Source organism: Impatiens glandulifera, chromosome 3, assembly GCF_907164915.1.
Source record: "Impatiens glandulifera chromosome 3, dImpGla2.1, whole genome shotgun sequence".
In the NCBI taxonomy this organism is placed as follows: domain Eukaryota; kingdom Viridiplantae; phylum Streptophyta; class Magnoliopsida; order Ericales; family Balsaminaceae; genus Impatiens; species Impatiens glandulifera.
The window spans coordinates 29612865-29680442 of NC_061864.1; the positions used below are offsets into that span (position 1 = coordinate 29612865).

Genomic DNA, 67578 nt, shown 5'->3' on the forward strand with positions numbered 1-67578 from the left:
GAACTCAAACACCTCCTCTTCAAGGATGGTGTCCGATCCTTCAAGAAAACCTTGAAGTCTCAATTCTACGATCGGTGCAAAGATGGTTTCTAGAAACCGGGCGTTCAACATTTCACGGAAGTTGACAATGATTGTGTTTCTCAACTCGGCATTCATTTTGGAATAGAATAAGAGTGAAGAACGAATGAAGTTCTTGAAACTTGGAGAGAGAGAAATATCTGAAGTGTGTTTTGATGAAGAATGATGAATCCTCTTTTATAGCGTGGGCGGTTGGTTGCATTTAATGAGAATATTTGAAAAATCAGACCGTTTATGTCTGGTCATAAATGCCTTATCAGTTTTCAAGAGGATAAAGGCATGCCTGGTCTAATCGGATCAAGCATGCTTCTTGGAAAGCGAATATTTCAGTTTTCAAGACTGATTTGATTTGGTTTGATACGGCGCATTTAATGTTGGTTATTTCTTTAGAATTTATTTGTTTTGATCGAAAAAGAAAGAAATGATTTTCATTAATGAAAAGTACCAAACCGGTAGTACAACAAAATTACCGGTTTGGAGAATGGGAAAAGAGATGAAGAAGGCTTAAACATTTGATGAACCGACAGCTTGATTCTTCTTGGCTTTAGCTGCTTCCCACCGGTCGATCAGCTCCTAGATTCTCTCCTTCGTGAGCACGTGCTTCGGATGGAGAGTGACGAATGGTCCGGAGTGGATATCCAGACTAGCACAGAAACCGCTTAGCTGAGGAGCGTAACCGGTTTTGTTTGAGAGAATCATCTTCTTTAGGTTACTGAAGATGATCCAGGACCAGTTTACCGGTGTCCCAACCGTAACTGCAATCATCATCTCGAAGAGTCTCTGGGTATAGTAGTAGCTTTTCTCTCCACCCAGAACTGACTTTCCCAGAATCTCACATAAAAGCTGATACTTGTGAGAGAGTTGGCTCTTAGCACCCCAGGGTCTAACCGGGATGTCGGAGTTGGAGAACCGATGACACATTTCCTCAATGGTCACCGGAGAGTAAGTAAGGTCGGTTACCCCTTCAGTGGGTAAACCACAGTATTCAGCGAAATCCGTCTCGCTGAATAGGAATGACTGACCATAAACTCGTGCAAAGATTATGTCTCGGTGCACCTCTTTTGCAGTTTCAAAGAACTCATCGACTACCAAGTAGTCGAGGATGAATCTGTTCTCCAAAAATCCTCTTAGCCCGTTTCTTTCAACGACTAAGAATATTTCTTTGACTTCATGGTCTTCGTATTGGTAGATGAAATTGAAATCGGCCAACAGAATTTTCTTTGCAAGTGGGTCAGAGTTCATGATCTTGAGATAATTTTAGCTCAAGAGAGTTTTGTGAATAGTGAATTTTGTGAAGTGTTGTGAGGTTCGGCTAGATCAATAGGCTAAGAATGCTTAATGATGTCATCAATTAGTTAATAGGCTTTAACTTGTTGAAGTGTATAATGTTTATTTCCAATGCAAATTTAATCATTACTAAGATAGTCATGATGACAATAAATCTATTGACAAGATGTTAGTCTCCCTCTCTTGATGATGGACACATGTCATCATCTCGATTGAGGTAAACTATTTTATTAACTACATGCTTCATTTCTCAAGGTATGCATGAAAACACGGTTAGTTATCCCAAGTTAACCGGAAAAGTTCAGTTTATCTAAACCATGATGTATTCATACTAATCGGTTTTCCGTGACCAGTTTTAGTTGAATATTTTATTCCGGTGTGAAGAAAAATGTTGAATCGCATCAACATTTGTTCAACTTTGGATTAAGTTTATCCACTTCTGCCAGGTCATTTCAACCGCTTAGTAAGTATACATGTGGTTTGGTATCATGAAGTAATCAGGCATAACCGGAGACTTCCTCCCGGTTAGCATCCTTGAATATTTAATGGCCTATTTGAATATGGTTTGAGAAGCGAGAGCTTCTCCCTAAACACATATCCCGTTTTTTCATGATAATGTATGTAGACAGTATGTATGTATGATCATGATATAAGTTGCTTGATATCAGTAAGTCCTAAAATATTTCTGAAATGAGAAAACTTAGCTTCCTGTAGCGGTTTGGTGAAGATATCAGCTACTTGTTGCTCGGTTGAGACATATTCCAACCGGATGTGCTTCTCTTGAACATGCTCTCGGATGAAATGATGTCTTATATCAATGTGCTTCGTTCTTGAGTGCAACACCAGATTGTATGTAATCGCTATCGCGCTGGTGTTGTCACAAAATATTGGTGATTCTTCAACTATTACACCAAAATCCCTTAGTTGCTGTTGGATCCAGAGGAGTTGTGCACAGCAGCTTCCGGCTGCTAGATACTCTGCCTCTATGGTTGATGTTGCAACTGAGGTTTGATTTTGCTGCTCCATGTAACGAGCCGGTCACACAGGAATTGGCAAGTTCCACTTGTACTCTTTCTATCGATTTTGAATCCTGCATAATCCGCGTTTGAGTAACTTATGAGGTTTAAGCTTGAATCTTTTGGATACCAAAGTCCCACATCTTCAGTTCCCTTCAGATATTTTAATATTCTTTTAGCCGCGGTATAGTGTGATTGCTTTGGATTGGCTTGAAATCTCCCGCATACTCCAACAGCAAAGAGAATGTCTGGTCGGCTAGCTGTTAAGTAGAGCAAGGATCCAATCATTCCCCGATATGATGTGATGTCAACGGCTTGACCATCCTCATCTTTGTTTAGGTTTACGGAAGAGCTCATTGGTGTAGCCGCCTCAGCGCATGTGTCCATTTCAAACTTCTTCAGCAGTTCAGCTGTGTACTTCGACTGGCTTATGAACGTTCAGTCTCGATCTGCTTAACCTGAAGTCCTAGGAAGAAACTCAGTTCTCCCATCATACTCATTTGAAATTTGTCAGTCATCATTTTCGAGAATTTATCACATAGCTTTGGATCGGTTGATCCAAAAATAATATCATCAACATATATTTGAACAAGCAATATGTGTTCATTTTTCTCAAATTTGAAAAGTGTTTTCGACTGAGCCTATTGTAAACTTGTGGTTAAACAAGAATTGTGTTAACGTGTCATACCAGGCTCTTGGAGCCTGTTTCAAGCCGTAAAGAGCTTTGTTTAGCCGGTAAACGTGATTTCGTGTTTTGAATTTTTGAAACCTAGAGGTTGATTAACATACACCTCTTCGTTTACTTTACCGTTTAGAAAAGCGCTTTTAACATTCATTTGAAAAACTTTGAAAATTTTGAAAGCTACATATGCTAAAAATATTCTAATGGCCTCAAGTCTAGCTACATGGGCAAATGATTCTTCAAAATCAACGCCTTCTTCCTGTTTATAGCCTTGAGCCACTAACCGGGCTTTGTTCCTCGTAACTAAACCGTCTTCATTGAGTTTATTTCTGAATACCCATCGTGTTCCTATAACCGGTTTGTTTTTCGGTCTAGGGACTAGGTACCAGACTTTATTTCTCTCAAACTTGTTTAATTCCTCTTGCATTGCTAGGATCCAGTCGGGATCTGACAATGCTTCATCCACCTTTTTCGGCTCAATTTGTGATATGAAAGCTGAGTTTTCATAGTGTTCTAAATTCTGTTGCCTAGTTCGGACGGGTGAGGATATGTTACCTATTACTAGTTCAAGAGGATGATTTTTGTTCCTTCTGAGATTTATCTGAGACGTGTTTTCCAAGCTCTCGGTTGGCTGCTCAAAGTTAGACTTATCGATAGTCTAAACAGAGTCAGACCGACCGATTTCTTCAGTTGAAACTGAAGAATCAATTTTCTACGGTAGAGCAGCTTGAACAGGCTGAGGTTCAGCATCAACCGCTTGATCATTGACAAAACGTCTAAAAACCGGAACCTCATCTTCATCATCAGAATATATATTGAAGTTTTCCATTATGTTGTGAAGGTCGAAGGGTAATGCAGTGTTTCGTTCAACCGATTCATCAAAAACAAGATGAGATGTTTCTTCAACTATTAAAGTCATAGTGTTATATATCATATATGCTTTACTTACAGCCGAATATCCCAACATTATTCCTTCATCGGATTTAGCATCAAAAGCGGTCAAATAATTTTTGCCGTTGTTGTGAACAAAACATTTACTACCAAAAATTCGAAAATACCGTATGTTTGGAATTCGATCATAGTATATCTCAAAAGGAGTTTTGGAAAAACGTTTAGTTACTAAAGATCGGTTTTGAGTGTAGCATGCGGTGTTGATAGCCTCGGCCCAAAATTTTTGAGCAATACCCGAATCGGCTATCATTGACCTTGTGGCTTCCTTGAGAGTTCGGTTTCTTCTCTCAGGCAGGCCGTTTTGTTGAGGAGTTCTAGCACTAGACAACTCGTGTCTAATACCGGAATCATCAAGAAAAGTAGTTAATCTACTGTTTATAAACTCAGTTCCTCTATCACTTCTAATTTTGTTTACCCGAATAGATTTTTCATTTTGTATTCTCAAAATCAGTTTGATCAGGTTTGGAGTTGCTTGACTTTTAGAAGCTAAAAATATTACCCAAGTAAATTTAGAATAATCATCAATGACTACCATAGTATATTGCATGCCTCCTAAACTGGTTACTCTAACCGGACCAAACAAATCCATATGCAAGAGTTCTAAACATCGTTCAGATTGATAATTTCCTTTACTTTTGAAAGATGACTTTATTTGTTTACCCATTTGACATGTAGTGCATACTTTATCTTTTGAAAATTTAACATTTGGAAAACCGTGAACTAATTCCCTAGAACATATAAAGTTTAATGTTTTGAAGTTTAAATGGTTTTGTCGTTTATGCCAGAGCCAGTTCGGATCATTTCCAGCTATCATGCATACAAGTTTTTCAAAATCAGTTTTCCAATCAACTTTCTATATATTTCCCATTCGGTTACCGGTTAAAAGGATGTCATTTTGATGATTCTTAACTAAGCATGCATTCTTATGAAACTTAACTTTGTATCCTACATCACATTTGACTGATGCTTAACAAGTTAAAGTGCAAATTTTCTACCAGTAGTACATTATTTATGGACAGGTTACCATGGACAATCTTACCCTTTCCCACGGTTCTATCTTTCGAGTTGTCACCAAACGTGATAACCGCTCCGGTTTCATAGGTGATGTCTGCTAGCAGCTTATCGTTGCCGGTCATGTGTCTCGAGCATCCGCTGTCCAGATACCATTCCGAGTTCTTTAGCCGGTTGCTTCTCCTAACCTGTAAAAGACAAATATTTACACCTTTTGGTACCCACATTTAGTTGGGTCCATGGTTGATTAGTCCCTTTGAGATCCAGACTTGAATAAGTCGGATCACTTTCCCGGTATCTGTTCTTATAGTATTCGACTTAACTTCTTGATCCTTGCTCAAGAATGCCTTATATCGCGGTGAAGAATGTTTTTGAGATCGAAATGTACTTGTTTTATTTTGTTTATTTTGTGTCCGGTTGGCTTTCCTTCTCTCAAGATGAAGCCATTTTTTTGATTCAGTTGGGTTTACATATTTTAGGTCCGATTTTATGACAGTTTCTGCCTCATTGTTGGTTAAAGAGCTCTTGATAAATCTTATAAATGGAAGATTGTCTTTTGTGAGTTTCATCTCGTTAGGTTGATTTGGTTCGTTTGATTTGTTTTGTTTATATCCAATACCAAATCTACACTTAGGGTGTCTTTTATAGTTACACATCTGATCTACGGCTTTACGAGATCTCTCCCACGCAGCCGTAACATACAGTGCTCGTTCATCAACTTCAGTTACCGGTTGAACTGTCTCCTCATTTTCTAAGGATAGTTCGGCCGGTTCATACACTGTGGTTTCGCATGATTCGTCAGCGATGCCACTTGATTCTACGGTTTTATGTTCTACCGGAGTCGGTATATAGGCAGATATATTTCTGAACTCAGCGACCATTTCGTTGAGTGCAAAAATCAAATCTTCCTTAGTAAACTCATCAGAAGAGAAATCAAATACCTCTTCGTCGTTTGCCATGAAGCATGTTACTCTTTCCTCATCATTCTTGTTGTCGGAATACGCCCATTCACGTCCACCATCGGATGCAATGAGTGCCTTCTGTATTTCCTTCCCCTCATCGACTTGTTGGTTATCGATTCTCCGGTAGTCGTTCCGTTGGTTATCATTTCTCCAATAGTCATTCCCTTGGTAGTTGTTACCCTGATACCGGTTACCTTGGTAGTTGTTGCCTTGATAGTTGCTTTCCGGTTTTCTGTCGTCTCTTCTCGGTTTCCTACATTCTGACCTGAAATGTCCAAAACCATCACAGTTATAACACCTTTTATTTGATTTATCAACATAATTATAATTGAAGTTGTTGTTAGATGGCGGCTGGTTCTTCTTCATGAATCTCCCAAATTTCTGAGCTAACATCGCCATCACATCTTCACTGATCTGATTAGCGTTTTTGACTGGAGCCGGAACGGTTGATACTTGGACTGCCGGTTCCACCGATGTAACCAAAGCTCTGGTTGTGGTTGATGTAGATGCCTCATCTTCGATCCAAGACTTAATCTCGAACTCGTATGCTTTTAGATCTTCAAACACGTCATGCAATTTCATCTGCGCGAGGTTGCTTGATTCCCTCATCACCATGGTTTTGATATCCAATGTGCTTGGCAGTGATCTTAAGGCTTTGATGATTACTTCTCGGTTGTCGTATCTTTTTCCGAGTGTTTGAAGCTCGTTGACTACGCTAGTAAACCGATGGCTAAATTCCTTCATGTTCTCCCCTGGTTTCATCCTGATGTTTTCATATTTTTGTGTAGCCACCAAGATTTTATTTTCCTTTGTCCTTTCGTTTCCTTCATGGATCTAAATGATCATTTCCCAGGCTTCCTTTGCATTATCACAATCTGATATCTTCTTCAAGGTGTTATCGTCTATAGCTTTGTAGATGTGCCTCATGCAATGGTTGTCCAGGTTGCACCGTCTTCGATCTTCAGTTGTCCATGCATCTATATCCTTGTTGATCTTGATTGGCTCTTCCTTCAGAACTCTGCTCATCTCATCATCCAGCGTAATCAGATGTAGGTACATCTGTTTCTTCCAGCTGCTAAACGCTTCACTGTTTAGCATTGGTGGCTTGTCGCTGTGGGTCATGCTTCTCATCTTCTTCGGTTTCTTGAGTGCTAAGAACCTCGCTCTGATACCACTTGTTAGGATCGGGGACGCCCTTGGAGGACCGGGGTGTTTCCGATTTAAGGGTAATCATTTACAGCACAACACACAAACTGGAACTAATCTGGTTAAAGATTAGAACCGCTCTTAACACTGCACAAACCGTTACAAACTTCTTGAACCGAGTTCAAGTGCGGAAGTAGTTTGTTTCGTCTTGAAGCAACATATGCGACTTAGTTTTGATGAGATTAACAAGGAATCGGTTAGATGGAGTATATGGACCTGTTTAGTTAAGGGTTATATTTAGGTTGATAATAGTTCGGTTTTTAGAGTGAGTAAGCCGTAAATAAAATAAATGACACGAGACAAGATTTTTTTATGGATGTTTGGAGCAAACCCTCCTACGTCACCCATTCCTCTCAGGTTATGAGAAGGATCTCCACTAACTTTCAAGGTTACAACAATTACACTGTCGGTCGAGCCTAACTCGCTACTCGCCGGTTACACCAACTCACTCTTGATGTAATACAATAATATAGCACAATAAAGCTTTCGGTAAAATGGAATAACAGAGTTTGGATCGCGCGTGAGATTTCTTTCTCTCTCTTAAGATGTTCGTGACTGTCATTAATGAGGTCGCTTTGTCTTCCTTTTATAGTGAAGAGCAATCCAACGGTCACTTTCTTCTCTCACCGTGGGATTGGTCAGTTCAAAGTCACGCCGGTTCAGAGAGGTTTCTTGCACGTTTCAACTTCCTGACACTTGGCAAGCATGCAGATGCCTCTCAGGTATAAATGACGTAGCCGGTTTGCAGATTTGGACACGTGTCAGACATGCACCTTCCGGCTGTCTGAGTCAGATCTTCGGATCAGCAGTTTCATCATTGTCTTTATCGCATGCTTCTGATCCGGTTCTTATCTTCTTTTATTTTCCCAAGACACGTCTATTTCGTCACATTACGTCATCTCTGTAGTTCGTAGTTTCCGGTTGACTCTTTCATAGTATGATCCGGCTTGGAATGTAAACTTTTCTTTGCTAGCCGGTCTGTTGAGAATGTTGATATATGTTAATATTGGTTTCTCTTGATCATGGATTGATCACCTGGAGCGGAATTGCTTTTATATGTTCCTCAGCCGGTTTATACGAGTCGATCTGTTCCTACACATAAGTTTTAATAGTAGTTTAGTTTTCTGGCCGGTTTCAAAAATTAACTTACTTAATTTTTCTATCATTTTATCACCAAAAGTAGACATTCTTCAACTTGATTGAAAATGGTTTCCACCGTAGGGAATTTCCCAAATTTGAGGCATGTGACCAAGACATACTCCTTCATCCCAAAACACATATCCTCTCTATTCACGAGGAACTTCATTTGCTTAGAATTTGAGCTGATATTCCTAAGGAGAATTTGATGGATTATTGTTCTTGAGAACTGTAGTGCCGAAGCTCTTTTAAATAAAAATCGGAATTGGGTTTGCTCTATCCTTTCCATTAGTTCCATTGCAACAAATTTGGTGGCAATGTTTGACAGATTGGTTTTCCATGATACTCTAGAAGCAAACTTAGGAATTATGGTTGACGTCATCTACAAAAAGGAACAACAAGTAAAAAATAAACAACATTGGAGTAAACATAACAACTCAAGTAAGCAACATCAAACAATACGCGGACATTGGATAAACCATAACAAACAATGCACGTGAAGTTGCAATATGCGGACATTTTAATATACACATACATACAATGCGTGTGAAGTAGCAATACATAGATATTATATAAACCCTAAATCATGCATGTAGAATAAGAACATTACAATACGCTAATGTAATACGCGTGAGTGAGGAACATTGGATAAGCAACATCAGAATATACACACATAAACCCTAAACGCTACATAAACCCTAAAACCCAAGGATTATCTATCAATATACACATACATTGGAGTATTACACATAAATGCCAGAATAATAAGAACATTACACATAAACCCTAAACCCTAAACTCACCTGAATATAGGAACGACAAGACGGACGGACGATGAAGAGAGTTGAGAGATGATGATGCTGAACGAAGTTGGAGAGTCGTGAAAGTGGGAGAGTAGTGTTGTGGGTTGGAGATAGAAAGTCGTGAGTTGAAATATTTTTTTTAAAATGAGGGTCCCAAATTAGGAGCTTTATATATTATGAAATACGCGTATTACATAATGCGCGTATTATGTATTATGCGCATTATGAAATACGCATATTACATAATATGCGTATTACATAAAACGCGTATAATGCGCACATTATGAAGTACGTACACAGATATTACATAATGCATGTATTAGTTAATATGCGTATTACATTATACATGCATTATGTAATACGCGGTAATAAGCGGTAAGGGTGCAGTCTCGGGGGCAAGACGGACATTTCGCAAGCCGAAAGTGTTATTTTTGCAAGGTTTATCAAACGTGGGTCATTTTTCGAATTTGACCCATTATCAGGATAATTTCGTCAAATTTTCCGTCATTATCGTATAGTCATTTTGTTCGTATATAAAAAGAAAATTGATATAAGAAAAATTATTGTTAACGTTACTATTATTTTTGTTTTGGTATATCAAAATTTTGATATAATATAAATAACATATTAATTATATCTAATATTATTTTGATATCAATCAGAAAGACAAATATAACTCTAAGGCTGTATCCTAATATTTTTTTATTAGTGTTAAAAATTTGGATGGCCAATAATATGAATAGTTTGGACACAAGGCGACAAGGACTCATATATTGGTTTGTTTGATGTTTTGGTTATTTAGAGGTTTTATTAGATTTATTTATTTATTTATTTACTTAGAGGGTTTATTAGATTTATTTATTTAAACCTTCCGTACTAGTAAATTAATGACTAATAGCTACAAAATATAGCAATAGTTTCATAATAATGTGGATATTAACTAAAAGAAAGCTTAAACCAATTTCTATATATCTAATTAGCAACGAGAATTTAATCATGTGGATAATCTATTGTTTTTAAATGCAAAATATTAATTATGTTTTAAATAATATGTCGGTGAAGGATCTGATGCGATATGAAATCCAGTATGTCAATTAATAACTGCATATCCAGAATCACCGCTCATCTTAATCATACAAATCTTCAGGTATCTGTTCTGGTTCCCAATTATCTATTTCTCAATTGGAAGCTTATCATGTTCAATTTATGCGTTTAGTTTTCAATTCCTAACTATTTGTCACATCCTAAAAATCAGCTTTTCTAGACCGAGAATTTACGGTCTTGACAAAGATTTAAGACTATGGATGATGGAACCCAGGACCGAGTGGAAAGGATTATTAGGCAAGTACTTTTTCTATACGTTTTCTAAACCCACACAATGTTATTTATTAATGTATTTTATATAAACGATGCATAATGTTTTCAAAGCATGTTTTCATTGCATGTCCATAATTTTTAAAGAATGATGATTTTATAGAAGGGACATGGAATCAAAGTGATAATGATGAGGAATTGACAGATACGGGAGGATGGCTACCAAGATGAGCTCTGGTGGTCCGATGCTCCCACAATATGGCTGACGAATTGACGAATGGATTCCTCACCTCGAGGATCAGCTCTCAAGGTCTAGGGTCCCAAACATGTACTCAAGATGTTAATGTCATTTGTTACTGATGATATTCCCTTAAAAACCCTCATGGCTGCAATGTAGTATAAATGTCTTTTATGTATTCTTTTAAGTGATTGCTGGGTCTCTAGGCTCACTATGCTTGTGTGGTGTAGGAACCTAACCAACGATTTTAAGATGACAGGTGAAGGGAGACTTGAAGTTGAGAGCATGGTGTCGGAGATGCGTGTGGAAGGAGGGACCGAGATCGTAGGACCGACTTTTATAGCCCCATTTTAATAGTCATGTTAAAAAGGCACCCTAGCGCTTCCACATATATGACCGATATTACGTTGAATTAGGTGCAGAAAATTAGGATTTTAGGGCCTTACAATTATCATCTTGAGAATTAGATTTTGGTAATCCATACACAGAGTGGGCCCTAAAAATCCTAAAAAAACTCTCTTAATTCATTGTATATATTTGTTCTCACTAAACATGAAAAAAATATAGAAGAGAGTTCTACTTTGGGTCGAGTTTTCTGCAAGAAAAAATGTGCTGCTCTTGATTTTAAGTTGACGATTTTGAGTGCTACTAGATAATTGGGCAATCATTGTCATGGTTAATGAAGATAAATCCATTGGTTTATGTTATTGGTTTATATTATGCACCTCTATGATGTTATTAATGTTATTGGTGTAATTTCAGATATTTTAATCCTAATGGTTTGAAAGTTTATTAGGTAACTGTATAATGAATTTTGGCAGTTAAATGTTAACAAAAGGCATTATTCATAGAACATTTGTTAATCAGGTGTTGTTAATTTGAGCTCTTAATCAATATGTAACCATATTTGAATATTTCATCATTTGTTTTTACAAAATAAGCCATTTCAAATAGGTTCGTGTGAGTTTTGGTTCATTCTAATGGTTTTTCATGTGATTGAAGGTTTTATCTAGTATTTATGAATTAGAAACCATTTTGGATGCCGAAATCTGCCACAAAACAATGCACTTTCTTCAATTGGTTTCCACCTACCCAAATCGATGAACATAGTAAAATTTTCTGTTTTCGTTTTTATTTTATTGATTCTCAATATTTAGATAGTTAGATTCTTGAATGTGTGAGTACCCTATTGTATATCAAATTTTCTTTAAAAGTAATGGTAATGGTCATGGTAATTGTCTCTTAAGTTAGAAGAGAGGAAGTTGTTTATGATACTCTAAACATGCTAAACTTTGATATCTCAGAAAAAGTGTCTTGTTGGAGATGACAAGAGTTCAGTGTTTGTTAAAGTTCATGTATGAGACTTACAAGATATCTTATGTTGTTTCTTATAAATTTCATGAATCTCAAATACAAAAGAAAAGTGAGAAATGGGGGAAAATGGTGATTGTCGGATTTAAAAAAAATAGTAATGGTAAAACTGTCCAAGTTTTATAAAAAATGTTAAATATAAAATTGAAATCTTTGAAGTTACTTTTGAGAATGACCATGACCGTATTTTGATCGTATTTTGATGAACATTTGATCAAATTTCCCCACTAATAGAGTGATACATGATTTCTAAAAAAAAACAAAACAAAATAATAATAATAATAATAATAATAAATAAATAAATAAATAAATGTTAGACAATGTATCATTACTCTATTGTCACATGAGACATGAGTTAAGACTTAGAGTATTTTAGAGAAAGAAATTACCTTTTTTTTACTTCGACCAAACAATTAAACAGTTTTTTCCTTGGTCAAATTTTATAAAAAATAAAACAAGTTATTAAAACATTTTAAATGAGAATTAAATATGTAATATTTCATTTTTTATAAACTATTATGATCATTTTAGTTTCGGTTAATGAGTTTCATATGTAGTGTTTTTTATTTAGAACTTGAGTTATTTGAAGATAAACAAAATAACAAGTTATTTGAATTTTTAATTAATTAAGTTATTATAATTTATTTTGTATTTAACATTTTTTTTAAATAAAGTATTAGTATTTTGTTAGATGAATTATTGGTTAAAAATAAATAAAATGTCATCTTAATAAATCAATTCAAAAAATATTTCAGTTAAGGGAATAAGAATATTAATAAAATTAATAGACGTACGAAATGAGAATGACTATAATTGATAGAAATGTAATGTTTGATTAGAAGTATTAATCATTCAATATTATTGAAAATTGTTTGGATATTTCTAATCCATTAATAATATATTTTCATTTTATTTTTTTATTATATTTTATTTAATTAAAATATAAAATAATATTATTTTATATTATATTAATTTAAAATATATAAAATATTGAAGGATAATAATTTAATAAAATATAAATAACCAGTATTTATCATACTAATTATATATATTTTTTAAAATACTTATAAAAATATAGTTAGAATGTTTCAAAATAATTTATTTATAAATAAAACAATTTTATTAAACTGAATAATATAAGAGCTTTAAAATATTATATATCAATAATTAATTAAATTAAATATAACTTTTTATTTAATAACATATATTATAACTTGGTATAATTTTTTAATAATATTTTTTATTAAATTATTTCATATTTAACTTTTCTAATATTTTTATATATAAAATTGTTATTTTATTTTTAAGCTTTTATATTTTAATTAATTTATTATAATATTATTATTAATATATAATATTTAAAATTAATCATATAAAAATGATTATATTATTATTAGTTATTATAATAATTATTAAAATATTATTTTATTAATTATATTTTATTTTAAATAATTATTATTAGTTATTATAATTATTTAAAACATATTATTTTATTAATTTTATTTTATTTTAAATAATTTTCTAATATTATTTAAATAATTAAAATAATTTAGACAAGAACAATAGAAAATATTATTAAATAAATAAATAAATAAATATATTATTATTTTAATTATAAAACAACGTCCAAGAGAAAACAGGAGCACGCTGAATGTGATTTATTCTTTTGAGAGGAATGAATGATTGAGTATCTTTAATCAAATCACTATGCTACTGAAATGAAACCCATTAACCTAATTTCTCAATTTATTTCTTTTCACATTCCTATTACAAAAACAACATATCAAGCATCCTCTCAATATTAAAAAATTATTAATAAATTTATACCCGAGTTTTGGCTTGCCCTAAAAGTTTATTTTTTTTATTATGTAGGTCTAGTATTAAAAATTGATAAAAAAATTATTTTTGATGAGATTTGAACTCATAACCAAATGAAAAATCTAAGTTTCAATGTTGAGCTAGTAAATTATAACATTTTATATTCAAAACATTCACAAATTTATTTAAATATTTATATAGGGAGTAGTTCTCTTGAAAAAAAAATATAAGAGAGAAAAATAAATTATTTTATTTTTTCAGCTAATTTTATGTGATTCTTTTTTTTTTAATTCTTCCTCTCTATAATTTCTCAAGTCAAAATTCCATCTCCACTAACTTTATCTCTATAATTTCTCAAGTCAAAATTCCATCTCCACTAACTTTATTATGTACAATTAGATTATCTCCAACTCACCTGCAAATTCATTTTCATAATAGATTTTAGCTCTGCAAACTCATTTTTATAATAGGTTTTAGCTCTCCAACCCACCTACAAACTTACCTACATTTTGAGTTTTCCTGTAAATTCTCTCTCCTCCATACCCAAATTTGCAGGGACACTATTCACATATTCAAAAGTTTTCAAAACTTTTATTTAAGTCATTTTAGTTTTTTTAATTAATTTACTTAACTTATTTATATTTTAATTTGTTTATATATTTTATTTATTTATATTTTAATTTATTTATATTTTAACTTATTTATATGTTTAATTCATGAAAATTTTAATTTTTGTATATGATTAACTTATATTTAAATTTGTTTATATTTATATTTTATATTTTTTTAAGTATTATAAATTTATAATAATAAACAATATTGATAAGAAAAAATAATAATAAATTTTTTTTAATAAAATAAAACATGTAGAAAAACTGAAAAAATACAATAATCCATTCCATAACTAAGTAATTGAAAAAGACATTCCGATTACATAACTATGAAATTGAAAAAGACATTTAAAATGATATTTTGAGAATTGATAAATTGTCTATTTTATGTGTGGAAAATATGTTTTAATAAGGTTTGTTTTGTTGTATTTTTTTTGTTTGTGAAATGTAATTTGTGTTTATTTAATAATGTTTAATTTATTTTATGCAGTTGTATAAATAATTGATTTATAATTAGAATTTAAAAGTAATTAATAAGTTGTTATAAAGTTATGGGTTTAATTTGTAATTTTAGATAAATATATAGATAATATTTAAAAATTTGAGTTAAAAAGGAATATTCTGATAATATTCTTTTAATATTCTTTTGAGTTTGAGATGAATTACTGTTTGATGTGATGTTTGCTGGTTAGAATAAGTATTTGGTTTGGAGATGGTTTACAAAAGACTTGACTTTGTAAGATTCTAAAAAATAATCAAGACAATAGTTATTTTTTATTACAATAGGCTAAACAAGAAAGATAGAAGGAGAGAATGAACAAACATGCAAAGTTGATAATATGCAAAATTACCTTTTTCCATTAAGTTTAATTACACATGTTTTACAAATCATGCACTAAAAACAATTAATTTCCAAAGATGGTATATATTGCCTTGTAGGCTACATTTACAAATTTGCACCTAAGTATAAAGAAAGAGTTTGAACTTGGAAAGACAAGATTGCTAGTTCTATTCTCCCACTGAAAGCCTCGCGATTGAGAATCATTGTGATAATTGTGTTCGTTTATTGGTCGCCTCTCTACAAAATGACCATTTAATTGGAAAAAAATGAATGATCATAATCTAGATGGAACAGTTGAAACAGCATGATTGACTAGCTCCCTCCTAAGGATCTTCCCAGCTGAAGATTTCGGTATGGCAGCCGCAAAAGCAACGCGTCTAATCTTCTTATAAGGCGCAACCTATTAATTGTTAGCAAAACCAAATCATTATAAACATATTCAGATAACAAATCTTCATATCATCTAGAAATCTATATCCAAATACAAAAGTGTTTACAAAGCAAGAAGAATGTACCTATTATTACCTGTTTAGCTATGTATTCCATGATTTGGGTCTGAGTAATACTGCTCCCAGGCTTCCTCACAACATAAGCCATTGGAATCTCCCCAGATTTTTCATGTGGATATCTGTTATTCACAAAATCAATCAATAATTCACTTTTTTATATCAAGAAATCAATGGCATGATGATGAGATACATACGGAATAACAGCTGAATCTTCTACTTCAGGATGAGAATTAAGCAATTGCTCCAACTCAGCTGGGGGAACCTACATAAATCTGATAATATTAGTATAATGAATTTTACCAAATTAGAGAGTTTTTCTCAGATTTGTCAATCAATCAAACACCTGATATGCATTGAATTTGATCAGTTCCTTCAACCTATCAACAATGAATAGAAAACCATTCTCATCAAAGTAACAGATGTCACCAGTCTTTAACCACCCTTTTGGATCAAATGCTGCAGCAGTAGCTTCCTCATCTCCAACATAACCTTTCATGATTGAAGGTCCTCGCAGCCATAACTCTCCTCTTTGTTTAGGCCCCAATGCCTCTCCAGAAGAAGGATCCACTACTTTAGCCTCTACATTCTCAGACAGAAGACCAGCAGATCCATATTGCACCGTCTCTTCTGTCGCTATCATCCTTGTTACACCACCCGCAGTCTCCGTCATGCCATATCCCTGATAATCAAAGAAGAAAACAGATTGGGTATTCTTTTCTTAATAATCACACATTCAATTCATTCAAATCAGTACCTGTGATATCTCAACATTAGGGAAACGGGCAGCAAACATCTCCGCAACCTCCTTCCCCAGCGGCGCTCCACCGCAGCCAAGAAACTCAAGCGAGCTGAGATCATACTTCGTCACTAAATCTGACTTAGCCAATGCAACCACAAGCGGCGGGGATACAGGAATTGACACAACTCGATATTTCTCCACAGTCTGAAGCATACCTTCGAAATCAAATCTCTCCATAAAAACTAATGTTTCTCCCATCGCCGCCGCTCTTACAAGCATGAAGAATCCAAATACATGAAACAGAGGAAGTGGAAATAAGTACACCGGATTCTTCATATTCTCCTCCCTTGGCCTACGGAGATAGTATAATCCAGCGACTAAAGCGATAAAGTTCCGATGACTCAATTCAACTCCCTTCACTCGACCTGTAGTGCCAGAGGAATAAAGTATAGCCGCCGAATCATACTGACTAATCTTAACCTCTCGATCCAGCGTTTTCTGTTCGGATTGCGATTCCGATTCCATCATGATCTGAAACTCATCGGAATCAATCAGAACAGTACCGAGTGAAAACGAAGGCAGTTTACGAACATTTTCACGAGTAGCAAACGCGATAACCGGTTTACTAATCCGAATCATATGATTCAATTCAGACTCAGTAGCTAAAGGATTAGCCGGAGAAATAGTAACGCCGATCGATAAAAGAGCGAAATAGAGAACCGGAACCTGAATCAACGGTGGTGCGAGGATGAATGCGACATCGTTCTTAGACAAAGACGGAGCAAGTCTCTGAATAGAGGAAGCCAGAGCTCTTGTTTGCCGGAGAAAGTCGGAGAAAGTGAGACGACGGTCGGTTGAAGCGTCGATGAGGAAAGGAGTCGCCGGCGGGGAAGACGAGGTGAAAGCTCCGGCGGAGGTTAAGTGAAGGAGGTGAAATGTGTAGTCGGTGAGAGATAGAGATTGAGACGGTGATGGAAGAGAAAGTGACGGACGGAGACTATGAAAAGTGGTTGTATTTTGACAAAAACCGCTCCGCCGATCAAGTGGATAAAGTGCGGGAGTTTCTGCCATTAATTAATTAATTAATTATATTTTGATATTTTTGGAAATTTGTGTGATGTCTATTTATAGATTACAAAAGGAATTTTGAGATGTGAAGTGTGAACTGGATGAATTGGATCCGGTTCGAATACCTTTCTAATTTGTCTACAAGAATTTCGGCGGCGTTCTCTTGTGCTTCCGTGTCTATTATGGCGTTCTCTTGTGCTTCCGTGTCTATTATATTATGTGTTATAAAACGTAGCCTAGATATATGACGCAATTTGATTATAAAAAATATTTTTTTTTCTCTCTTTTCACTTTTATCATTTTTTACAACTAGTGACATATCATTTGAATTTATTTATATTCAATAACTTATTATTCGATAATTCAATTTATTACTTATTTGCACATACCAAACTAGCTCAATAAATCAGGATTAAATCTCACTATTTTATTTTAAAATAAATATTTGATTAAATTATTTAAATTTTAGATTATTTATAATTTTTCTCTAGTCAATTTATTTTAAATATTATATTATTTATTTAATAAACTAAAAAACTATTAATCTATTTTTATAAAATATAAGTTATAAATATAAAAAGTGTCAAAAATAATTTATTTTTTATTTAACATTTAAATAAATTTATCATAAATCCTCACATAACCAATATAAAAACAAGACCTGGAGTTTGGTCTTTTGTTTTAATTCAACCCTAATAGGCCTTCGGTATCATACCTTACATATTTATACTATACCGAAAAAATTGATATTTTCAATATATTGGGATACGGTATTTTCGATATACATATAATGTCGTTAATTTTGTTCACTCCTAATCTTGAAGCCAATTATCATAACTGATAGTCTTAATGGAATCTTAATGAATATTTTACTAGCGTCTTCTATTGCATAAATTCTAATATCAAAAAAATGCAATACCACAGTACGACATCAATTACATAAAATCTTATAATAGTGTTCAATTTGTAATACTTTCTTTTTTAATTTTTAATAAAATAAATAATTGGTCGTTGATTGTCATACAACATCAAATCATATAATCGATGGTTGATATGCTAACACCCCAATCAATGGCCTAAGACCTTCAGTATCATACCTTACATTTTTATACTATACCAAAAAATTGATATTTTCAATATATTGGGATATCGTATTTTTGATATACCTATAATGTCGGTAATTTTGTTCAACCATAATCTTGACGTCAATTATTCAAACTGATAGTCTTGATGAAATCTTAAGGAATATTTTACTAGCGTCTTCTATTGCATAAATTCTAATATCAAAAAATACAATACTACAATACAACATCAGTTACATAAAATCTTATAATAGTTTTCAAGTTGTAATTATTTTTTAAATTTTTAATAAAATAAATAATTGGTCGTCGATTGTTATACAACATACAATCATATAATTGATGGTTGATATGCTAACACCTCATCCAATGGTCTATACAGGTCTCTAACCAGTGACCTTCACGTTATTAGCACGACGCTCTAACCAGCGGAGCTAATATGCATTCATATATATAAAACAAGCCCAAAGAGTTTGGTCTTTTGTTTTTATTCAACAACCCTAATAGGACTTCGGTATCATACCTTACATTTTTATATCATACCAAAAAAATTAATATTTTCAATATATTGGGGTACGATATTTTCGATATACCTAGAATGTCAGTAATTTTGTTCAACCCTAATCTTGACGCCAATTATCCTAACTAATAGTCTTAATGGAATCTGAAGGACGTCTTCTATTGTATAAATTTTAATATAAAAAATACAATACTACAATACAACTTCAATTACATAAAATCTTATAAAAGTTTTCAAGTTGTAATAATTTTTTTTATTTTTTATAAAATAAATAATTGTCCATCGATTGTTATACAACGTACAATTATATAATCGATGGTTGATATGCTAACACCTCATCCAATGGCCTATTCAGGTCTCGACACTCTAACCAACTAATCTAATAGACCTTCATATATATAAAACAAGCCCAAAGAGTTTGGTCTTTGGTTTTAATTCATCCCTAATAGGTCTTAGTTATCATACTTTACATTTTTATATGCTATATCGAAAATTTTGATATTTTCAATATATTGGGTTATAGTATTTTTGATATACCTATAATGTTGGTAATTTTGTTCACCCCTAATGTTGACACCAATTATCCTAACTAGTAGTCTTAATGAAATCTTAATGAATATTTTACTAGCGTATTCTATTGCATAAATTTTAATATCAAAAAATGCAATACTACAATACGACATCAATTAAATAAAATCTTATAATAATGTTCAAGTTGTAATTATTTTTTTAATTTTTAATAAAATAAATAATTGATCGTCAATTGTAATACAACATCAAATCAAATAATCGATAGTTGACATGCTAACACCCCATCCAATGGCCTTTGCAGGTCTCGAACCTAACCTGCGACCTTAGCGTTATTAGCACGACACTCTAACCAACTGAGTTAATAGGCCTTCATATATATAAAACAAGCCCAAAAAGTTTGGTCTTTTGTTTTAAATCATCCCTAACAGGTCTTCGATATCATACCTTACATTTTTGTATACTATTCCGAAAAAATTAATATTTTCAATATATTGGGGTATAGTATTTTTGATATACCTATAATGTCGGTAATTTTGTTCACCTCTAATGTTGACGCCAATTATCCTAACTGATAGTCTTAATGAAATCTTAAGGAATAATTTACTAGCGTCTTCTATTGTATAAATTTTAATATCAAAAAATACAATACTACAATACGGACATCAATTACATAAAATTTTATAATAATCGTCAATTGTTATAACATCAAATCATAAAATCGACCTGCGACCTTCGCGTTATTAGCACTACGATCTAACCAACTGAGCTAATATGAATTCATATATATAAAATAAGCCCAAAGAGTTTGGTCTTTTGTTTTAATTCATCCCTAATAGGTCTTCAGTTTCATACCTTACATTTTTATATACTATACCGAAAAAATTGACATTTTTAATATTTTGGGGTATAGTATTTATGATATACCTATAATGTTGGTAATTGTGTTCACCCTTAATCTTGACACCAATTATCCTAACTGATAGTCTTAATGAAATCTTACAGAATATTTTACTAGCGTCTTCTATTACATAAATTTTAATATCAAAAAATACAATACTACAATACAATGTAAATTACATAAAATCTTATAATAATGTTCAAGTTGTAATTATTTTTTAGTTTTAATAAAATAAATAATTGGTCGTCAATTGTTATACAACAACAAATCATATAATGGATGGTTGACATGCTAACACCCCTTCCAATGGCCTATGCAGGTCTCGAACTTGTGACCTTCTCGTTATTAGCATGACGCTCTAACCAACTGAGTTAATAGGCCTTCATATATATATAAAACCAGCCCAAATAGTTTGGTCTTTTGTTTTAATTCATCCCTAATAGGTCTTCCGCATCATACTTTTCCTTTTTGTATACTATACCGAAAAAATTGACATTTTCAATATATTGGGGTATAGTAATTTTGATATACCTATAATATTGATAATTTTGTTCACCAATAATCTTGACACCAATTATCCTAACTGATAGTTTTAATAGAATCTTAAGGAATATTTTAATAGCATCTTCTATTGCATAAATTTTAATATAAAAAAATGCAATACTACAATACGACGTCAATTACATAAAATCTTAGAATAATCGTCAATTGTTATACAACATCAAATCATAAAATCGATGTTTGACATGCTAACACCCCATCCAATGGCCTATGCAGGTCTCGAACTTGCGACCTTCTTGTTATTAGCACGACACTCTAACCAACTGAGCTAATAGGCCTTCATATATATACAACCAGCCCAAAGAGTTTGGTCTTTTGTTTTAATTCATCCCTAATAGGTTTTCGGTATCATACTTTTCCTTTTTGTATACTATATCGAAAAATTGATATTTTCAATATATTGGGGTATAGTATTTTTGATATACCTATAATGTTGATAATTTTGTTCACCCTAATCTTGACACCAATTATCCTAATTGATAGTCTTAATGGAATCTTAAGGAATATTTTACTAGCGTCTTCTTTTGCATAAACTAACAACTTTTAAAAATAAAATTAAAAATTTTATACGTATGTTTCGAACTTTCAATATAACAAAACAAGTAAAATATTAAACCAAGTGTGATTGGAATGTGGTTTGCCAATGAATAATAGGCTGATAACAATTGTAAGTGGTTAAAAAATATAAATCAAATATTTGATTGACTAAAGTGAAAATATAAGGTCACGAGATGAGAAGTTTATTGAGAAAAAATATGTGATGAGATATGTGAGAAGATGAGTTATTTTATCGAATTGAATAAAATGTGGAAGTAGAGGGTTGTATTTTCTGTTTTAATATATTATTCGTGATTTATTAAAAATTTTAAACATTCAATACATGTTATTATAATTTTTTTATTAAATTTACTTTGTTTATATTTTTATCCGTGTGAATTCTATGTCATACTTAATTTAAATTAGTTTAAATTTCTATTTTATTTATTTATTTATATATATATATATATATATATATATATATATATATATATATATATATATATATATATATATATATATATATATATATAATTATGTAATAATTTTTCTTTTAATGTAAAAAGTTAGCTTCTTTTCCCTCTCGATTTATAAGTAGAAAGAATTGATTTTGTTAAACAAATATATATATCATGAACAACTCAAAGAATATTATAAACTTACTTTTTTAAACATATACATATATTTTTCATTGTTTAAAAATATAATAATAAAAGTTTAATATTCAACAAATTAAATATTGAGTGTAAATTAAAAAAAAAAATACAAACTTTAACATTTCTAAGTTAGTTTATATCTAAAAATATTAAAGTTCGAATCTTAAATTACTCAATTCGAAATTCTTAATCCATATATAATAAAATTTACTTAAATAATGATTCAGTCATTTAAAATTGAAAAAATAATTATAAAATTTGAAAGTAAATGATTCTTTCAGAATAGAATAAAAAAAAAGAGTAATACATCACATTTTGCACGTAAAAACCATACTTTAATTAGTAATAGAGGAAAGAATATGAGCAAATAAACAAAGGGGAAAAAGAAATATTCCTTCAAGTTGTATACAAGAATCAAATAATATATAACTTTAATATCGTAGAATCTCAATGACGTTACAAGTTACAACTTAGAAATATGACATAAAAAAAGAAGACAAAGTACTTGGGAATATACCAGCTATTTCTTTAGCAAAATTATAAAGTTAAATTATTAAACAAAACATATTTAGCAACGGATTTCATTCTAGTCGCCATATATTTAACAAGGGTATTTCATATTTTCATTTTTAGCGACAGTTTAAAATGAAATTACTAGCCACAAAAATTTGAATAATAAAAGGCATTTTTAACCTGCATTAAGGGTAGTAGTTACTATTTTTGTTATGTTTTTGAGCACAAATATACTATTAATTATTAGTTTATTATTATTTTTTAGTTAATCCTTATTTTCTAAGTATCATTGCACTTAGACAGAATTAGAAATTAGAATTTGGGTGAGAATAAAAATAAAATAAATTAAACTTAAAAAAATAACGAGAAAATTATGGATATAACGAGTGAATAAACGTGTGAGTTTTATCCATTTTTAGAATTACAGAATCAAATAGTGAATTAAATTAAAAAAACAAATAAAAAATTAAGAGGTAATGTTAAATTTTAAAAATAAATCGGAAGTACTAACTCACTCTAGCCCTAACATATATCCGCCCATGTCAATGCTCTCATTTGCATGTCAATACGTTTGTATTCTAACTTTTGTCATTAGTTAATAAGAAGACAATAATTGATAAAGGGTTAATATTAAGGTGATCAAAAGAATAAATTATTTAACCTATATTCAATCTAAATTAATTTCTTAACTAATTACTCAACTATATATACTCATAATAAATATTGGTTCAATATGAGTTAAGTAAGTAACTAAAATTAAATTTTATAATTTTGACAAAATAAATTTACCCAACTGTCTATAATTCATTCATTGTTTTTCATTTCTAAAGCTAATTTGGTGGACTTATAATTGGATTAATATAATTTTCATAGTTCATGACAAAAGAAGAAGAAGAACTAGTAATTAAATAATCTAATGTTTTATTTATACATGAGTGATTTAATATATTAATACTTTAATTAAATTTTGAAAAACAAACATTACAAAAAAATGATTGATATTTTCACGTAAGGGAATATGTATGAGTGCACATATTAAACAATAATCTATGTATGTGTATGTTAGGGCAAATTAATTCTTGAACTTGTTATAAAACTACCCAAAGTTGATTCATAAATAGTTCAAAATACACAATTTAAACAATCTTTTTCACAAAATAATCACCTTAGTATTCTTCATAAATAACTATTTCATCTTAAGTTAAATAGGTATATGTTAATTATAAAGAAGATTCAAGGTGGCTGTATAAAATTTTAAATAATCTATTAGTGACAATAGACTTTAAATAATTTTTTATATCATCCATTTGATATTCATTCTCATTCAAAATATCAACTTAGTTCCCTGAATGAAATGTTAATGTAACATTAAGGACATTAATCGAAGCAAGAAAAAATTATTGTTTATGATTTCTTTGTAGTTCGAGCATTTGAGTAACTTTGTTTTCGACCAGATCTTAATCTCTAGTTTGTTTTTATTTTTTATATGACACTTGTATATTGAAACCACCACACAACAATCATTTAGTAAGGTGATTAATGTTTCAAAATAGATATAATTTGTTGGTAAGAAAAATAAAGGACACTTCTCCTTTATTAGAAAACTATATAGACATCAAATTAACATTTTAAAATCTAAACAATCAAATAAAAATTCAAATGTCAAACACTAAGAACAATTAACGATAAAAAATAGTCAAGAAGATCTAACAATCAAACAATTACTTTGTTTTATTTTTAAATTGGACATCATACAACTACTCGAGGGTCATTCCAAAAAAGAATTCAATGAAATTAAAAAAAAATATGATTAAATAGAGCAATCTAAAAAGTTAATTACCACGACTTTGAAAGAAAATTTTCTGGAAATTTAATGTAATAATAATACAAATTGTCATCTAGAGAACTGGTAGACAATATTGTAGAGGTTCATGCCAATGACATTAATCACCTACCTATATGAAAAATAGGAGGAGCCAACAAAAATGGTGAGATGCATAGTTAGACGAACATATTTTTCTATAAAAGTCGAATATTCTACGTAACATTTATTGTCTCGATTACTAAAAAAAATTACTTGATTATCTAACCATCACATTTATTATTCTTGAACAACGTTAGTTTTAATTCTATAAATATTGAATCTATACTATTTGTAAATCAAGAACAACTACTAATATGTATGTTTGATAAAACTACTAATATTTATGTTTGATAAAAGCATCTTGATTTAGCTCTCTTCCTATTTTCTCTATATTTTATATTCTCAATTTGGTACCAAAGCATAATAGATGAGAATATTAGATTGCTCCTCTTCTTCCATCAAATGGTTGAAACAAATGAAAGCCACACTCATTTGATTTATTCTTGTCTATCTCTATGAAACTTGACTAACATAATTTTGTTCCTTGAAAATCTCAAGTGATATCGATTCTAAAAGGGAATCGGTTGTTCAATTTTGTTTCCGACCAAAATAATGCCTGGATGTTATTGATGAAGAGGGAAAACCCACCATCACATCCAAACCCGATTTTGAAATCTAGGAAGAACAAGATCAAAAGATAATAAATCCTATCAACTTTCACCGATCACTATTTCTTCAAACTTTGAAAAAGGTAGACAATTCGATGACTGAATATCTCTGATCCATAAAATATGTTGTCGATTCTCTTGCTTCTATCGGTGATAAGGTATCTGATTTAGATCTTTTCACTCAAACTTTAGGAGATCTTGGTCCCGAATACGATATGTTCATCATCGTTGTCATTGTTAAGGTCCAAATAGTGAGCACTGAAGATCTCACTAGTCTTCTCCTTAATAACAAGCAGCGGCTCGAACTCGCCAATAATGTTTCATCATAGCCTACTACGAATGAGGCTTTTAGTAATTCTAGAGGAGAATATCAAGACGGTCGACCCTCTAGAGGAAATCAGTCTAAAATGCTCAAAATGAAAACGCTTTGGATACGTATTTACAAATTTATGTTTCAATCAACAATGTCAACTTTGTAATGGAATTGTCTTTTCATGAATTGTTAACGCATGATTAGACCATAATTTTTTACTTATCCCTATGATTTATGTGTTTTATCATCTGTTATATTAGACTCAGCATTGTACCTAGATTCTAGTGCCACTAATCACTTTACAACGAATTTAAAGAATCTTCAAAGTCACTCTTCTTATCAAGGTACTGAGCATATTAGGTTGTAATATTACGTGTTTACCAATTTTTAATATTGAGAACTCCATTATTTCGGGCTTATTTAAACCTCTATAGCTATGAAATATTTTACACGTATCTCAAATTACTAAGAATTTATTTAGTGTTTCTAGTTTTACTATAAATAATAATGTTTTATTTGAATTCCATCAATCACATTGGGTGATAAAAGATCGCATTACGAAGACAAAGGTTATTTGTGGCATGCTTAAAAATAGTTTATACCACCTACCCCACCAAACCAAGCGTTCATCATCTCTCGATCCTCAACATCATTGTGACATTGTCGGTTGGGACATCCTTCAGCCACTACCACGCCTTCTATCATTTCTCGGTTTGAGTTACATGTGTTGGGTAATAAAACTCTTCATTTTTGTGAAGTATGTCAACTTCGAAAATCACACAATCAATCTTTTAATATATAAGAAGCGTGAACTAATGTTCCTTTAGATTTAATTCAAGATGATGTTTGGGGACCGACACCAACTTTCTTGTTATCTATCTATCGTTACTTTGTTCCCTTTGTCGATAATTTTAGCAGATATACTTGTTTGTATCCTATTTAGAGAAAATTTGTTGTGATTCTCACATTTACTAAGTTTAAAGTCTTGGTTGAGAACCAAAGGAAAATTAATCATATTCAAACTAATTGGGGAGGTGAATTTCACAATTTTGTTGTCATAACCGATAGTTGTGGTATTCAACTATCATGCCCACATACGAGTGAGCAAAATAGTGTTACCGAACGAAAGATTTGACACATCGTAGAAATTGATGGTGCCTTATTTGCTAATGCCTCCATTCCACAAGAGCATTGGGATGATGCATTACTTACTACAACCTATTTGATCAATCAACTTCATATGTCGGTTATTGATCAACGCTCTCCATATAATTAAGTTCTTTTTGGGACAACCCAATTATGTTATCTTAAGAACTTTGGATGTTCTTGCTACCCTTTCACCCATCCTTACAACCAACAAAAACTAGACTTCGGTCTATTTGTTGCACATTTATTGGTTATAATCATTCTCATAAAGGTTATTGTTGCTTGTATATCCCCACTAGTCGTCTTTATATCTCTCTTCATGTTACATTCAATGAAACATCATTTCCTTTCTCCATAACCTCTAACTCCACACCACCTCCACCATCATTACCCACACCCACATCCATTTTACTTCACACTTTTTCCTCTCAAACTCCTACTCATCAAATTAGTGAAACATCAACTAAGACGCTTCATTCCCCTACTACACACTCATAACCCTCATCTCTAAATAATATTATATCTTCTCGACCACCTTCTATAATCTCTCCACTCTCCAGCTCTATAAATATAACTATTATTCCTCCTCCCATTCGTCATTCTTCCATTCGTGCTCTAACTTGTTGCATACATCCTATGACCACTCGAGCTAAAAATTGTACATTCCCACCCTCCACTAACCTCACCTTAACACTCGTGTTTGAACCAACTTGTGTCTCTTTATCCATGAAAAAGAGACTATGTAAGAACTAAAAATTTACACTCCAGTTTATTATATTAAAATAATTATTTTGAATTTATTTTAAATAAATAAGATTAAAATAATTAATCTCATGGCCAAAATTTTATTTAAAACAATTAATTAATGTGTTAATTAATCAAATTAATTTAGGGTTAAGGCCAAAATAAAAAATAAAATTATTTGGGATAAATATTGTACCCATAATATCTCAAAAAACAATTAGAAAAATTGAAGGACAAAATTAAATAATTTTGATGAATTGTTGTACACATTTCATCTAAAAAGAATTATTTATTTAAATCCTAAAAATATAAATAAAACAAATTGGTAAAATATTTGTCATATTTATTTTAATATTTTGTGTTTTTAAAAAATATAAAAATTAAAGCTAAAAAGTGAAATAAAAATCAATTTCAAATAAACCCTTAATGTTTTAACAAAAAAATATATAATCGGGTGTAGCCGAAACTGGAAGAATAAGCTACAGCCGCAACAGCACGCATCGGATCAGCGTTGGATTCTCATCCAATGCTACAAGCGCTTCCACCCAGCACGCTGCAGTCAAAGATGCGCGCATCCGTGACACAAGTATCAGGAGACTTCCATTAGTTGAAATTCTAACGGACCGCCCAAATGCCAATGGTGTCAAGACGGAACACCGAAACAGAAGAAACGATGTCGTTTTGGCTCCGATCCTCTCCTCATCGCGACGCCGTGAGGATAAGGATGAACGACATGTGTTGATTTTAGCTTTTTGGAACTCAGCCATTTGTTGATAGTTTTGACTAACAAAATCCAAAATGATCACCCTACGATGGTGATCATTCTCCCCTACCAAAATAGGGATGAATCACCCTTATTCTAGTGACTTCCAACCATTAACAGTTAAAAGTTATTAATGGCTTTTGGCTGATTTAGGCCACTAGGTTCCCCTAACCGACCTAGGATGAGTATAAATACCCCCTCAACTCATTCTGAATGTAACCTACAAATAAAGAGGCCTCAAATAAAAAAAATCAGAATCCGCCATTAAAGCTTTAAAGCTTTGGATTTTTTGAAATTTTACTTCTAATTTTCTTTGACAGTTTGAATTTTAAATTTTTATATTTGAAAGTGCATAAGCTTGTACGCTTATTGTTTATGGTGTTTTATGGTTGAGAATTCATCCCTAGATGATTTATAAACTATCTAGATAGGATAGAACCGATCAAACAATCTAAACAACGAAAACCCAAATTTGAATTTCAAAAATCAAATAAATGAGTTTGTTGTTCTTGGGTTAATTTGATCGAATCACAACCCAAAAAGCATCCCAACATGATTGTAATGATGTTTGGAAACTATTTGGATCATATTTGATCCATCCCGATCATGTTTGATCAAAATAAAAAATTTCAAATTAAAATAAAAATTTTGATTTCTTGAATTGGTCAAAATAAACAACTAGTGTTCTTATTTTGGTACCAATCAAGTATATGTGTTATAAGGAATCTATTGGATAGTTCATTTTAATTCAAAACAACCTTAAAATCAAAAACCCGATTTTTGATCAAAAACTGTTTTGAAAAATTGATCATCATCCAGGTCGTTTCATACCTTGAGATTATGATCAACATGTTCCTATGAGCTTTGTGAAGCTACCCAATCTCTTGGATCAAAGAATCAGGGCTAAAATGAATTTTAAAAATTAAATCTTTGTGTTCTTAAGGATTGAGGCCTATGAGCCTAGGACCGAGAGATTCGACCGAGAATCTTCGGTCCGGAACGTGACCTAGGACAGATGTTCTTGTACTGGGACCAAGAAATCCGACCAAAGATTCTCACCTAGGACCGATAAAGTTCGAAACTAGGATCGAGATGTCTGACCTAGGACCGAGACTCTTGGGACCCATGACCGAGAAACTCAAACCTAGGACCGAACTCCCAAGTTTTCAGACTGAGAATCCCATATCCGAAACCGAGATTTTTGAGACCAAGGATCGAGGAACTTATCTTATAGCTAGCCCCATACCGATAGGTTTATACACCTCGACCAAAAAACCTAGCCTAGGGCTAGACCAGGACCGATAGGTTTTTACACTTAGACCGATAAGATTAGCTAAGAACCAAGAGTCCTTGGCACCTCGACCGAGAGACTCTGATACTCAAACTGAGAAATCCTAAGCACACACCAAGGGTCTCTAGACCCCGATCGATAAAATCGGACCCAAGCCTTAGGACTCTGGTCCTAAGGCCTGTTTGGTTCCACTTTTCAAAATTCAAAATTATTTTTGTAATTTGGGACTCCAAATCATTTTCTAAAAATCCTTAAAAATTAAAAAATGCATTTTAAATATTTTGGGATATTTCCACAAAAATATTTCAACAAGGGCTTGTTTGGTGTTTATTTCTAAATCCTAATGTCTTTCAAAATTACTGATATTCTTTAGTTATTTTCACCCTAGTTATCATCCACAACAGGTACCAACATTTAAATATTGATGTTTCAATATTCTAAATAACGCTAAACTTAAAAGCATGACTAAGTCTGGAAGAATAATTGGTTAAAACTCAAATGTGATACAACAAATTTTCAAAAGCCAACTTTATAAATAGAGACCGTTTTTGAACGAGTATAAATGATGAAGCACGAAAGCCCTTTCCCGAGTATCACTAAAATTTAAACCAAAATGAAACTCTAGTGCAAAATACGTTTGTACACATACACCTTTTTATTGATTTTTCTAAACTCAATTGACGACTCCGTCTTCAAATAAATAATCTTTTCTTAAATTAATTATGTTTAATTAATTAAAATCAGATTTCAAATTAAATCATCATTTGATTATAACAAATCCCCAGATTATTAAAATTTGAATAAAATTAATTATTTTACATAATTGATTTTAAAAGCAACCAGGTACTATCAAAATCTTTTAAAAATAATGTTTTATTTTAAAAAGATGTTTGGCACGTAAATAAATGTTGAAATCATCGAACCGCGAACCACCCTAGGTCCCCGTATTGCCATGTGCTAAGCTATGGAGGGAATTTCCCGAGGGTTACAGACTAGTTGCGAAAAGTTTTCATCAATAGTCTAGTATTGACTATGAATAAACTTTTAGTATGGTTATCAAACAAACGACCATTCGATCAATTCACTCCTTGATTGTTTCCTATCAATTGCATATTCATCAACTCGACGTCAGCAATGCATTCATCCATGGTACGTTACTTGAAGAGTATTTATGGCCTAACCCTAGTTATAGTCATCTAGAACTAGTTAATCATGTGTCATCTCAAAAAGCCATATGTATGAAATATCTTGAAATGTGTTGACATGGCAATGTGAAACCTCTTCTTACTCTAGTTGTTGTCGTGTCTTCTCTCCAAGCATGATGTTGATCCATTTATATATCTAAGCATTGTTGAAGCATTACAATACATTACTCTTACTCATCATGAACTTGTCTTTTCTATTAATCGGACATGCCAATTTATGCATTCCCTTACCACTAGTCATTGGGGAGAAATTAAATAAATCTTATGGTACCTTTGAAATACCTTGTATTATGGGATATTGATTCGTCCATCATCACATATCTCTCTCGCTGCCTATTTAGATGTTAATTGGGACTAGTGGTTATTGCATATTTCTTGATGATACCTTAATATCTCTATTTAATAAGAGAGTTTTCATTTGTCTCTCTTCCTCTTTTATCTCTATCTTATATTCTCAATTTGCACTTATAAAGTAGGCTCCAAGAGAAAGAACAACATTAGACGACTAGTTAGATGATGAGAAATATCTTCATATTTTGCGGATAAATCTATTTTATTGTTGTGAAGGGAATGTGCATGAATTCGATACATTATTATTAACAATATTGAAGTTAATGAGAAAATATATCACCCAACAATGGTTGAGAATGGACAATTTTAGCATAACTAAACATGTCATTAACTCCATAAAACGTCAAACCAACCAAACACTTAGTGAATGAGAAATAAACAAGACACTTATTGTTGAGAATGGATTAATAATATTATAATTGTGGTATATTTATGGTACACAATTTTAGTACAAGGATATAGCATATTAAATAAAAAGAAAACTATATATTTTGGTGTATAATCTTGATATTAAGAAATAAGATTAACAAGAAAGGAAATTAGATATTTTATTATAAAAATACAATTAGGAAAATATGGTAAGAATATTTTGGAAGCTCTATGAGAGTTTTAAACAAGATATTGATATTGACAAAATTGAGGCTTATTTAAAAATACAGTTGGACACTTTAGAAATCCAAGTCTTTGACTTAAGAGCATCGTTTCCTTGTGAGTTGTGTGTGAGTTTTAATTGTGAGAGAATCAGTGTAATACTCATTTAATATTATTGATAATACAGGTGAGAGTCTCTTATGCTTCGAAAGTGGATGTAGTACTATTTGATCGAACCAATATAAATATTTTGTTTGTGTTCTTTAGTTGCTTTCTTTTGTTTTCACAATTGTTCGGTGTTTTTGTTCTTCTTGCATTAAAGGATACTTCATCTTTTGGTATCCTAACAAGTGATATCAAAATTAGGTTATTGAAAGGGAGATGAAGTTGAAGAGCTTGAAGGATCCTTGGAGGGTTCTTTACAAGTTCTAAGGAGGTTTCTAAAGATGTTCAAGGTATAGTTCTTATAGTCATGAATAACTTCCAAGTTTGAGGTGGAAGAAGTACGAGTTACTTGATATCAATGAACAAACCAAAAGGGCATATTGTAGACAAGAAGACAATGAGGAAAATATATTTGTAATAGGTAAACAACATCATGAGAAAGAAGGTAAAGTAGTAAGAATTTTAAGTTTACGCTGAAGACTAAAGTAAATATAAAGTGCTTCTGGTGTTAAGAGGAATGACACTTTAAAAGAGACTGCCAAAAACAAAAGAAGTATACTAATTGTCAATGCATTGAAGATCGTAGTTTAGATGAATGAGATGATTGATTTTTCATCTTATAGAGGAGAAGATTGAGACCTTGTGTGGTATTCCTAGTCATGAAAAGGAGGCTAGATGAGAGACTCGATCGATTTAAAGATGAATAAGATAATTGAATTGTCATCTAATGCAAGAAGATGTACGAGACCTTAAATGATATTTTTAGTCATAAAAAATGGGCTAGATAAGAGGATCGATCAATTCAAATGGAGGGACATTCGTGATTTCTTTCGAAGAAAGTATGAAGCATGGTGAAAATAATTAAAGACCGTTAGTGAATCTTGAAAGGATATTATTGAATTGCTAGTTATTTTGATATTATTCAAAAACTAGTAGATTGCAAGTTAATTTGTTCAAGAAGAAGTACGCGGTTTAAGTTGGTTGAGTGTGCAAAGTTCAAGGTAAGATGGGTGGAAAATGTTTTGCTAGATCTTGAGTATAGATATGTCGCTATATATCTAATTATTTTTTATGAAATAGACGATGTAAGTTCGTCTTGGGTCTTCTCGGCTTTAATCAGTATCTTATTTTGAGGAAGTAGATGATGGATGTTCTTCTTGGGTGTCATTGGGTTTCGATATATATTTAATTTTGAAGAAGTAAACGATGGAAGTTCATATTAAGTTTTCTCGAATTTCGATCAATATCTTATTTTGAGAAAGTAGACGATGGATGCTCGTCTTGGTGTCCTTAGTTTTTGATAGATATCTACTTTTGAAGAAGTAGACGAGGGAAGTTCATTTTTGGTCTTCTCAACTTTTTATTAGTATCTTATTTTGAGGAAGTGGGCGATTTAAGTTCATTTTTGGTGTTCTCGGTTTTTTATAGATATCTGATTTTGAAAAGGAAGAAGACAAAAAGAGGGAGGTGAATCAAGATGAAGGTAGGTGCTAGGAAGAATTTTTTTTTCTTCAACTACTTTCTCTTCACTCCCTAAATACTTAGGTTTATGTATTTCCACAATTTGTGAAGAAACATTATATATGTATATATCATCTTTAATGATGATGTTGTTCTTAAGGATTTAGGTAATTTTTCAAATTATAAATTCTAGAGACATGAACAAGACAAAGACCAATAAGAAGATGATGTTTAGAAGAACAACTCTTTTTCTTTAAATACTTTCACTTCTTTCCTTAGATACCTAGGTTTAGGTATTTCCACCATTGGTGAAGATCCATTTTATGTGTATGTATCATCTTTAATGATGATGTTATTTTCGAAGGTTTTGGTAATTTGTTAGATTATAAACCTTAATTTACATAAACATTGTGTAACCCATTATAAGTTATATATTGGATGATTTAAGTGACCTAAGGGTCTCGTGGTTTTACTCTTATCGAAGAGATTTTTCACGCTAAAGTTCAATGTGGGGTTGTACATCGAGAGGAGCATAGTCGAACAAAGAGAAATTGTTATCAAGAATGTGACAATGTTGTTGAGATACTGGCAGTTCCTGGATTTGGGAGCTATAAAGATTTTGCTTGTTGACAAAACAAATAATGGAAGACAAGAGGGAGCTAGTTTGTAAATCAAGGTAGAGTTTTGAGAATGAATTTACAATATTACAATTATGGTATATTTATGGTACACAATCTTGGTACAATGAATGCGTACATTCAACAAAATGAAATTATATCTTTTTGTGTATAATCTTGATATTATGAAATAAGATTAACACAAAAAATTAGATGTTTTGTTATGAAAATATATTTAGAAAAAATATGGTAAATATTTTGGAAGCTCTATAAGAATTTTGGACAAAATATTGATATTGACCTAATTGGGGCTTATTTAAAGGTGCAGTCAGACACTTTAGAAAGCTAAGTCTTTGTCTTGAAAATATCGATTCCTTGTGAGTTTAATTGTGAGATAATCATTGTAATACTCTGTAACATTTTTGATAGTAAGTTGAGAGTCTTTTGTGCTTCAAAAGTGGATGTAAGCATGTTTGGCTGAACCACTTACATATTATTTGCATTTTTAGTTGATTTCTTTTATTTCCGCAATTTTTCAGTATTGTTCTTGCATTAAAGCATACTTCAATCTTCTGCCATCCATACCTATTACATATTGCATCTTCTGCCATCCATACCTATTGCAGAAGCCATTAGAAGTTTATAATAGTTTATTTGATTGTTCAAATTCTTTTTGCTTTTAATGAAGGGGGCATTGTGAGGAATATTGAACTCACCAACTCTAGCATCAGACTGAGTTCAGTAGACAATAATATTTAAAAAGTACTTTTAAGTAAAGATGGTTTAAAATAAACAAATTAATGTGATTTTATTTGATCATGTTTTTAAAAAAAATAATCAATTTTACTTCTTCCAAAAGTTATTGAGCCTTGAAATCAGACTTTTTTGTTCCTCATCTGCATGTACATTTAGACAAGAGATTATCGTTTGAAATAACCTTGTGATATATTCTATTATTTTAATTTAATGTGTGCTTTTCTATGTTAAAAGCAGATATAGTAACAATATTTGTTTTTCCAATATGAGCATAATTTGATCTTACCCATGGCATCCAATCAATTCTATTTAGAAAATGCAAATGCACACTTTCAGAGTTTGTGATGAAGTTTGTTTCTTGCTATAAGTGCACTCAGAGCCGGTCCCGAGGTTTTGGCTGCCCTAGCCTCGGTAGAAAAAGTTCGATATATACTTTTTGTTGCCTTAAGTCTCGTTTTAAAAATTGATAAAAAAATAGTTTTTGGTGAGATTTGAACCTATAACCACATTGAAACTTGCATATCTTGAATCATCAAGCTACAACTATTTATGTTTAAAATTACCATAAATATAACTAAATATTTTGATATTTTTAACAAATGGGCTGCCGTGGAGGAGTTGCCCTAGCCCGAGGGCTTGCCGGACTTACCCAGGGTCGGCCCTGAGTGCACTTCATAGATGAAGAGATGAGTTCTCAACCACACAAGAATATCGTGAATCATATTAGACATATGTTTGATTTTTTTATTTTCGGTCGAGATTTATATATCGAAATTTACAACTAAACTGTTAACATCTATTTAAAAAAATTCAAATAGTTCGTTTTGTTTATTAATCAGTTCGATTTGTTTCATTCATTCGTGGACAATAATTATTAAATAATACAGCTATACTAAATTTTAATAGTAATAATAATAATAAAAATGGATGTAAAAAGATTGTCTCTAAAGTGCTTTTTATCTCTTTTTATGATTTATTTTTACTATTATTATTTATATTTTTAAACATACATTCTATTTTTATGGTTCAAACTCTTCTATACATCTTTTCAAAATTATATGTAGGTTTCGCGCATAAATCGCCACTAAATCGACTAATTAAATCGTTGATTTGGTTTAATGGTTTAAAAAATCGTTTAGCTTATTGAATTCCAACTGTTATTTATTCACTTAACTTTTACTCGACTAAATTTTGACTTTAACCTATACATAAATACAACTCAGTTTTATTAACCATATGAGATAAATTTAGGTTAAGGATTCTTAGTGGTAGCCCATTAATGATAATGGAGATGGTAATGGCCCATTAATTAATTTGGTAATTTTAAAACAGCAAATTGTCGATATCTAATAGTTTATAGCTAATTTATTTATAGGAAAGCACTTTTGACCCTACTACTAGGTTTAATTATTTTGTTGCCTCTAAGTCTAAAATGTTGTGATGTTTTCAAATATATGACCATGTGTAACCAATTGACCAAATCATGATTTTGAGAATTGTTTTATTTAAAAAAGAGAACCACCATATTAAAAATGATAAGATTCAACTATCACGCACTAATACAAAATAACATAGCAAAATCAAATAAATAATTGATCATTTAGTTATCAAATTATATGAACAATTTGAAAAAATAAAATTTATAATTGAAAAGATGCAACTTTCATAATTTATTGAGGGTCATTATAAAATAAATTCATTTGAGTTTTAAAATAACGAGGGTTGAAGTAGAATAACTAATAAAATTTATCGGAAAAATCTCTATCAAATATTTTGTGCGGCAAAAAATTATCCTTAACTAAAAGTTGGTACATAATTATTGCAATTATAATTTACCCCGCGGTTTTTCCTAGGTTTGACTGGTAGTTGACTAAGAATGGGACGGAAAGATATTTGTGTACCTGTTTTCCGCTCCAAACACTAATAAACACAATTAAATATCAAACATTACAAATATGCTTATTTATTATTCATATTTTATAAGAGTCTTAAGGTTTTTTTTTATATAATAATATAAATTTTTTAATATATATTATATAAAAAATATGATTATATAATTATCCTAATTTATTTTTAGAGAATATAGTATAAACGGTGCCCCGTGAGCATTTATCGAAACCGAACATGACGAAAATGATAGTAAAATCAAATTTTCGAAATAAAATGGGGCGGGGATTGTAAACACATTCCTCACCCGATCCACCTCATTGGTAAGCAACACTGAAATGTTTTTTTGCAAATGAAACTATTCATCTATATTTGTATTCGAAATAGTGAGAAACTCATACAAATTATAATTTATATTTATAATCAAATTTTCATATAAAAAATCAGTTTTAATAACTTTTCATTAAAAATATAAAAAATAAATTCAGATCCGATAATTTTGTCTCATTCGCGACTAAGAAAAGGACAAATGATCATAAACACAAAGAGAAGATATGAACAACCAAAAAAACTCACAAATTATTGTGATTATTATTCGAATTATAAAAATTGGATAAGAAAATATATTGAATCGAATAAAATATAACACCAACTCAATTTTGTGGTAGAAAGAAAAACAATTTACTATTTGATGTTAAAAATTTTAAAAATAAATGACTTTACAATTTTTTTTTATACAAAAATATAAAAAAAAAAAATTGAGAGGGAAGAGAAATAGATTTATTTTTTTGGTATTTTTTTCTTAGTTAACATGTGCTGAATATTTGATTAATATTAAAGTGTTGGAACATGATATATATAGTCAATTGTTGATGCCCGCCTTAGGGCCACACTCAAAAGCACATTGACCCGCTAATTTATTCAACATTTGGTTGATATTATATTTAGGTATTGTAGTATGACTTTTTACCATTTTTAATTAAGAAAGTTATTGGAATAAACAGGATTTAAAACATGATTGAGATATTATACAATTTTGTTTCCACCTAAAATTCAACTCAACTACATTTTTTTTTATCAAAATAAAATTTATATTTCTATAAAAAAAAACTTACTAAATTAGTTTATTAATTTCTTTAACTTTGAATGAACCATTACTAGTACACGAGAATTGGTTTGACTATTGTAAGATTTTGAGAATTTTTATATAAATTGGGCTAAACTCCTACTTTCCAAAGCCATTCGAAATTCAATTCTCTCCAACTCTATTACATATTCAAAGGACAATCAATTCACCAATTAATTAAATTTGCTTGCAAAAAATTGTAGGAAATTGGGTTCACCCTTTTCAAAATATTTTTAACTATTCCAATTGCCTAGTACTAGTAGTACACAATTTGAGTTCATTTTTACAAAGAATTACAAGTCAGAAACCCTAATGCTTGCACATACACTCGGGTACTGGAAACGCGATCACATCTCTATCCCTCGCCTTTGTCCTCAGCTCCGGTTCACCAAGCAATCGGTGATGCAACTTTCTAATAATAGAGCTGAATCTCGGGTTAGAAATATATTCATCGTCCTCAAAATAAGGAAGCATCATTCTCTTGTTTGGCCTTATGAATTTCCTATGCCCCACATATGCCCTATGCCCCTACATTCACAAACAACAAATCCTTAAACAACAACAACAACAAAAATCCAATTCAGGTTTAAAAAACAAACTCACCTGCATGGCTCGAGCCATGTTACCCCCATGAGAAGGGAGGAAAACGTCGCTACTTAATGAAACAATGTAATCGATGGCAGCCATAGCCGATGACTTATTTGCATAAGGTTCAAGCTCACCTTCTTTAGCCAACATTTCCTTTGTAATCAAATTAGGAAACTCAACAAATAAAGCTTTCATGGCTAAAGCACCACCAAATGGTTCTCCACCAGCAATATAAACCCTTGCATTTCTTGGTGCCCCAAGTGCCTTCATAAGCCTGCATGCATGAATTAAGAACACATTTCATAATTAACCATAAAAAATCAAGAAGAAGAAAAAGGGTTATTTTTAACCTTGCCACTTCATGGGCATTCAAAGGGCATAAACCGGAAAGTCTTCTCTCAATATGGCTCAAGTTGAGCCGTCCGGTTAGGAATTCAGGGTGAGAATCACGGTCATTGCTAATGATTCTATCAAGTTTTGGGCCTAAACCGGTTAAACATCCGGTTCTAATCCAAACATCTTTCTCTAGCCGGAGATGGATTGCAACATAAGGTCCTTCGATCCACATTCTATTGGCGAGTTTAGTTCCTAATTCCCTTATGGGAGATGAGAATCTTAAAGCATGGAAAGCCACTTTGCACCTGAGCTTCTGAAGATCAGATGGAAGATTCTTGGATAGCTTTGAATCGAGTCCTTTCAATACTAGTAACCCTTCTTCCTTAAGCTAATGATCAAATAATGAAAATCCATATAAACAGAGGAAAATAAATTATGGGTTATTGAGAAAATAATGGAAATCTAATTACTTGTTTGGAGAATCTAGCCCGAATCCAAATAGGAGGAACCCCATATGGGATTTGAGTTATGACTGTCTGTTTTGATACCAAATGAGATGAAGGAAGTGAAGAGACTATTCGAACATCTGCTTGTAACGTCTTCTTGAAATGTTCAACATCAAACATATCTGAAAATTCACTGCAGCAAAAACAAGAAAGTAAAATTAACCATGAAAATGGAAGAGATGTCATGAAAATTGAAATTTCTCTTTACCTGTCATCTCCCCAAATGCGATTAACCTGCATTACAGGAATAACCAATGCAGCTTCAAGTATTCTTGCAATTACAACAGCATCGATAATTTGATTCCTTTGTTGATTCAATCCGCCTGAAACAACAACAACAAGAAACCGTCTCTTCTCTTTCGAAATCCTGTTTGATTCCCTTCTATACTCGATTCCGAATTCCAGACAAGGTTTATATCCTTCTCCATCAGGTTGTTTCCAGAATTCAGCTTCGTCTTTCGTTGTGTTCTTGATGGAGACAGCTCTGATGGGTAATGGCATCATTGATGTTCTTGAGAGAGTGGGTTCATCAGAAAAGTGGTTGTTTCCAACATTGGAAGTCATGGCAAGGAGGGATGTTAAGAACATGGGGTTTTCTGAATAGGGTGATTGAGGAATTAGGGAACATGGATCAGAGTTACGAGAAATGGGTATGAAGAATCCGATTACTATGAGGAAGAAGAGAGAAGATATGAAGAGGAGTGGAAGGAGATGCGGTGGAGATGATGAAGATGAGATTAGATGGCGATGGAATCTTGGGGTTTTCTTTTTGAAAGGAGATGATGAAATTAAGTGGTAGAATAATGATGGGTTTAGTATGAAGGAATAGTTCTTGAATGTTCTTGCCATTGATGATTAATGTCTGCAACTTTTCGAGCTCTGTAAATTTTTTCAGCTATGGAGACTGATAATAGAGACTGGATAGATGAAAGAAAAGAACTGATGTTAACGGAATCAGTTTCTGGTGTCTATGATAACTAAATAACTATATTTTGGGTAGTTTAAAAAATATGTGATTTGAAATAACAAATTAATTTGATATAGAAACCCCATAAATTTGATTTAAAGCTTTAGTTTTCGCGATTTTCTTTAGAAATGGAAAAGTAATTATGGATGAAAATTTGATGATAAAAATTTGGATAGAACTTGTTGAAAAAACGTTGATAAATGAGATAAATAAAATGAGCACAAAAGCCAAGTTTGATCATTATAATTTCAGTGAAATCTTATATTAATGCTTTTGTTAGGTGATTTTTTTTTTTTTTGATTTGAAGAAGATTATTATTTATATTTTTTTTAAAAATTGAATAATCAGATATTTCTCGTTCTTTCATGAAAGTCCCCTTGTTTGGATATATGATTTATGAGGGAAGGGGTATGAGCGTATTTGTGATGATTTTATATGAGACATTATATAGGCATATGGATTGAAAATCCTAGACTCTCGATGAACTTTTCATTTTTGGGATAAGCGCGATGAAGATAGTGTTTAAGTCCCATATTGATAAAATCGATTTTAATGATGTCCTAGTTTTCTTCATAATCGGGTTGATATGTTACGTGGTCTAATCGCTTTGAAGTCTCTCGTACTAAATATTGCATTTTTGTTTCATCAACTAAGGCATAAAAATAATAAATTAATTTTGTTCATTTGAGATTGAGATACGAATTGAATCAAAAGATGGGTTCTAAATTGATCTTTGGTTCAATCTTTGATTTCCAAGGTTTAGTAAGTTCAATATTTGATTTCTAAGGTTTAGTAGGTTCAATATTTGATTTCCAAAGTTTAGTAATGACCCTACTAATTTAAATAACCTTTTCCATATGGGTCATTTTAAATTTCTCCACATTTTCCGCCACATTTTCTCAACTTAATTATTAATATAAATTTTTTAAACTTTAAAATTGACGTCATGACTAAAGTTCTCAAATTTATAAATGGTTATTCTTTAAACATTTGCGTTTTCCATGTCTCTCAAGTTTGTAAATGGTTATTCCTCAATCATCCGCGCTTTCCATGTCACGTTTAGCAATATGTACTTCATCACATACACAATATTTGCTTAACGTATAAGATTCTCAAAGGATTGTATCATTACTTAATTATCTAGGTCTCCTAAAAGCCCTCATGGTCAACCCTCATTAGTCCTAATAACATCTCAACTAACCACTTCGGTACACTAACAATACCTATGACAATTTAGTCCTTGGGGGGCAAAGTGTTCTCGTGGAAATGGTATATAATTTCTCACGAGAAGAATATTTTGACCTTAGAGGAAGTATTGTTGTGAACACATGAACTCCTTAACGAGATTTAAGCTAACCACTTCGGTTCACTGCCAAATTGTAGGCCCGACGAGAGGTTTCCATATGGACTTACACGTTTCCAAGTGGGGTTTTTTCGTCTCCTATAAAAAAAAAAATTGAATTAATTAATATATTTTTTAATACATTGAATAATAAAACTTTCTTATTTGGTTTTAACAAAAATAAATTATTTTAAAATAACCCAAGATCAAAAAGTAGCCCTAAAATGAAAGTTAAAGGCAAAATTTTGCATGACATTGAGTTGAGGAGCTGAAAAACCATCTATTCCCTCCTACATACGGAAGAAAGAGACGAGCGAGCGACTGGCCAAGGCTCTATGCTCGACGTCTAAGACGGAGTAACGAAGAACTTTCAATTGATACAGTAAGCCTCGTCAACTTATTCTTCTGATAAACTTCTTCTCTCGCTAATCCCTTTACCATGGCTACTTGCAGAGAATCCGCCTTACTTCGACAGAGATAAAGAGCCAAGGGGAGATTTTTTTAACTAACTGCTGTCTCTTCTTGCCTTTACGGTCTTCATTTCCTCCAAGGTCATCGTTTTAAACTCTTTACCTTGCAATAGTACGCTTAAAATCTGATTTAGGGTTTGGGTTTTGATTTGTTTCCCCTACTGAACTCAAGGGTTTTGAGGAGTCCTTTGTTTCTCATGGTATAGGATAAACCCTAAGCCAGTTTGTGTTGTTTAAGACAGATAGAAATAGATATGTCGGCTAATAATAATAATAACCCAGCAAGAAATATTGGGACACCGACCCATTTCGGTAATTCAGGGGCAATTCCACAGTCTATGGCTATGAATCATCAGGCTCACTTACTCTCACAGACCCAACGTCAAACACATGGATTGCATCAATTTCCAGGTCATTTTCAGCTTTCTGAACCTCAATCTCAAGCACAAGCACAAGCTCAAGCTCAAGCTCAAGCTGTTGCTCAGATGCAGTATGCTCAAGCTCAAGCTCAGGCTCATGCCCAAGCTCAGGCTCATGCCCAGGCTCAGGCTCAGGCTCAGGCTCATGCCCAGGCTCAGTTTCAATCTCAGTTACAAGCTCAAGCCCATTCATTTACACAGATGCAAAACAATGTTGGTGTGTCTTCACCATCCATCTTGACAGCTGGCAACATTTCAGCCAAACGTGTTCCCCATAAACCACCTATCAGGCCCCCAGGTTCTTCGAGTGCTGCTGCAGTTTCACCTTTGAAAACAATGGAGCTTACTCCTGCTTCACGTAAGAAGAAACCGAAGCTTACAGATAAGCAAATTCCGGATAAAGTAGCTGCTATTTTGCCAGAATCGGCTCTTTATACTCAGCTGGTTGAGTTCGAGGCTCGTGTTGATGCTGCTCTAGTGAGGAAGAAGGTTGACATTCAAGAAGCTATCAAAGCTCCTCCTAGGTTTCAAAAAACCCTTCGCATTTATGTCTTCAATACCTTTGCAAATCAGGGTCAGTCAGTCTCGGATGATAAAGATGCAGAGCCTCCTTCTTGGTCGCTCAAGATTGCTGGTCGAATCTTGGATGATGGACCAGAAACAAATGCTGCCTCCTACCCAAAATTCTCATCATTCTTTAAGAAGATAACGGTTTACTTGGATCAAAATCTCTATCCGGACAATAATGTGATTTTGTGGGAGAGTTCACGTTCACCTGTTTTGCAGGAGGGGTTTGAAGTGAAGAGGAAAGGAAACAAAGAATTCAATGCAATTATCAGAATAGAAATGAATTACATGCCTGATAAATATAAACTTTCCCCTCCTTTAGTCGAACTTCTTGGAGTTGAGGTAGAAACACGTCCAAGAATTATTGCTGCAGTCTGGCACTATGTGAAGGCTAAAAAACTGCAGATTCCAAACGATCCTTCCTTCTTCATGTGTGATCTGCCTCTTCAAAAATTATTTGGGGAAGATAAGATGAAATTCTCCATGGTTTCCCAAAAGATATCACATTACTTGACTGCACCACCACCTATACAATTGGAGCATCAGATTAAGCTTTCGGGTAATAATCCATATGGGAATACTTGTTATGATGTGCTGGTTGATGTTCCTGTTGCATTACAGCAAGATATGTCTGCTTTCTTGGAAAAGTTAGAAAAACAAAAGGAAATTGAGGCTTGTGATCTAGCCATTTCTAATGCTATAAAGAAGATACATGACCATCGGCGTAGGAGGGCTTTTTTCCTTAGTTTTAGCCAATCTCCGGCTGAATTCATCAACTCACTGATTGCTTCTCAAAGTAAGGACTTGAAAATTGCTGCTGGTGATGCTAACCGCAATACAGACAGGGAACGACACTCCGAGTTCTATAATCAGCCTTGGTATGTTTCTTTTAATACTTCTCTTATTGGCATTGTTTAGGAAACTTTCATTTTTATTTTTAAATGTTATTTTTTGTATTAATATTTAGGAAACCTTATATGGCTGGGATTGATTGGGATTCTCCAATTTTGTTTTATAAAGATAATTGTGTTGTTTACATCCAAAAATAATGAGAGCACAAAGAGGCTACTCTCATCATGCCTCAGAAAGTGAGAAATAAATAGGCTCATGCCCAAAAGATCAAAATGTGAACCAAAATACAATTAGAAAAATAGATTGAAACCAACATAAAAAAACTAATTATTGATCATTTCATCAACAATGCTAAAGACCTACCAACCAAAGATGTTCCCACCCTTTAAAATTGATGAGGAAGAAGTGAAAACTAATCATTTAATTCTACCCTCATTGAGAGTTCTTCCTTCAAATGTTCTCCTATTTCCTTTTGCCCTATGTTATCCACCAAAAGACAATCATAATCATCATCCAGCCCCTTTTAAGTTTGGTTGTTTCCGCCCAACCAATCCATTTATCTCAAAATTCTCGGCATGACTCAGCTAGCAAATCATCTCTCACACAGAAGAGATCCCTTGAAAGCAAAGAACCCCAGATGATCTTAAAACAAACAATAATTCTAAACCCTTAAAAAAAATATAAACCCCAATAACCTAAAAGCATCATCCATAGTTGATTATTCATCTTTATCCTTGCTATGAAGTGAATGCTCCCTTTCTTGTCATATTTCAATGCTTGAGAGTATAGATAAGAGCATCTAGATATTTTGATTAGTAAAATTGATTAGCTTGGGGGTAGTGGATCCCCCTTACTTCATATCCCTGAAGAATGGGAATTATATCACAGGAGTTCTCTAAGTCTACCGCATCTTCCAAAACCTGTCAAATTCTTGGACAGTTATTTTCTTATGAATATAAGGTGCAGTCTTACCTGCTACCCCTGGAAACCATGTAACTCTAAGAAAATTCCTAGGCAGTTGAGCTTGCCCTTAATAACACTCTGTTTCTCTTGGTGGAGAGGAAAGCCACTTTAAATTTAATATATATGGGTTTTCTTCACCTTCCTTGGCAGTTATGCAGGGAAAGCTACTTTGCGCCAAAAACTTGACTTTTTCTAGGTAGAATTTAGGCCTTGTTTGATGTGGGTTATTCAGGATTTGTTTCAAATAATTTAACTGTCCAATCAACAATCTACTCGTCAATCACTCATTCAAATTATCTACCAACATACACCCTCTATTTAAAAATTATATGTATTTTTTTTATAATATATCTATACCCCTAATGTCTTTTATCTAAACTTGATTTTCTATAATCTACATCAAACAAGTTTATTTGAAAATAGCTACTTGGTTATTCAAATAACCCAAGATCAAAGCTTGATTTTAAATGAGTTCTGGAAATCTGGATATATCTATATATTATTAAAAGAATGCAAAGACTATGATCTCATTCTAGATGCATCCACCAATAAATGGATGAGAATTCATTCCTCTTAATGTAAGTCTGTGTTTGTAACCATGATTATTACAGGGTCGAAGATGCTGTCATTCGATATCTGAACCGCAAACCTCTCGGTGGAACTGATGCGCCTGGAAGCACATAGTTCAGAGTTTGAGTTTTTTTTTGAAAGAGAAGTTCAGAGTTTGAGTTGCTGACTGACAATCTTCACTGGAAACATAATTTTGTCAGATTTCTGATCATCCTAATGTGGATGTAGATGGAATTCATTTTGAAAATTGAACTCAATCTAACACATTTTCTGGGAATTTTATTTGCAGTTTCTTGATCCACAGATACATACAGAAATAGAAGGGAAAGTGTTTCCCAATAGGTTATTCCTTCTGTGTTTCTAATACTTGTTCTTTCTTTTGTCTTTGATGTAGTGGGTATTCTTCTCTTCTGTCCACTGACTTTAATGGTTGAGATCTTGTCAGATTTTGTTCAATTATATAGATCCATTTAGGAGGAATATTATCATCTTAAACACTTTTCCTGCTCACTCCTATCTCCCAATTGGGAAAACCACTTCTTTGGGGGGAAAGATGGATTCTTGAATTTCTTTGAGATGAATTCTTCTTTTTCTAATCAAAAAGTGTTGCTTGAAAACTGAAAGATTGGAATGATGCTATTTCTTGATTCGAAAATGGTGGTACCTTCTCATTATCTTCGGTTTTAAGGGACAAGGGACAGGATGCTTTGTTGTTTTTTTCCAAGAGAGTTATCTTTTATGCAAGGAATAAGTTATAAATCAATGATATTGAAACTTTGTTGACCAAAATAAAATATTTTATGTTTATATTTTTGTATACATGGTAATTCTTCATAAACTTAAATAAAAGTCTAGAAAGATTTTGAATAGCAGGGTAAGAACCACTTAAAATACTAGTTGAAATAAAATTTTAAAATGTTTAATCTATATAAATTAATAAGTTAGAAGTATTAGAATGAAAATAATTTTTAAAGATAATTTTTTTGATAAGAATAAATTGAGATGTATTTTATTAAAATATTTATAAATAGTACATCTTGATATTGGACTTGGATATTTTAATTTAAAGTCAACTAAAAACAAAAATAACCAACCAAAAGAGATAACCCACTTTGAAATGATATGTCCAAACTACTCATTTTTGTTTTACCTAATTTTTTTCATACCCATACCCTTTTTCCACGAGGGTTTATATTTGTTGAATGGTGGAAAAATTGAAAGAAAGAAGAAAATAATAAACAAATAATGTCTCATATTTAACTTTGAATAATGAATCATAATTATATAAAAAAAAGAGTCTAACTTATTAAAAAATAAAATAAATTTAAATAAATAATTTTGAGAACATGAGATTATATTTGGTTAGTATAACCAAAATCCAACAAATATTTTTTACTCCCCTATTTTTTATAATATTATTTAATTCATTAATCAAAATATTAAAATATAATTTATTTTAAATTATTATTTTTTTTATTTTATCATTATATATTAAAACCTTTCAATTTTCTTTTTTAAAATCATCACAATTCAATTTTTAAATATAAGTTATACCAATATCCCCAAATAAGCCGGGAAATTTGATGAAATGGCCCCCATAACAGGGGAAATTCCAAAAAGGGCCCCCGCCTACTAAAGTTGGCAAAAAGGGCCCTTTTGCCCTGCGAAATGTCGGAAATACCCCTTCGGCGCCATTTCTTACGCTCAAAGACGCGAATTACCAATCACGCGATTTAATCTAAATCGCGTGAGTTCATCACCGCGATTTAGATGAAACGCGTGATTCGTAATTCACGTTTTTAAATGTACGCGATTTACCATGCACGCGATTTAATCTAAATCGCGGTGATGAACTCACGCGATTCAGATTAAATCGCGTCCATGGTAAATCGCGTCTTTAGTCTTATATATAATTTTCAGGCCCTAATTTTAAACAAAACCTCCCCGATTCTCCCTCCCACTCCGACTGCGGCCGACTTTCCATTCCCACATCCATCAAGATCATCGTTCCTCAACATCAGCGTTCCTCAACATCATTGTTCCTCAACATCATCGTTCCTCAACATCATCGAGATCCTTCCAACATCATCGTTCTTCAACATCATCAGGTCAGTTTAGGGCTTAGGGTTTAGACTTAGGTTTTGATGTATATTTACCGTTTATATTCATGGATATGGATGTATTTAGGGTTAAAGGATTGGTTTTGATGTATATTATGCCGTTTCCTATGTATATCGAAGTATTTAGGTTTAGGTTAGGTTTTGATGTATATTTACCGTTTATATTCATGGATATTGGTGTATTTAGGGGTAAAGGTTTGGTTTTGATGTATATTATGCCGTTTCCTATGTATATCGAAGTATTTGGGTTTAGGGTTAGGTTTCGATGTATATTCTGCCATTTATATGGATGTATTTAGGTTTAGGGTTTGGTTTTGATGTATATTATGCTGTTTATAATGGATATTGATGTATTTAGGTTTAGGGTTAGGTTTTGATGTATATTTTGCCATTTATATTGATAGATATTATAGTATTTATGTTTAGGGTTAGGTTTCGATGTATATTCTGCCATTTATATTCATGGATATTGTTGTATTTAGGGTTTAAGGTTTGGTTTTCCTATATATACTGATTGATTGTTGATTTTCAATTACATGAATATTGTATGGTTAGCTATTGATGTATATTCTGCTGTTTATAATGATGGATATTGTAGTATTTAGATCAGGAGCTGCCGTTGTTGTTTTCTCAATTCGTTCAACAAAATGGTATGTATTAAAATGGTTGTTAATAAAATTGTTTTCTCAGTTCGTTCAACTCTTTTTTTTTATAATATGCAGGCAACAAACACTGTTATGACCTTATGTCCCAATCAATTATCACCTGAAAATAATGTATGTTCTATTCTCTCTACTATGTCCATATTAACTAGTTTTGTATGTAATAACCATTATATTATTGTTTTACACAGTTGTTGATAGTTGAATTTGCTCGCACTTTTGGTGCAAGGGTGTCTCCGAAGTGGAGAGAAGATGTAACTCATGTTATTGCTTACACTGATCCCAATGGTGCATGCGGCCGAACTCAAAAAGTATTGAAGGCAATTCTGAACGGGAAATGGGTCCTTACTATTGATTGTGAGTCTCTGTTAACACGATTATTTTCATACATATGTCTGTTAAATTAGTTTAAAAATTATTTTCATACACATTTGTTTAGGGATAAAATCATCATTGAAAACCGAAAACTGTGTTGATGAGGAACCTTATGAGGTTAAACATGATAATCATGGAGCCCAAGGTGGTCCTAGAAAAGGCAGACTTCTGTTGTTGAATAATGTGAGTTTGGTATTATTCCTCTTATCTGTACTTTTTCTTATTTTGCATGATAACTGAAATTATCTTCTTTGTTGGTTTTTCAGCGTTCGAAACTGTTCGACGGTTACATTTTTATATTTGTAGGGAATTTCAACACACTTTACAAACAGGATCTCATTGAGTTAATAGTTGCTGGAGGTGGTAGTATTAAAGAATCGGATAATCCAGATTATCCATTTGCTGAGCCAAGGGATGCGAAAACTATAATAGTATACTTCGAGATAGACAGCAGGTATCGATCAATTGAAAAGGATTTTGATGTTCTCCCCGACAATTGGCTTTTTGAGACAGCGGCTGCTATGTCAAGCATATTGGATGAACATGTTGTTCCTCATACAAAGTTGCTTCAATCTGTTGCTGCTTGTGATTTGCAGCATTTGCTTACTTAATTTGGAGTTGTTTAGACTTATTGTTCTTCTTCTATTTATGGGTTATTTATGATATTTATGATATTTATGGTTTATAACAATACTTAATTTGGATATTTATGATTTATGGTGGTTTATATTACTGAATATTCTTCTATTTATGCTTTATTACTTATGTTAACAATATCATAACTTATCCTCATAACTCACGCGTATTGTGTATAATCAAACAACAAGGAACAATGTTGTTATTCGCCACATAACTCAAACAACAAGGAACAATGTTGTTATTCACGCATATTCGCCACATAACTCAAACAACAAGGAACAAGGAACAATGTTGCTATTCACGTGTTTCATCTAAAACGCGTGAATAAACTCACGCGTTTTAGATGAAACGCGTGAATGCATTTCACATTAAAACGCGTGAGTTTATTCACGTGTTTTAGATGAAACACGTGAATGCATTTCACATTAAAACGCGTGAGTTTATTCACGTATTTTAGATGAAACACGTGAATAACAATTCACGTCTTTCATCGTATATATTATTTTTGTGCCCTAATTTATCACAAAACCACGAATCCTTAATTTCCCCTTCTCTCTTCTCTCGCTTTCGCCACTCCGACTCGACCCTCCCCTGAAGAACTCGACCACGAGCAGCAGCAGCGGACGACTACGACGACACCACGATACCCTGAAGAACTCGACCACGAGCAGCAGCAACTTACCCACTACTCTTCGTTCTCAAAATGGGTATGTTTATTTAATATTTAAAATGCTATTCAAATAAAGTAAGGGTAATTTGTGGATGATTGAAATGATTTGATTAAATCTAAATAACCCTTCCTCAAACGAGGCCTTGATTTGGGTATTAGCTTTGTTTTAGTGCATAGAAAGTCTTATTGAGTTATTGTCTTGGAATTTGTTTATCAGTACGTTGTTTAAGTTCCACAGTTCTTATAGTTACAAGACCTTTTTGTTTAAGTTCCACAGTTCTTGAGTTATCTTGTTATTCTAGTATTAAGGTTTAGGGTTTGCATGCTGGCATAGTGTAGCTGATTTCACTCAATACTATCTTGTTATTCTAGTATTGAGGTAGAGTTTACTGATATGTTTCGTGGAGATACAATGTTCCAAGAATTAACCACAAGTTTGCTTCAATGGACCTATTGGATAGGGAGCTCTTATCCCATTAGATTCATTGAAGCAAACTTATGGTAAAAAGTTGCGGCATTGGATTTCCTGAAACTCTACGAGCAAACTCTCCTCGGTTATGGTAATGTTGTTGAACTTTTTTCAATTCTTGTGATGTTGTTGAACTTTTTTCAATTCTTGTGATGTTGTTGAACTGTTTTCAATTCTTGTGATGTTGTTGAACTGTTTTCAATTGCATCTCAAGTACCTGTACTTCTTTACTTTGATGGAGAGTGGAAAACTACGGACGATCTTACTCATTTTTCTGCAAAGTCAAACAGCGGTATGATTGTTCCCCAAAATTCTACTTATGCCCAATTAGTTGATCAAATTTATTCTGCTACCGATGTTGACAAATCTAGATATGATTTATTGCTTCAAGCCAAGTATAATGCTCCTGGCATGATTGCCAAATTTTCTTATATAACTGATATAAAAAAAGATGTGGATGTGGAGTTCTTTTTACATGAAGCAGTTTCAGTCCACAACCGCACTCCATTGTGTGTATCCTTAGTAGAGAAGTCACTACCAACTCAAGAAAGTGTAGCTGTTCCAGAAATTGATGACCCCGACGTCTTCCCGATGCAGCGTGAGGTTTTCTTTGAAAATGACATTGAAGATGAACATTTGCGTCTGAATGTGGGGGATGATGCTGATGATGATTGGGTTCCTATTACCCAACCTAGTAGTTCTGATTGGGTTCCTAGTACCAATCCAAATCCAAACGGTTCTTGGGTTCCTAGTACACAACAAAACAATGTTGTTGTTCGTACTCAACCAAGCTGCAGTGAATGGGTTGCTAGTAGCATACCAAGTAGTGAAAATCCTTTACATGAGGCAGTAAGTACCGGAATCGGATTGGAAGTCGGTTCTTTGTTTGAGAATAAAAAAGAACTTCAGCTGAGGTTATATAAATATGCCATGACTAATCATTTTGAATTCAAAGTGTTGAAGTCAAAAAAAGAACTTTGGGTCGTGAAATGTTTGGATAAGAATTGCAAGTGGAGACTGCGTGCTGTCAGAGTAAATTCCTTGGAAATGTTTGAGATTCGTAAATTCGTAAAAGATCATACCTGTTCAATTGTGACGAGGCAAGAGAATCAAAGGCCAGCACCAGCATGGGTGTTTGGGGAATGCATGAAGAGCAAGTACATGGACCATCACCATGACCACATGCCCAAGAAAATAATGGAAGACATACAGACTACTTATGGAATAAAGTTGTCTTATAATAAGGCTTGGCGGTCTAGAGAAAAGGCCCTAATGGCGGTGCGAGGAACTGTAGAAGATTCTTACGGTAAATTGCCATCATACCTGTACATGTTGGAGAAGAACAATCCGGGTACCATAACAGACATCCAGGCGGATGAGCACGGTCATTTCAGGTATATGTTCATGTCCTTAGGCTGCTCAATTAGGGGTTTCAAAAACTGTTGTCGTCCAGTATTGTGCGTCGATGCCAGTTTTCTTAAGCACAAGGTTGGAGGTCAGCTATTGGTGGCGATAGCATTAGATGCGAATGAACAACTCTATCCTGTTGCATTCGGCGTTGTTGATTCTGAAAATAACAACTCCTGGACTTATTTCATGCAAAAACTTAGAGATGCAATTGGATTGGTTGATGATCTCGTGTTTGTATCTGATAGACACCCAAGCATCGCCAATGCCTTGTGTGCTGTTTTTCCAGAAGCTGACCACGGTGCGTGCACATATCATATCAAGATGAATATTATGGCCAAATTCAAAACCGATCACTGCCACGCCGAGTTTGGTTTGGCTTCTCAAGCATACACAATCTTGAAGTTTAATCAGCATTTTGACAAGATCAATGCTAAGGACCCTCGTATTGCTATGTATTTGGCAGATATTGGGTTTGAGAGATGGAGTCGTGCATTTCTCTACCCCAGTGGTAGTGGTAAAAGACTTCAGAGAAAGTATGGCCAGCTGGTTTTTCTGGATCAACCGAGTCAGCAACAAAATCGTCATAGTATGAAGTAATCAAAGGGCCAAACTGGCAATCTAAGATGGTGAAATCCGCCGGGTACGACTTAGGGTAGGCGAATGCTCTTGCTCTTAGCAGACAAATTGCTGCATTCATCTCCACATCAGTTAGCCACTTATTTAACCTCAGAATTGTAGTGAAGAACTTAAGGTCTCCAGCACCATCAGGGAGTTGAACCTCTTTAAATCTAGCCCCTTTCGCAAATTCTTTCTTGAACTCTTTCCTCAGTTTCTCATTACAAGTCGACATAGGATCGAGAACAATCGTCTTCTTTCTTGGACGAGGGACGATGTAGGGACTAAGTAAAGCTTTCGACGCCGTCCTCTTTCTCTTAAATAGGATGTGGGATGCATCTTCCAGTACCACCACATCCTCATCTATCCGCTTGTCCTCCTTCTTCTCTTCCTTCTTCTGCACAACGAAATGATCGTCCACCTTCTTCTGCACCACCCTCCTACCCCTCTGCACCCCCTTGCTACCCCTCTGCACCCCCCTCTTACCCCTCTGCACCCCCCTCTTACCCCTCTGCACCCCCTTCCTACCCCTCTTCACAACGAAATCATCGTCCACCTACAAAGAAATCATTGAATTAGGCAACAAAAGTCTTCAATTAGTCCAAATGCAAGAATTGCATACCTCATCTTCATTATCCTCCACCCTCTGCACCCCCCTCCTACCCCTCTGCACCCCCTTCCTACCCCTCTGCACAACGAAATCATCGTCCACCTACAAAGAAATCATTGAATTAGGCAACAAAAGCCCTTCAATTAGTCCAAATTCAAGAATTACCTCATCTTCATTATCCTCCACCTTATCTTCCACATTCTCTTCCACCTTCTCTTCCACCTTCTCTTCAACCTTCTCTTCCACCTCCTCTTCCACCTCCTCTTCCACCTTCTCTTCAACCTTCTCTTCCACCTCCTCTTCCACCTTCTCTTCAACCTTCTCTTCCACCTCCTCTTCCACCTCCTCTTGAACCTTCTCTTCAACCTCATCTTCAACCTTCTCTTCAACATCATCTTCATTATCTTCCACCTGCTTCTCCACCTGCTTCTCCACCTGCTCCTCCACCTGCTCCTCCACCTTCTCCTCCAAATTCCCAACATTCTCCATTTCCTACAAAAACCAGAAAAGCACTTCAATTAGTCCAAATGCAAGAAATAGGCAAAGTGCGCGAATTGCACCAAATGCAAGAAATGCATACCTCAGTATTGTTTTCCCCATCTTGAACTGTCTTCTCCATTTCCAACAACGGCCCATCCTACAAAAACCAGAAAAACCCTTCAATTAGTCCAAATGCAAGAAATAGGAAAAGTGCGCGAATTGCACCAAATGCAAGAAATGCATACCTCAGTATTGTTTTCCCCATCTTGAACTGTCTTCTCCATTTCCAACAACGGCCCATCCTACAAAAACCAGAAAAACCCTTCAATTAGTCCAAATGCAAGAAATAGGAAAAGTGCGCGAATTGCACCAAATGCAAGAAATGCATACCTCAGTATTGTGTTCCCCATCTTGAACTGTCTTCTCCATTTCCAACAACGGCCCATCCTACAAAAACCAGAAAAACCCTTCAATTAGTCCAAATGCAAGAAATAGGAAAAGTGCGCGAATTGCACCAAATGCAAGAAATGCATACCTCAGTATTGTGTTCCCCATCTTGAACTGTCTTCTCCATTTCCAAATTCCCAACATTCTCCATTTCCTACAAAAACCAGAAAAGCCCTTCAATTAGTCCAAAAGCAAGAAATAGGCAAAGTGCGCGAATTGCACCAAATGCAAGAAATGCATACCTCGAAATTTTTTTGCCCATCTTCAACTGTCTTCTCCTCCAAATTCCCAACATTCTCCATCTCCAACAACGGCCCATCCTACAAAAACCAGAAAACCCTTCAATTAGTCCAAATGCAAGAAATAGGCAAAGTGCGCGAATTGCACCAAATGCAAGAAATGCATACCTCGAAATTTTTTCCCCATCTTCAACTGTCTGCTCTTCATTTTCATTGTCCTCCCCAACAGTGGTTTTCTCCAAGAGCCCAACAATGTCTTTTTCCTGTCCATCCTACAATAAACAGAAAAGCCCTTCAATTAGTCCAAATGCAAGAATTAGGAAAAGTGCGCGAATTGCACCAAATGCAAGAAATGCATACCTCAGTATTTTTAACACCATCTTCAACTGTTTTCTCTTCATTTTAATTGTCCTCCTCAACATTATTTTTCTCCACAAGCCCAACATTGTCTTCCTCCTGTCCATCCTACAATAAACAGAAAAGCCTTCAATAAGTCGAAATGCAAGAAATGCACCAATTATACAAATGCAAGGAAATGCAAGAAATACATACCTCAACTTCATTATCCTCCACAAGCCCAACATTGTCTTTCTCCAAAATCAGCACATCATTGTCTTCCTCTTGTCCATCCTACAATAAACAGAAAAGCCTTCAATTAGTCGAAATGCAAGAAATGCACCAATTATCCAAATTCAAGGAAATACAAGAAATACATACCTCAACTTCATTCTCCTCCACAAGCACAGCATTGTCTTTCTCCAAAATCACCACATCATTGTCCTCAGTGTTCACCTCAAAATCCCCCTCGTCCTTTTCTTCTTCATTCTCCTTCTTTTTCTCCCCTTGCTGTAGTTGCTTTAACATCCGTTTAATGAGAATTATGTCATCTCTCATTTCGGTTTTGATGAGACTTATTTCATTTCTCATTTCAGTTTTGAAGAGAGTCATTTCGTTTCTCATTACAGTTTTGAATTCATTTAGCTCCTTCGAAAGTTGATCCAATCTACATCTATCGTGGGGAGTTGTTGCTGTTGGAGTTGGGGGAGAGGATTCTTCGTCTTCGTCTTCTTCTTCTTCTTCGTCTTTTCTACTCGTGGCGCTCTCGACAGAATAAGAGCTGCTGGTGCTGGTGCTGGTGCTGGGGGTAGGGTTGCGGGTTCTTCTTCTTGTGGAAGGTTTGGCTTTGGCTGGAGTAATTTGTCTTTTCTTCCTCATGACAGTTTTTTTATGAGGAACTCCATCGTCAATATCTCCAAATTTCCTCTTTCTGCAGTCAAGATCAAAAAAGACATCATAAACATTACCTCCCATATCTTCAAAGTCATCCCCAGCATATAAGACCTTCTCTTCTTCAGACAATTCCATTTTCTTAACAATCGTGCCTTGCAGGGCAGTGTGAAGATCAGAGGCAGTGCTCTTCCTCTTTGATTTGTACTGTATTATTCTTGGGCAGACAGGCTCTTCAGTTTGAAGCGTCGTTTTAATTGCAAGATTGGGGACAAACGTTTGGATCACCTCATAAGTCCACACTTGTAAGGCTAGTGCGAACCCATATACGGTATAAAAAACATCGACATCTTTGTCTTTGTCTTTGTTCTTCTTCCCCGAGGCGGCATCCTTCTTCTGCAGATACAGCTTCCTGTAGCGATCAAGGTCTTTGGTCAAACCCTTCATGGTTGCTCTAAAGGCCACCTTTCCCCATGGAAAATTGAGGAAGGTGTCGATGTCATCGACCATGCTGAAGAGTTTCATATTTATTATCCTCCTCGGGTCAAGGGCAAAGAGATAATGGGAAACAAGGTATACCAGCCCCAATTTCCATGCATCTTCCCTGTCAGAGCAGGACAAGAATTTTGAATGAAGGTCTCCTATTCTAATAAGTGGAATACGTTTAAAATATTTAAGAACCAAAGTTGGAGATTCTTCAACCTGGTTGAAAATTGTTTGCTCAGTAGGGAATCTCCCAAAATTGAGACCTGTAACCAATGCAAACTCCCTCATCCCGAAGCACAGCTCTTCTCCATTCACAAGGAACTTCATCTCCATAGAATTTGAGCTGGACTTCCTGAGGAGCATGTGGTGTATAATCATTCCTGAGAAACGCAGTAACGGGTGCCCTTTGAATAAGAATCTGAATTGGGTTTCCTCTACCCTTTCAGTTAGATTCATCTTGGCAAACTTGGCAGCAATATTTCCCATATTGGTTTTCCAGGATACCCTCCCAGCAAACTCGGGTATTGTAGTGGACTCCATCTACAAAACAAGGAAGAAGATGGGAATAAGCAAATCGAATTAACCATTGAGAAATGCTTGCAAATTTCTTAATAGATTAAGGTGCAGTAATACATTAAGGTGCAGTAATGGACAGTTCTAAAGACATTAAGCATATGATGTGTCATTTCTTAGATCAACAACTCATCCTGTCTCGGCATTCTATTAAACGTAAAGCAGTAAAGCAGAATAAGAACAGACGAAAATGAAGCAGTAAAGCAACAAAACAGATAAACCCTAAGCCTACACAGTCAAAGAAAACACAGAAATACCATTTCTTCACAAGAACATAACAAACACGGAAATGTCATTTCTTAAACGAGAAATAAATGAATAAGCGTGAAATGCATGCATGCAGAATAAGAACATTCATACAATACTCGTCATATACACACTAAAAGCATTTACACACATCAACGAAACGAGAACCAAACCCTAAACCCTAAATACATCAATATAAATCAATATAGACGGCATAATACACTTGTAAACCCTAAACCCTAACACTGAAAGCCCTAAACTTACCGGAATATGTCGAATAGACGGCGGAAAAAGACGATGATGTCGAATAGAGTGGAAAGTCGATGACGTTGAACGAGGAACGATGTTGAGTGAACGATGATCTTGATCGATGTTGAAGGAAGTCGGCAGTTGAGAAGACGTGGTTTTGGAAGTCGGAGTGGGAGGGAGAATCGGGGTGGTTTTGTTTAAAATTAGGGCCGAAAAATTATATATACGACTAAAGACGCGATTTACCATGGACGCGATTTAATCTGAATCGCGTGAGTTCATCACCGCGATTTAGATTAAATCGCGTGCATGGTAAATCGCGTACATTTAAAAACGCGAATTACGAATCACGCGTTTCATCTAAATCGCGGTGATGAACTCACGCGATTTAGATTAAATCGCGTGATTGGTAATTCGCGTCTTTGAGCGTAAGAAATGGCGTCGAAGGGGTATTTCCGACATTTCGCAGGGCAAAAGGGCCCTTTTTGCCAACTTTAGTAGGCGGGGGCCCTTTTTGGAATTTCCCCTGTTATGGGGCCATTTCATCAAATTTCCCAATAAGCCCATAATGTGCATAATAATCACAATACAAGTAAGAAAACTCATCTATCCTAAATGAGCCCTTAAACTTATCAAATGTTCAAATTGAGTAACTAACTTCAGAATAAACAAATTCTGGCCTAAACTTTAGAACTGAAAGATCACTGAAATACACAACTATTTCAAATAAGTGTGATAATTATATTTGTTTAATTACTTTACATGCTCAAACTAACCCAATCAAACAACAAATAACCTCAATTCAAGATTACATGCTAAAATCTAAGTTAAGTTTAGTTCGGATTTACACGATATTTTCTTACGCATATCGTCCAAGATGCTTGAGGAGGGTAACTATTGTTCATCTTTTAAAACCGAAATCACTACTCAAATTCAAATAAATTATGAACTTTTTCTTGAAGAGATAAAATTCACAAAATCTTCTAGAAGAAGAAGACCCCACTTATGATAATATTGAAAAGATTGATTATCTATTCTTGAGGTTTGAATTTAACTAAACATCTTAATTTGAAAATTTATATTAATAAAATTTTAGCATGTTTAGATAACACATATGATAAACGTGTTGCATTTCACATAGCAAACATGATATTGAACATAATAAAGTGTGTTTGAATATTATAGGTCTATCAAAATGAATGAAGGAAATCAATCTGTTTTCTTTTTATTTTGCTTTTAGTATTTCTTTGTCTATGAGAAAGAAAAAGTAAAGGCACTAATTAATACAACGTGCACAAATTTAAAGTATCAACTACTTCATATTTAAAGGTATATATAATTATTTACGTTTTCAATTTGTTTTCTTTTGTGCCATCCATAGAACTTTTTGGGAAATCAATTATACCATAGTTACTAACATAATAGTACGATAATATCCTCTAGTTGTAAGGTTTAATATTATATTTATTTTAATTTTTTTTTGATGATCCAAGTTAATGATTCAATAAATATATATTAATAAATTCAATGAAAAATTATATCTACCAAATAAAAATAATTAATTAATAATTTAAATGTATAGACTGTATAAACAATTTATAAAAAAAATACCATTTGCAATTAAAAAAAGGAAAAAAAGCTCACAATTACCTCATTTAACCTTTTATTATTAATAAAAAGATCATTTAGCATATTTTAGTAAACCATAGTTAATTTTTATTTTTTAATATATTTATTAATTCAATATTAATATTTTTTTTCTCTTTTTTATTAATAAATAAACTTTCTATGTTTATCTTCTTCATAAATATTTTATTATTTTTATATGAGTATTTATTATTAATTATTTTGATTTTATTTTATACATATGAACATTTACCATTAATTATTTTAATTTTATATTTTTTTTCTCTTTTTTATATTTTTTTCTTATATTAACATTGATTATTAATTATTTTAAAACTGCTAGTCTCAATATTTAAATATAACAATAACTTATACTTTCAACAATAAAATTTTTCAAACACAAAAATAAATAAATTAATATTTGGATAATAATACCAACTCATTCATCAAACACCATCAAACACCATTAAACACCAAAAGAGTAATAATCAAATATTAGACAAAATAATGTTCCTTACTATTATTATAAGTCATGAATAAAACTTAATTTTTTTTATTAATTTCATTTTTGTTCATAATAAATTAAATAAGAAAGAAATTTTATAAAAAATATTTTAGTAAAACACAAAATTCATAAATAGGTTGATAAAATGTTTTCAAAAATAAGAATTTAAAAAATATAAGAAATAAAAATTGATAAAAAAAGAAAGATAAAATAAAAAAGAAAAATAAATATAAAAATAATAAAAAATTTAAGAATATAAATTACATAGTTTAATTAATAGTTTAATTAATGTAAAAAAAAGAGAGGAAATATATTAATATTTAATTAATAAATATATAAATTTAAAAATAAAAATTAACTATAATTATTAAAATAGGCTAAATGAGCCAATTTTTGGTAATAAGTATGTTTAAATGATATTTTATTAGTACATACGTCTAAGTGAGCTAGTTATAATACGTTCAAGTGAGCTTTTTTCCTTAAAAAAAATCTAAGTATTATAAAATTTGTTAGTTGAGTATCAACCTGAATACTTGTACATATTTAGTAAACTCGTATTGAAATAGATCTAACCAATATAATGTTGTCAGAATTTTTTTATCAAATATTTTGAGTGAATTAAAATTATCCTTAAATGAGGATGGTAAACGATGTAAGAAAATATTATGTCAAATAATAATAATAATAATATATATATATATATATATATATATATATATATATATATAATAAAGAGAAATTCATAAAAGTGATGAAAAATCGGAAATAAAATCTTCATATAAAATATTAGTTACAATAGTTATTTATTGAAAAAATAAAAAATAATTTCAAATTCTATCATTTTGTTTATCTGTTTCAGTTTATTAATTTATAAAAAAATTATATTAATCATGTATCTTAAAAAATAATTGTTACATGAATAAATTTTATATACATGCTTTTATAAATAAATAAATTGGCTTATATTATTTTATGTAAATTGTTGAACTGAAATTGCAAGAAAAAATTTATAACTATTTTTTTTGTGATCATATATTTATATAAATGTTTATCTATAACATATACATATTTATTTCAGAAGTTATACAATAAAATATATATATATATATATATATATATATTTTGTAAATAATCAATTTAATTTCACATAAATATGTTTAATTGTTATACAAATTTGTTAATTATATATTTACAAATATTTTATTTTATTTAAATTGTATATTTTATATGTATCATGTAATTTTTTTTATATTTTATTATATATTTAAATAATATTTTTCTTTAGATATACACAAACTTGTGATTGAACACAATTTTCATACTTAAAGTGATTAAAACAAATAATAATACAAGATAGATAGTGGTAAAAATTAATGAAATGTTTATAAATTGTTTTTTCTTATCATATTATAATATTATAAAAATATAATAAAGATGAAAAAATAATAATAATAACAAAAGAATTGATAGCCTCCTCTCAAATATTAATATATGGGAGGTGCTTTTCCCACCCCTCTCATATTTCCACTCCCACTCTCACTCCTCAATTAACTCCAAAATTACTTATTTATCATATCACTTTTATATATTTACCTTTCTTATTTCATTTATTTTACTTATTTTATTTTATTTTATTTACTTATTAAGTTTTTTTTTATTAAATTTAATTAATTAATTAATTTTTAATATATTTTTTTATTTAATTTTATTTATTTAATTAAAAATACAAAATATTATTATTTTTATATTATAATTATTTAAAATATATTAAATATTGAAATATGTACTAATTTAATAAAATATAATATTATTAATTAAAATAATAATGATTAGACTAATTATTAATTATTATTTAATAGATAATTTTATTTATAAAAAAATTAAATATTCAACTATTATTTTTATAAATATTTTAATATATATATATATAATTAATATAATAAAATATTAAATATTTATATTTTATTAAATCAAGACACACTTTAATATTTTATATGTTTTAAACAATTATAATATAAAAATAATAATATTTTGTATTTTTAATTAAATAAATAAAATAGAAAAAATATTAAAAATTAATTAATTAATAATATTTAATGATAAAAAACTTAATAATTAAATAAAATAAAATAAGTAAAATAAATAAGATAAAAAAGGTAAATATATAAAAAAAGAAATTGATAAATAAGTAATTTTTGAGTTAATTAAGGAGTAGGGCGGGAGTGAGAATATGGGAGGGGGTGGAAAAAACAATTTGCTTAATATATATTCAAAATTTTAATATGTTTAAAACATTGTTATTATATGTATACCTCTTACAAACATCTTAAATTTATACAAGAACAACCTAACAAACAAATTTGATACCACCTTTAACTAAGTATACAATTTTTTTTTATTATTACAATTTGGGTGATATTGTCAAGATAAGTAAAATAAATTATGATTCTCTCTTCTAGTCTAGCGGCAAAAGAATGTGGATATCCCATGTCTCGAGCCTCTCTTAGAAATCCTGGGTTCGAGTCCGTCAGACGATTATGTGCTTAACCCGCGGGGAGTAGTGGCACTCCGTACTAGAAGCGGAACCCCCGTTAAAAAAATATATTTAATTTCTTAAGTGAGACTTTTATGATTTAAATTAGTAGGTGAACTAATTATATACTTTGGTTATACTCTTAATTTGTAGCTTTAAATTTGCTAGATAAAAATGATCAATTATAACTATATAATTTTTTTTGATGCATCTCTTATCGGCTATGAAGGGGGTCAGTACGGAAATCTAAATCTAGAATTTTAGATGTGCTTGAAACCTTTTGATTCGGAATGATACCTTTTGTTTTCTTGCTTGTATTGGGGAAATTCATCTAGTCTTAAATTAAATGTTTGTGACAAACTATTTTGAGTTGTTTGAACTTTTTTGGTTTTATTTGGATGAAGTTAATAATTCTAAAATTTAAGGAAAAACTGTCTTCATTTTATAATTCTAAAATTTAAGGAAAAACTGTCTTCATTTTCGGGATTGATCCTTCTTGTGTTGATTTATGGTCTCGGATTGACACTCATTTGAGATCCGATATGGTAAATAATTTTTGCTTGTGTTTAGATTTTATGAGGAGGAGAACGTACATCTGTGTTTGGAAAAGTTGGTATGATGTTTTTTTTTTTTGTTTTTGGCTAAGGTTATTAAAGACTTGTGCATTAATATAAAGTAGTAATTTTCTTAATTTTTAAACACAAAATTGAAAACTTCTAAGTTTGAGTGTTTAATAAAAAGTAATTTTAATAAAGAATTACTAACTTAAATAGACTTTGTACTACCGTAATCATACGAGGTTAACACTTATTTAGAAGTGAGAAAGTGCAAGAATTGAATGAGTAAAGGACTAGAGAGCCAACAAATTTGGATTTAATGAGTTTTTTTTAAAGAGAAAAATATGTCGAAAATAAAAAAATAATTAATAACTTTTATATTTAATTTTTTATTCTTTTTTTTTTATATATTTTTTTTATATATTTTTATAATTTAATATATATATATATATTTATAAATATAATATATATTTATATATTATTGTTAATTTAATTTTTTCATTCTTTTTATTATTATTAATCTCAAAATACATTAAGTCTTATATAATTAAATAATATTTTTTTCATAGTAAACATAACTTTATATAGTTTTAAGAATATTAAAAATAAAATATAATTTAAAATAATATAATCTAGTAATAAATAATTTGTGAAACATAATAAATCAAATGTTTTTTCTTACATTTGGAACTATTTTTTCTTACAATTTATAATTTGATATATATATATATTAAATAATAATAGAAGAAAGAGATAAATAAGAAATAAAAATAAAGAGAAAAACAAAAATGACAGAGAATTGAACAAGTTACATTTTACACATCTTACAAATATGATACATAAACATTTTATTTTTATTTTAGATGGCATGTCACCATCATTTTTTTCTTTTTAATATTTTATTATATATAAAAAAATGCATTTATATATTTCTCTTTAATTTTTATTATTAAATTAATATAAATAATATTTTATAATTATTAAAATATTATATACCATATATATAAATATTTGTTAATTATATATATATATATATATATATATATAAAGAATTAAAAACACACCTACTCAATTTATAAATTTAAAAAATAATTATTTTTAATAAATAAAATTAAAATAATTAAAATCAAAAGTAAAATATAATTAAATAATGAATTGAATTAATTATTATAATAATTAAATCCTGAAATAATTAAGAAGTATGGGCTAAAGAAAAAAAATAAAATAATTTGGGATAAATGTTTTATCATTTTGTCTCAAATTAATTTAAAAACAATTTCAAAAGGGATTAAAATAAATAATTTAGGATAAATATTGTATCCATTTTATCCCAAATAAATTATTTAACTAACCCAAAAGTATACAAAAATAAAATAAATTGGAAAAATATGTCATATTTATTTTAAATATTTTGTATATTTTTAAAGATTTAAAAACAAAACCAAAAGGGTTAAAAAAATCAATTTCAAATAAACCCTTAAGGTAAAAAAATAAATTTGGGTTTTTTCGTTTGGGGTCGAGATTCCTCGATCCTAGGTTAGACCTTTCAGTCGGAAGTCTCAGTCGGACCTCTCGATCCTGGGTGGAAGCCATCGGTCCTAGGATAAGAAGTTTTCGGTCCTAAGTTTGACTTCTCGGTAGGACCTCTTGGTCCTAGGTGGAAGCCATCGGTCCTAGGTTCAGGAGTTCTTTGTCCTAGGTTTGACCACTCGGATCTAAATGAAGAACATCAGTCGGACCTGTCGGTCATATATTAAAGTTTTCTTGGTCGAACCTACCGGTCCTTAAGAATATCAAAATAGCAAGTTTTAAAATTTTGATGGAAGATTGGATTTTTCGAACCAAGGGTCTGGGTTGCATCACAAAGCTCCCATGAACATTTAAAACATTACCCCAATGTATCAATCGACCTGGGTGATGATCAATTTATTCAAAACAGTTTGTAACTAAAACTTAGGTTTTTGGTTTTATACTTGTTTGGAGGTGAAAGGAGATAACCAACAACTTCATTATACCTCATATATTTGATTGATAATAAAACAAGAACATTGTCTGTATGTTTGATTGGACCAATTTAAGAACTCAAAATTTTCAATTATTTTGAAAATCTTGATTTTGATCAAACATGATAGTGATGAATCAAACATGATCTAAATAGTTTCTCAACATCATCACAATCATGTTGGGAAGCTTTCTCGGCTATGATTCATAAATATTATCCCAAGACCAACAAACTCGTTTTTTTTTTATTTTTTAAATTCAAATTTGGGTTTTTACTTTTAAGACCGAATGATAGGTTCTAGCTTTCACAAAAAGCTCATAAATCATCATAAGATGGTTTTACAATAATCAAATTTAAGAAGTAGACATCATACAATTTTATAAAAGTTGAAGTATAAAAATTTCAATTTCAAAGTAGAAATATGAATTAAAGGATGATTGGAGGCTTATTAGTGTTGGAAAACACTCCTTAGACCTTAGGAAAGCTTTTGGGATGCCTGGATCCAAACTTATAGCCTTATACAGAAAATTCAAAAAATCTGAAGCTTTGAGCTTGAATGACGTATTTTTGATTTCTTTTGATCCAAGGCTGTATCCCCCAAATCTGACCGACTTAAAACGATCTATAAAATACAAGAAAATAAGAACACAAGAAGTCACATATTTAGTGGTTCACTCAAATGAGCTATGTCCACTTTAGCCGCCACCAGATTTCACTATAAAGAAGAAAAAATATAGAGTTTTTGACTCACACTTTATCTATCTAGAATTTTGTCTTATCCAATATAAACCCATAATAATAACATATTTATAGGGTAACCATTCAAGTAATAAAACTTAAATAACTCTTGGTCAGGCTCAAGCCCAAATCCAAATCCAATTACAAACTAATAAACTTTAATTAATTTTTGTAGAGTTTATTATAAGTGTAGACTTCATAACTCAATTATCTCCCACTTGGATACTAACTTCATCATCTCTCGATTGGTGACGGCTTTCCATCCGGTGTCTTGACGAAGAAGACCAACTGAAGTTGCACACAACTTTAGTTTCTCACTTGTCACAACTTTTGTCAGCATATCAGCTAGATTCTCACTCCTGGGAATTTTCTCAAGAGATAACACTTCATCTACTAAAGTTGATCGGATGAAATGATAACGAATTTATATATGTTTCGTCCTACCATAGTGAACATGATTCTTTTCCAAATGAATGACACTCTGACTTTCGCATCGCAATATAATTCTCTCATAGTCTTGACCTAATTCTCGCAAAAAGGGTTACAATCACATCATCTCTTTAGAAACCTCTATCACAGCAACATACTCTGTCTCACAACTAAAAAGAGCAAAAATCTTCTGCAGTTTTGAAACCCAAATAATTGTAGTACTTCCTAGAGTATAAATGTACCCTCTTGTACTCTTCCTACTATCAACATCACCACCATTTTCAGCATCAACATATCTTTTCAAACCCTTATTAGACTTTCAAAAGGACAAAGAGAGACCCAAACTTCCTCTTAAGTATCGTAGTATCTACTTTACTACTTCCCAATGTTGTTTACCTGGGCTGCTCATCAATCTGTTAATAACTCTTACTACATGTTCTATGTCTGGTCTTGTGCAAATAATCGCATACATAATACAATCAATGACCGAGGCATATGGAACGATGTCCATGTAATTTTTCTCATCCTCTGTTAAAGACAATTGATCTTTAGATAGTCTGAAGTGAATAGCTAAGGGGGTAGTAACTGGTTTTTGCATCATACAAGTTGAATATGCTAAGAACTTTCTTCACATATTCTTGTTGTGAAAGCTTGAGAACTTCTTTATCCATGAAAATTCTTATCCCAAGGATTTTTTTTGCAGCACCCAAATTCTATTACAAACTTTTCAGACAACTTTTTCTTTAACTTGTTAATTTCATACATGTTTGCTCTAGCAATCAACATGTTATTAACGTAGAGGAGCAGAATAAAGTGCGATTTATCAAACCTCTTGATATAGAAGCAATGATAAGCTTCACACCTTAAAAAATTGTTACTTTTGATGAAGCTATTGAACTTCTTGTACCATTTCCTTGGAGCCTACTTCTTGTACCATTTCTTTGGAGCCTATTTCAAAACTTACACACAAGCTCATCTTTTCCTTGGATTTCAAAGCCTTGTGGTTGTTGCATGTAAATCTCTTTATCTAAATCAACATGAAGAAAAACATCTTTGACATCCATTTGTTGAAGGTGAAAGTCTTCTTCAACAACCAAACTTAAAATAGTTCTGATTGTAATCAATTTGACCATTGGAGAGAAGATCGCATTGTAGTCAATACATTATTTCTCTTGAAATCCTTTTATAACCAAACTTGCCTTGTACCTCATGGTTTTATCATGTTCTTTTTAATCCTAAAGATCCATTTCTTGTGAAGTACTTTCTTTCCTTTAGGTATCTTAGTGAGCTCCCAAATCTGATTCGACGTCAAAGAGTCCATCTTATCTTTCATTTTAGAATCTCACTTAACTGATTCATAAGATTGTATTGCTTCCTCGTAGCATTTAGTTCGCCTCTATCTATCAACAATATATAATTTAGAAATTGGGATCACCTCTCGGTTGATTTTCGATTTCTTGACAATCTTATCAGCTGTATAACTGGTGTTTGCTAATTTCCCTCTAGGGCCAAGTTCTCAACAATTTCATCTTCAACAACACATTGATCTTCTTCGACTTGGAAGCGCGTTTACATCAAATATAGATAACTACTATTAAGTTGACACTCTTTTTCGGAAAGAGGAGTTGTTTGACAGATTGTATATATTCACTTGAAAAATCTCTCAAATTGACTGTACCAGTCTCTTCCAGTTTGAAATCACCATCTAATGTCTTCCCAACATAATCTTTGTAGAGAATCTGTTCATTGAAGATAACTTTTCTGCTATGAATGATCTTACGATATTGATTATCCTAGAAATGATAATAAAACTCGATATCAAACCATTGAATTTTTTTTATTAGAATTTGGATCAAGCTTACTCCTATCACATTCATTAATATGAACATATGATAAACAACCAAACACTTTAAAATAAGAAATGTTTACCTTATTATTGCTCCAGACTTCTTTATGAATTCTGAATTCAAGAGGAACAAAGAGTCCTCTATTTATCAAGTAGGCATCAGTGTTGATAGCTTCTGCCCAGAAGGTTTTAGGAAGCCTACATGCAATTTATGCTTCTAGCACGCTCGTTCAATGTTCAATTCATCCGTTCAGCTTCTCTATTCTCTTGAGGCGTTCGGGGAACCGTCTTCACCATACTGATCCCATTCATAACACAATACTCTCTGAAATCTGAATTGATGTATTCACCTCTATTTTC

At 32.1% G+C, this 67578-nt stretch overlaps 3 protein-coding genes and 2 non-coding genes across 6 annotated transcripts; 1 reads left to right on the plus strand and 4 right to left on the minus strand.

Moving 5' to 3' along the window:
* Positions 1–15474: 15474 nt before the first annotated feature.
* Positions 15475–17667, minus strand: LOC124931042 (4-coumarate--CoA ligase-like 9). Its single transcript, XM_047471430.1, has 5 exons — positions 16590–17667; positions 16179–16514; positions 16030–16097; positions 15852–15954; positions 15475–15726 (listed from the first exon to the last, which is right to left on the minus strand). Exons 1-5 carry the CDS (start codon positions 17643–17645, stop codon positions 15601–15603), a joined length of 1689 nt encoding a protein of 562 aa, XP_047327386.1. The 5' UTR covers positions 17646–17667; the 3' UTR covers positions 15475–15600.
* A 2394-nt stretch (positions 17668–20061) lies between these two features.
* Positions 20062–20140, minus strand: TRNAI-AAU. Its single transcript has one exon. It is a non-coding gene; the product is annotated as a tRNA-Ile (tRNA).
* A 1295-nt stretch (positions 20141–21435) lies between these two features.
* On the minus strand, positions 21436–21509 carry TRNAI-AAU. The gene has a single exon. It is a non-coding gene; the product is annotated as a tRNA-Ile (tRNA).
* Positions 21510–38119: 16610 nt separating this feature from the next.
* Positions 38120–40214, minus strand: LOC124932671 (O-fucosyltransferase 37). Its single transcript, XM_047473335.1, has 5 exons — positions 39524–40214; positions 39280–39448; positions 38824–39197; positions 38489–38747; positions 38120–38413 (listed from the first exon to the last, which is right to left on the minus strand). Exons 1-5 carry the CDS (start codon positions 40162–40164, stop codon positions 38195–38197), a joined length of 1662 nt encoding a protein of 553 aa, XP_047329291.1. The 5' UTR covers positions 40165–40214; the 3' UTR covers positions 38120–38194.
* A 1672-nt stretch (positions 40215–41886) lies between these two features.
* LOC124930665 (SWI/SNF complex component SNF12 homolog) lies at positions 41887–45960 on the plus strand. 2 transcript variants are annotated; one of them, XM_047471000.1, is made up of 3 exons: positions 41887–42006; positions 42078–43958; positions 45507–45960. In XM_047471000.1, the coding sequence occupies exons 2-3, from the start codon at positions 42349–42351 to the stop codon at positions 45577–45579; spliced, it is 1683 nt and encodes a 560-aa protein (XP_047326956.1). In that variant the 5' UTR covers positions 41887–42006; positions 42078–42348; the 3' UTR covers positions 45580–45960. The 2 variants fall into 2 exon arrangements, with proteins under 2 accessions (XP_047326956.1, XP_047326955.1); XM_047470999.1 differs by lacking the exon at positions 41887–42006 and having other exon boundaries at positions 42071–43958.
* Positions 45961–67578: the final 21618 nt, after the last annotated feature.

Coding starts and splice junctions, on each gene's coding strand:
- LOC124931042 (XM_047471430.1), bottom strand. CDS start 17,645: ATGGCAGAAACTCCCGCACTTTATCCACTTGATCGGCGGAGCGGTTTT. Junction 16,515..16,589: donor CTAATGTTGAGATATCACAG/GTACTGATTTGA, acceptor TTTGATTATCAG/GGATATGGCATGACGGAGAC. Junction 15,727..15,851: donor TGGAATACATAGCTAAACAG/GTAATAATAGGT, acceptor AACAATTAATAG/GTTGCGCCTTATAAGAAGAT.
- LOC124932671 (XM_047473335.1), bottom strand. CDS start 40,164: ATGGCAAGAACATTCAAGAACTATTCCTTCATACTAAACCCATCATTA. Junction 38,748..38,823: donor AATGCCCATGAAGTGGCAAG/GTTAAAAATAAC, acceptor TCATGCATGCAG/GCTTATGAAGGCACTTGGGG. Junction 38,414..38,488: donor ACATGGCTCGAGCCATGCAG/GTGAGTTTGTTT, acceptor TTGTGAATGTAG/GGGCATAGGGCATATGTGGG.
- LOC124930665 (XM_047471000.1), top strand. CDS start 42,349: ATGTCGGCTAATAATAATAATAACCCAGCAAGAAATATTGGGACACCG. Junction 43,959..45,506: donor GAGTTCTATAATCAGCCTTG/GTATGTTTCTTT, acceptor TGATTATTACAG/GGTCGAAGATGCTGTCATTC.